This window comes from Mus caroli, unplaced genomic scaffold (genome assembly GCF_978045245.1).
Source record: "Mus caroli unplaced genomic scaffold, Mus_caroli_1 scaffold_8, whole genome shotgun sequence".
Lineage (NCBI taxonomy): Eukaryota > Metazoa > Chordata > Mammalia > Rodentia > Muridae > Mus > Mus caroli.
The window spans coordinates 120,556,509-120,624,007 of record NW_028227263.1 but is presented as its reverse complement, the minus strand read 5'-3'; the positions used below and the strand labels follow the sequence as shown (position 1 = coordinate 120,624,007).

At 51.8% G+C, this 67,499-nt stretch overlaps 5 protein-coding genes across 9 annotated transcripts; 3 read left to right on the top strand and 2 right to left on the bottom strand.

Moving 5' to 3' along the window:
* Window positions 1-2,830: 2,830 nt before the first annotated feature.
* Window positions 2,831-7,834, bottom strand: Lypd4 (LY6/PLAUR domain containing 4). Its single transcript, XM_021168278.1, has 5 exons — window positions 7,571-7,834; window positions 5,307-5,493; window positions 4,604-4,747; window positions 3,386-3,712; window positions 2,831-3,105 (listed from the first exon to the last, which is right to left on the bottom strand). Exons 2-5 carry the CDS (start codon window positions 5,371-5,373, stop codon window positions 2,903-2,905), a joined length of 741 nt encoding a protein of 246 aa, XP_021023937.1. The 5' UTR covers window positions 5,374-5,493; window positions 7,571-7,834; the 3' UTR covers window positions 2,831-2,902.
* A 280-nt stretch (window positions 7,835-8,114) lies between these two features.
* Dmrtc2 (DMRT like family C2) lies at window positions 8,115-15,657 on the top strand. 2 transcript variants are annotated; one of them, XM_021167899.2, is made up of 9 exons: window positions 8,115-8,217; window positions 10,465-10,692; window positions 10,767-10,921; window positions 11,921-11,997; window positions 12,211-12,391; window positions 12,920-13,046; window positions 13,778-13,838; window positions 13,980-14,154; window positions 15,172-15,657. In XM_021167899.2, exons 2-9 carry the CDS (start codon window positions 10,469-10,471, stop codon window positions 15,282-15,284), a joined length of 1,113 nt encoding a protein of 370 aa, XP_021023558.1. In that variant the 5' UTR covers window positions 8,115-8,217; window positions 10,465-10,468; the 3' UTR covers window positions 15,285-15,657. The 2 variants fall into 2 exon arrangements, with proteins under 2 accessions (XP_021023558.1, XP_021023559.1); XM_021167900.2 differs by lacking the exon at window positions 8,115-8,217 and adding an exon at window positions 8,553-8,776.
* Window positions 15,658-22,133: 6,476 nt separating this feature from the next.
* Window positions 22,134-39,479, top strand: Rps19 (ribosomal protein S19). 4 transcript variants are annotated; one of them, XM_085842031.1, is made up of 10 exons: window positions 22,134-22,245; window positions 22,714-22,784; window positions 23,042-23,142; window positions 25,835-26,018; window positions 26,424-26,478; window positions 31,949-32,069; window positions 36,743-37,036; window positions 37,235-37,353; window positions 38,878-38,946; window positions 39,053-39,479. In XM_085842031.1, exons 2-10 carry the CDS (start codon window positions 22,714-22,716, stop codon window positions 39,164-39,166), a joined length of 1,128 nt encoding a protein of 375 aa, XP_085698157.1. In that variant the 5' UTR covers window positions 22,134-22,245; the 3' UTR covers window positions 39,167-39,479. The 4 variants fall into 4 exon arrangements, with proteins under 4 accessions (XP_085698157.1, XP_021023362.1, XP_021023363.1 ...); XM_021167703.3 differs by lacking the exons at window positions 31,949-32,069; window positions 36,743-37,036; window positions 37,235-37,353; window positions 38,878-38,946; window positions 39,053-39,479 and adding an exon at window positions 27,193-27,263 and having other exon boundaries at window positions 22,155-22,245; XM_021167704.3 differs by lacking the exons at window positions 22,134-22,245; window positions 31,949-32,069; window positions 36,743-37,036; ... (1 more) ...; window positions 38,878-38,946; window positions 39,053-39,479 and adding exons at window positions 22,314-22,447; window positions 27,193-27,263.
* Window positions 39,480-40,603: 1,124 nt separating this feature from the next.
* On the top strand, window positions 40,604-60,372 carry Arhgef1 (Rho guanine nucleotide exchange factor 1). The gene is given in 30 exon segments (XM_021166192.2): window positions 40,604-40,760; window positions 45,290-45,331; window positions 45,440-45,520; window positions 45,908-46,021; window positions 49,539-49,637; window positions 49,792-49,834; window positions 50,037-50,283; window positions 50,575-50,604; window positions 50,833-50,932; window positions 51,050-51,146; window positions 51,220-51,255; window positions 51,598-51,738; window positions 52,306-52,411; window positions 53,576-53,743; window positions 54,023-54,168; window positions 55,989-56,135; window positions 56,459-56,541; window positions 56,676-56,801; window positions 56,942-57,056; window positions 57,145-57,245; window positions 57,501-57,578; window positions 57,796-57,871; window positions 57,940-58,107; window positions 59,133-59,220; window positions 59,313-59,399; window positions 59,589-59,656; window positions 59,735-59,821; window positions 60,048-60,211; window positions 60,290-60,341; window positions 60,344-60,372. Coding segments are annotated over 29 exon segments (2,901 nt in total). The 5' UTR covers window positions 40,604-40,760; window positions 45,290-45,307.
* Window positions 60,373-61,670: 1,298 nt separating this feature from the next.
* On the bottom strand, window positions 61,671-65,821 carry Erfl (ETS repressor factor like). Its single transcript, XM_029479095.2, has 5 exons — window positions 65,742-65,821; window positions 63,379-63,613; window positions 62,952-63,147; window positions 62,735-62,852; window positions 61,671-62,116 (listed from the first exon to the last, which is right to left on the bottom strand). The coding sequence occupies exons 1-5, from the start codon at window positions 65,806-65,808 to the stop codon at window positions 61,671-61,673; spliced, it is 1,062 nt and encodes a 353-aa protein (XP_029334955.1). The 5' UTR covers window positions 65,809-65,821.
* Between the last annotated feature and the right edge of the window lie 1,678 nt (window positions 65,822-67,499).

Sequence of the window (67,499 nt, the reverse complement as noted above, 5' to 3'; positions counted from 1 at the left end):
TTATCCTATACAAAAGAACCCATTCACACAACAAAACCTTATGGTATGATTTAATTATATATGTTCAGTATCTCCACTGTAGGGGGTATGCAGACAGGAAATGGGATAATGGTGTCCCAGGGCTGTGGAGATTCGGGAAGCTTGGAGAGTAACTACGAATAAATGCAGAGTCTGTTTTAGGGTTGATTAAAAGTGTTTTAACTGTACACTCCTGTGGATATACTAATCGCCAGTCAGACATTTGAAATAGATTACTTCTATGAGGTATAACCAAGAAATATCATTAAGTTTAAAAACCATAAGGAAATGCTAATGGGCTCAAAGCCAGGGCAGGTAGAGGGACTGGTTGATTGGACCCGCTGCCCATTGCCACCAAGTGTGCCAAGTGTCAAGAGCGTGTACACCACCAAGAAGGTAAGCTCCCTGGGCAAGAACAGGCACAAGTTCTGTCTCTGGAGGCCACACTGAAGAAAATGAGGAGCCTTCTGCCACATGCCCTGCTATGCCATTCTGTTTGACATGACTATCAGAGGTGCCAGTTCCCATCTCTATGAGATGCCTCTGACCTAGGGCTTTCAGGTCATCCCAGTGGTCCAAAGGAAGGATGAGGAGGCCAGCAGTTCACACACACACACAGTCCCAACAAAACCTCCAGTCTCTCTGTGTTCACCAGAGAGCCCAACATGTGTCCTCGATGCACCCAAATGGTGTGCTTCACCATTTTTCTGAGGTGACCTGGGCAAGGACCGGCCCCAGCCCCACCTGGGCCGTGAGTGCTGCTCCAAGACTCTGATCCCAGTGGGCGCTCTGAGCATGATGGCCAGCCCCACTGCCACAGCCCAGTTATAGAATACTCTTTGGACTGGAGGGAGCGGGCAGCCATGTCTATGACAAGGACCCTGAAGGCACAAGGTAACCTATTTGGCTGTAAGGACTTCTACCCAATCCTGCCTCAGTGTGTTGTCTACAAGTCCCAGACCTGAATGGTATAGGAAGCCTCCTGGGTAGTCTCCGGAGCAGCCCAGAATTCCAGCCTTGCTGTGCAATGTGTCACCTAAGCATGTCTTATGTTACCTACTGCCCCTCCCCATTTGTCTCTGTGTGTCTCCATGGTCCCATGTGCCCTGTGTCCCTGTGACCAATATTCTCTGTATCCCATGTCTTCATGTCCCTGATGGCTCTCTGAAGTGGCTGCCTTACTCCCTTCTTGTTGTCTATGCTTGCCTGCCAGCATTATTTATTTACATTGTTTGCCAGTAATGGTCTTAAGCTCACAATGTTCTCAGGGTGATGGCACTCCTGCCAAGAGCCCTCTATTGCCTCCCCCACTGCTTTATCCTTTGTGTGGCTCACAGCTGCCAAGACTTTTGCTATCAATAAATGGTTTGGCCTAAGGTTTCAAAAACATAAAGAAGGAAAAAAGGAAGGAAGGGAAGGAGGAGGGGAGGAGAGGAAAAGGAGGAGGAAGTGGGGAGGGAAGAAGGGGAGAAGAGAGGGAGAGAGAGAAAGAAAGGGAAAGAGAGAGAGAGACAGAGAGAGACAGAGACAGAAAGAAAATGTTCACAAATAGAACTGCCTTGAGAATTTTCCTCTATGTACACTCCTTTTTATATTTTACCATCAAGGGCATGATTAAACTCCTGGAGGACCGGGCATTTCATCATGTCAACTTCCATTCTTCCTTCCGAGTCCCTGTTTTCTTCCATCACCATTTGGGGAGTTCCTTTAACCACCCTCAAGGACAGCGAGTTCTTAGTATTCCTTTGTAGGTCACACTCATCATCTTTGCCCCCAGAGCATCTGCAGAAGTCAGGTAAGGGAGGAGAGATGGCTTTGCTCAAGGTTTTGGAGGGGATGCTCCATGGTCTCTTGGCCCTGTGTGCTCAAGATCATCGCGGTGGCAGGGCCATGAAGTGGCAGAACCTCTCTCAGCTCATGGAAGTCAGGAAACAGAAAGGAAGAAGGAACCATGGACCAAACACCCTCAAAGACCAGTGCTAATCCACACCTTCCAGCAAGGCCTCACTTCCTGAAGTCTCCACAACCTCCCAAAATAATGTCACCAAGTAGGGGCTAAGTATTCAATGAGTGAACCTGTCAGGGACAGATCCTATCTAAACTATACCACCCTTCCTCAGAAAAGGAAGTGTGTGTGTGTGTGTGTGTGTGTGTGTGTGTGTGCATGTATGTGTTTCTGCCTTATTTTTTAGTTCTGTGCATCAAATAACACAAACATACATAAAGTGTTGTGAGATTCCACTGGAAAGAAACATGTCCATCTAACTGCGGGAACTGAGAGGGGCCTAGGAAGTTACACAGTGAGAGACCGATTGACTTGTCTGAGTCAGAACTGCCTTAAACCCCCAGCTCAAGGGGAAAGAAAGAGAGGGCAGGAGAAAAAGGAAAGTTGTGTGGGGTGGAGCTAGAGCCAGAGGAAGGAAGAAGACTCGGAGAGCTGAAGAAGAAAAGGAAGAGAGAGGAAAGATGGTAGCTAGCGGTCAAAGTGGTGATTTTCCAAAGAAGGGGGCGGGGCCTAGATGAGAACGACTGATCAGCAAGCAGCCTTCCTGCCTTCCCTCCCTTCCAAAGCATCTCTCTAGACCCAAGTTCCACAAGACCCGAGCTTTGAGGACAGTGCGCCCTTCTCCTTCCACACTGCCAGCTCTTACACTGCTTTCATCCTCCCCGACTCTTGTCCCCTCAGTACTGGCTTCTGAGCAGAAAACAGCAGCAACCTAGGAACCCAGCTTTCTTGGATTCTTTTGCTCCTCTGCTCCACTCCCTGTACATTCAGGGCCTTCTACACTCTCACACACCACAGGACACAGCACAAGGAGAAACCCGAGACTTTATTTGACTATGCAAGGGGAGGGTCTGATGTTTTTCCAGTCCTGCTGGGTGGTCAGTCTCTGAAGAGTATAAGAAGGCATGAGAGAGCACTCCAAGAGGTACCTCGACTGCAGTGCCCTGCACTGACAGCCTCGGACTTATCTAGGACATTGATGACCTCAGTCACTCGGATGCTCCCAATGTGCTGAAAGTCTGCTAAAAGCTTGTGTGAGTCACGAGCACAGCCCATGATGAGGAAGGTGGTATTGAGATTCCCTACAAGGAAGGAAGAGAAGAATCAGGGATGGAGAGCTTCAAGGATCAAGAGTCCTGCTCTCTTCCCAGAGGCCAGCCCTTCACCAACCAGGACACCTGCTCTCCCACCAGAGATTTGGAGTCCAGGAACCATACCTGGTCTGACTTGGAATTGATGTGTCTAGCCTCCTGTACTCAACTCTTACCTCCTGATCTCACCAGTCTCCAGGGTGGAACAAAGGCCCTGGAGACTGTACATTGCCCACAGACAGTCACTTGATAAACGTTCATCTGCTCTCACCTGCCTGAAATTTTAAGGTGGAACTGTAACATGAGGAAGCAGCAAAGGGGCAATTCTCTGTGGTGACAAAGCTTGGAAGACATTCCTGGTCGTGCTTGCCCACGCAGCTTGGACAGCTTTTGGCAGAAGGTAGTGTGGACATAGGTTGACTGGCCTTGAGTCTCACAAAAGGCTCCAGGTTGGTTAGATTGTTGCAGAGATAGGACCTGCAGACTCGGCTGTAGGAGGCAATGGACACTCCGGGCGGAGACACAAGGTAGGAGATTTGTGGAGGGTAAGAAAAGGCGGGGCTGCAGCCTTTGAAACTCAGGACTCCCTTACTGGTTCCTGAAAAGCAGAAGAGCGAAAGGTTACTGTCGCTGACCCAGCCCCACTCAGGCTGTTCCCCTTCCTAGCCCCTATCTTCCCTGAACTCCCCAGGTCCCAAGGCCAGCTTCCATCTTCCCGTGTCTGCAGACTGTGCTGTATGGGGTTAAGAAGCCAGGCCTTCTGACTTCTGGTCCTTGCTGCTCTTGTTCCTGTGTCTGCTTTGTCCTTCCCTCTTCCCCAGGTTGTCCCTGCCCCCCAGGGACCTGTCCACTTCCATCCTACATTACAATTATCTGAGACCTACCCCATTCTTGCCAGTAACCCCTAGTCCTCACTCTCCCCCACTTACTGTCCCCCTAAGCAGTCACACTTAAGTAACTGATGTGTCCCTTTTGACTTGGTGTGCCATTGAGACACATTTTTATTGTGTGCATGTGGTAATGTTACTATCTAAAATGATCAGCACTATGCTTTTATGATCAATTTGTGCACGTGTGTGTATATAATCTCTGTGTGTGTAGTCCCAGTGTGTATGTGTGTATAGATAATCCCAGTGTGTGTGTAGATAATCCCAGTGTCTGTGTGTGTGTATACAATTCCAGTGTGTGTGTGTGTATAATTCCAATATATGCATGTTTATAGTCCCAATGTGAGTGTGTATGTGTGTGTATAACCCCAATGTGTGTATATAATCCCTGTGTGTGTATAATTCTAGTGTGTGTGTCCGTGTGTATAAACCCAACATCTGTGTGTATAATCCCAATATATGTGTGTTTATAATCCCAGTGTATGTTTGTGTGTGTGCGTGTGTGTGTGCTTGTGCATGTGTGTGTGTAATCCTAGTCCCAGGTGTTGGGACTAAGAAGGCAGGCAGGCAAGCAGGAGAATGAACAGAAGGAGGTGTATCACCTGTCTCGATGAACACTACAGTCTCCTCGCAGCCCTCTCTCTGATTGCACACCATGCTCCTCAACAGAAGCCACTTCCAGTTATGCAAGGACACAGCTCTGAAGGCTGATGCTGTCGCCTCATAGCACAGAAGAGCTTCAGTACCTAAAGACACAATATTCTTCCAGTCATCTGTCTCCCACACCACCTTCTCTTTTTGTGTGTTGGTTCTTTAGGGTTTGACGAGGTGGGGGGAGGTTGTTTTCATTTTTTTTTTTTTTTTTTTTTTTGGCTTTTCGAGACAGGGTTTCTCTGTGTAGTAATGGCTGTCCTGGAACTCACTCTGTAGCCCAGGCTGGCCTCGAACTCATAAATCCGCCTGCCTCTGCCTCCCGAGTGCTGGGATTAAAGGCGTGCGCCACCACGCCCGGCCTCAATTTTTATTTTTGTTTTTGTTTTTTCAAGACAGGGTTTCTCTGTGCAGCCCTGGCTGTCCTGGAACTTATTCTATAGACCAGGCTGGCCTTGAGCTCAGAGAACCACCTGCCTCTGCCTCCCAAGTGTTGGGACCAATGACCCATCATGACTTTCCATGTCACCATCTTAACCTCAGCACACAGAAAGCCTGAGCCCTGAGGGGAGCAGATATTCAGCCCACTTTCCACCAGAACATAGCACAGCCTCCCATGTGTGGCCTTATAGCACCCAGCCCTGCAGGACATACAAGGCAGTAAAGAGATGGCTTCTAAGAGGTACAGCAGCTGCAGAGATCTCCAGGCCTGCAGTATCATGGTTCCGTGTCAGGGTCCTGGATGTGACACGTCACTCTGGAGCCAGTTTCAGATGGAATCTCAAGTTTGGCTCTTGTCAATCCCTGAATCCTCTGTCCACTTCCCTGTGGGTCACTGTTTCTAAGGAAGAAAATTGAATGTGTCAGCTGCTGTAGTATGGGCTCCCTTGAGACCTTCAATGACACAGGTTTCCCATCTCTGTGGTCTCCCCTCCCTCTTCATACACAGCATCATCTGCTTTCCAAAGGACACCTCTCATCACTCACCTGCCTAGGTCCTCCCCATGGCCATGGTGCTGATCCAAAGACCCGCCATTACACAGGCTGTTCTCCAGCCAAACCCAATGAAATCAGAACAGCAAATTGAGAATTAGCACTTCAATGTGAACCGAGCATGGTAGATCACACTTGCACACCTGCAGCCCCAGCACACAGGAGGCTGACCTACATTTAAGGCCAGCCAGACCAAATGAACAAATTCACTGCATGAGGCCCTGTCTCAAATATAAAAAGCCCGGGAGAGAGTAGATACATATTTTTAAATCCCCCTTTTGGGGTAAGGAAATTAAAGTATTTGGAACTGAAGAAAATAACAACCATAATACACATCACTCGCGGACAAAGATGCAGATAAAATCTGCAGGAAACTAAATATGGTCTAGTTACAGTATTACACCATCAATTTCATGATAATATACCATGATGGTGTGTGCCTATAACCCCAACATTTGTAAGGGGGAGACTGGAGAACCAGAAGCTAAAGATCACCTTGAACTCCATAACACGTTCAAGGCTAGCCCAGCCTTCCCTGTGTCAAACATAAACAAAACAACAAAAACCACACAAAACATACAAACGTATTCAAAGCAAATGGCACAAGAAAATATGTACTACTTTAAACTGACAGAATGAAGGCTCTTCTTTACATCACCAAGAAAAAGAGAGGGAAGTTCGGCTAAGCCCATGAAAAACAAACTATCCTCTCAAAGAGTCAAGACTAGGCTTCTGAGGAGGTGCTCAAATCTAACCATAGCCCGGGAAATGCAATTATCTTGCGAACTGCATCATTATACAACTCACAGGCTGACAGCAATCAGTGAGCTGGAAAGGGGCGACTGTTGGCAGGCTTGAGGTAATAAAGACACTTCTGTTGTTTGTGGAGTGATTGAGGGAAGAGTGGATGGGACCCCTGGGAAAGGAGGAATTGGGAGTTCCCAGCAGTGCCTGAAGCCTAGTGCAGGGAGAAGTTTTACAATAGTCAAATTCGGTTTATAAATACCCACTAGATAACTATAATAAAAATCTTCACTCCCCAATACATGAGGAGACATCGTTGTGTGATGTGACCCCTCTTTAAAAAAAGGTTCGCCCCTCTTAAAACTAAGGGAGCGCACAACCTGCAGGGAGGCACACACTACAGAAGCAATTGATGTCCACGGGCAGCCGGGCAGCGGTGGCAAAGGCCTTTAGTTCAGCACTCCGGAGTCAGAGGCAGGTGGAACTTTTAGTTTGAGGCCAGCCTGATTAGTGGCTCAGCGATTAAGAGCACTGATTGCTCTTCCAGAAGTCCCAGGTTCAATTCCCAGCACCTACACAAAGAGCTCACAACTTTCTGTAACTCCAGTTCCAGGGATCCAACAGCTCACACCAAAGCACAGGAAATAGTAACAATTTTTTAAAAAAATATAGATGTACACGTGCACACGGGTTAACCACGAAAAGCACAGTGCTGTCATTAAATAAGACATGACCACATCCACGACATTCTCACGTATTCAAGACGCTATACATCTCTGGAGATCACACACAAAATCAGAAGATACACAACCAACCACCTTAGGATGACTGCCTACGGGAATGGGGATGCACAGGACGGCGAAATAATTGAAACCGCGTGGGAGGGGCTCAGCGCTCTCCAAGCTAAACCAACGTTGTAATCTCCAAGTCCGAGTTCAACTAGCTGGGAGGTCTCGGGCACTTTGTCAAACTCTTCTTCATCCAACAAACAAACAAACAAACAAAAAGTAGGGCTATTCATCCCTCGGGGTCATTGTGAAGAATAATAAGATTATTCAGACGGGTACCAGAAGGCCAACCGTTTAAGCGTTCACTTCTTTTGAGCTCCCTCCTTCCGATGTAAGCTCAGCCTCTGTTCAACCCACCATTAATCCCAACACCCCAGGCTGGGCAGAAAGCACCTTTCCAGCTCCAGGACACATCCTCTGCATAGCAGTAGTCCAGCTGGAAGTCACTTCTGCCACCTTCTTTACCCAGGAATGCCACAGACCCCCGGGTGCTGTAACCCAGATGTGCGTGGCAAAAGGCAGGCTAAAAAGCCTGCCCTAAACACCAGGCATGGAGGGGGAACCAAAGGAGGCCTAAGCGCGGAGCCCAGGTTGTGCGCAAGCGCAGTGCGTCTGAGTCAACGCCTCAGGACCGCGGAAGCCTGCGGCTCCTGCCGTGGGGGGCAGGGTGGGGCAGGGCCAGCCTCGCTCTGGCTGAGGTAATTCGACGCCCCATTGGCTGCCTGCTTGCAAAGTGAAGAACAGTCTGGTGAGGTAAAGGAGGAAGGCAACGTGTGTGAGACTCAACTCGACGCGCTATTGGCTGGCGTGATTGTTGCGGCGGCGAAGCGGGTAGGCAAGAAAGGGGCGGGCCATCGGGGGACGATTGCAAACCCTATTGGCTGCGCGGCGCCGCCGGAGCGCTGTGCTTGGAGCCCATTGGTCCTTGTGTGAAGGAGCGAGCGGGAAAAGCCGCTCGAGCCGGCCGTTCCTCTTCGCCACTGTGTCGCCCTTTTCTCTGGGCCTTCTCCTGGCTGACTGTGATTCGGCTCGAGGCTGTGGTAACCACCCGCTGGCGGCATGAACATCATACCGCCGCTCCATGCCCCCACTCGCCTGAGCTGGGTCCCCACCATGGCCTCCCCTTGTTGCCCCCTCGCGCTGCTCAGCTCTACCCCCCACCCCCACCTCCTGAGCGCGGTCCTCGTGCCCAGCCCCCTCCCTGGGACCCTGGGGCGGGAGGGGCCGCAGGCCCAGCGTTTGGGGGGGTGATGGATGGCTGCTGGAAGGGGGGCCCCCAAATCATGCTTGCTTGGGAAGGGGCAGTGCATGCCATTAACACGGGGTATAGGGGCGTAAGCGCCTCAGGCTGCAGTGGCTACGTGGATTGTCAAGACGCCCATGCAGCTGGGTACAAGAAAGTGGCGTCCTGAGAACACCTTTGGCCTCCATCAGGACTCCACACTTAGCAGGGACTCAGTAGCCATTTGGGAAGGGGGAATCTTTGTTTGTTTGTTTGTTTGTTTTGTATGTATGACAGAGTCTCATGTAGCCCAAAAACTACTGATCCTCCTGCCTCTACCCCACAAAACCTGTACTCTTAAGCGTCTGCCACCACAGGTCAGGTTTTGTTGTTGATTTTTTTTTTGGGGGGGGGGAGGGGATTCGAGACAGGGTTTCTCTGTGTAGCCCTGGCTGTCCTGGAACTCACTCTGTAGACCAGGCTGGCCTGGAACTCAGAAATCCGCCTGCCTCTGCCTCCCGAGTGCTGGGATTTCTTTCTTTCTTTCTTTTTTTTTTTTTTTTTCTTTTTTAAAGATGGTCAATTGCCCAAACTGGCCTAGAACTCACAACAATATCCCTGCCTTACACTCCTGTCGGGATTACAGATCTCAGCTAGCATGCATGGTTTAGTAAATATTTGTTAAACTAATGGAGTCTGAATAAAATATCTAGCAAGCAGGTGGTATAGGCATATAATGTAATCTCAGTTTTCCAGGAGGCTGAGGAAGGAGGATAGCAAGTTCAAGGCCATCCGGGACCACTTAACAAGGCCTTGTCTCAAAAATAAATAAATAAATAAATAAATAAATAAATAAAGTGGGGAGGGTAGGAAGGTAGCTCGGTGAGGAGCATTTGGCTAGCATGTGTTTATAAGGCTTTCGGTTCAATACCCATTATTTAAAAAAGCAAATCCCCTCTCGTGAAAATGGGATAGAAAAATCACTCTTTTTTTAAAAAATGTTTATTTTAGTATATGAATACACTGTGGCTGTCTTCAGACACACCAGAAGAGGGCATCGGACTCTATTACAGATGGTTGTGAGCCACTATGTGGCTGCTGGGATTTGAACTCAGGACCTCTGGAAGAACAGCCAGTGCTCTTAACTGCTGAGCCATCTCTCCAGCCCTATAGAAAATCTCTTGGGAATGATATTGTTACCATAGAGTACAAAAACAAAAGCCAGACTTTGGTGACAGACACCTTTAACCCTGAAGCAGAGCAGATGAATGTCTATGAGTTTGAGTCCAACCAGGTCTTCATAGAACATTCCAGGCCAGCCAGGGATACATACACACATAATAGTGAGATCTTGTCTCCAAACGTAATTAATTTTAAAGAAAAATCAAGGGGACTCAGTTGATAAAGCGACACCGTGACCACATCTGTGAGTACCTGAGCTCAGATCCCCACATTAAAAGGTGGGTGCAGTGACATATATCTGTGATCCCACTAGGGGTGAAGAGCTGAAACAGGTGGCTCTCTGAAGCTCATCAGCCAGCCTGTCTAGCTAAACTGGAGAGCAGTGGAGGAGACACATCTAACGTCGGCCACTAGGCTCCAGACATGCTTACACACTGTTAAAGCACACCCCCTAGAGTCACAATGAGAGCAGAGAAAGAGTGGATTGAATCAGATAGCTCACGTGGGACTTAGAACTGAGGGGCCACATAACAATGTTTGTAAGGACCGGATAGTGCAAGGATATGATGACAGCTGCTGAAGAGGATGCCTGAAAGCCCTGTTTGTAGACCAGAGTGTGAGCGTGCTTGAGGGTTCTGGGAGGGTGAGCACATATATATATACCCGAGCATGGCAAAGCGTGCAGGTGAGCAAAAGTGAAGGATCTTAGTGTCGAATGAATACTTAAGAAAAAAAAGAGGGGTGAAGAAAAGAGAAGCCAAGATAAAAGCTGGGTCCTGAGTGGGCCCAGATGGATGGCCACAGATGTGGCTTCCCAAAAGCAGAAGGGCTGGGTAGGACAGAGCCATTGTAACTGTCCCGACCCACCACTCCTGCCTCTTAGATCCATGGACCCCAGTGAAACGGCTGCTCTTCACCACTGTTCTGCTGACTCTTCCCCAGCCGACGAGGCCAGAGTGCCCCAGAGTACAGAGCTTATTCCCAGGAGACCAGTCAGTCGCTCTCCAACCTGTGCCCGCTGTCGCAACCATGGGGTCACAGCCCATCTCAAGGGACACAAGCGCCTCTGCCTCTTTCAGGCTTGCGAGTGTCACAAATGTGTCCTCATCCTGTAAGTATACGGTTCAGGGGGAGGGGGACACTCCTCCAAAAGGCTGACTTGGACTAGCAACACCCCTCTCTTAGGGAACGTCGGAGGGTCATGGCTGCCCAAGTGGCCTTGCGCAGGCAGCAGGAGGCACAGCTGAAAAGGCACCTGGCTCAGGGACTGATGAAAGGGGCAACCCCTTTGAAAGCTCCCCTCCGTGTCAAGAAGGGAGCCATTCGGCCAGGGATCCCTTGTGAGTGTCTCTGGTTACGAGTGGGGACAGGGATCTGGATGCAGGAGGATAAGGGCAAGCAAGCATCCCTGTCCTGAGACGAAATTAGTACCAACTTGGGCCCAGTGTTTCTGTTCTGTTTCTCTGAGCCTCACATTCTCCAACTATAAATGTGTTCAAGAGCTGGGCAGGGGTGGTGAAAGCCTTTACTCTTACCACTCAGGAGGCAGAGGCAGGCAGATCTCTGAGTTTAAGGCCAGACTGGTCTACAATTCCAGCTTCAGGACAGCCAGGGCTACACAGAGAAACACTGTCTTGAAAAACAAAACAAACAAAATGTGCTCAAGGGGACTGGAGAGATGGGCCAGCAGTCAAGAGTGCTGTCTCACAAGGCAGCTCACAACCACATCACTCTAAGCACTGCACACATGTGGTGCACAGACATACATATATGGAGGCAAAACACTCATACACATGAATAAGCAAAAGTTCATCTTAAAATGTAGGCAAGGGACACAGTGACAGCTGAAGAGAGAAAATGGGAGGGGAGGGCAACAGTGAGTGGGTCAGGGTAGAGGTACTTGCTGTGCAAACCTAGTGACCTGAGCTCGATCCTCGGAGCCTACAGAAAGAAGGGCAGAACTGACTCCCCACAATTGCCCTTGGCCTCCATGTGCACACCATGGTGCCCAAACACAGTAATACATGTTTTTAAAGAAAGAGAAGAGTGGGGTGTGGTGGGCATGTCCATAATCCCAGCTCTGCAGATAGAAGGTGAACTGGTAGCCAACCAAGCTAGACTCCTGTCTGGAGGAAGGCTACACGGGAGAAGCAAACATCAGAACAGGCCTGGCTGTGTTGGTATGTGGACACAGAAGCCAGAAGCAGGGGTTCAAAACCAGCCTGGGCCTCATGAACAAAAAAATAAAGAAGCCAGAGTGAGATGAGACCTTAGCTGAAATTGGAGTAGGAAAGGAGTCAGGAAATGGGCTCACTGGATCTCTCCCTGGTTCCTCACAGCTGGAAAGGAGAACATAGCACCCCAGCCTCAGAGTCCCCATGGAGCAGTCCCACTGGTACTGACACCTCCTGGGAAGGTAAGAGACCTGAGTCTGAGAGAATGGCTCCTAGCCTGGCTCCATCCCCAACTGTTTCCTCTGTGCTCCCTGGGTTCCAGCTGCAGCCCTAACTTGCAATGTGCTCTTCGGCAAGTGGGTGAACTAAAAAGGGACTTAAGAGCCGCCCACAGTTGCATGTCCCACCCTCATCCCAGAGCATGCTCACTTCTGCCTTGCCCTCTACCCTTGCAGGAGAACTATGGGCCACTGCTGCTCAGCCGCCCCCCGGAAGCCTTGCCTTTGCCCTGGACTCCAGTGCCTCCTGGGCCTTGGGGCCCTGGACACTGGCTTCCCCCAGGCCTCTCAATGCCACCTCCAGTGGTGTGCCGCTTGCTATGCCAAGAACCTGCTGTCCCTCTACATCCTTTTCCTGGTAAGAAGTTAACTGACCTGGCCACCAACCAGGGAGCATGCAGGAGCTGTACCTAGACCCCTACACATGTGTAGCAAATGTGCAGCTTGGATTTCGTGTGGGGTCCCTAACAAGTGGAGTGGGGGCTGTCTCTGACTCTGCTGCCTGCTACTGAATCCCCTTCCCCTCTACTTAGACTACCTGGTGGGCCTCGGTGAGAGAGGATGTGCATAGACCTGCTGGGACTAGACACCCGAGGATATGGAGGGTACCCGGGGGACTCACCTTCTCTGAGAAGAAAAAGAGGGGGCAATGGGAGAAAGAATTTGTAAGGGTGGGACTGGAAGTAAGGAGGGAGGGTGCTGTGATCAGGATGTAAAATGAATTTTAAAAACACAAAGACGTTAATTCACCTTTTATTCAACAGATATTTGAATGCTAAGTTGCCACTGTACCAGAAAGGGGAGAGAAAAGAGACATGGGTGGGTGAAGAGAGCACAGTCGTGTGACCCTGAGCCCTGTACATTCTGTGTTCTTTTGTCTCCTTAGGCTTTGACCCTGGCACCTCTCTCCGGCTGCCCACTCATGGGACCCTCCCAACCTGCCCAGGATCTCGCTCAGTACTGACGGCTCCACTTTCTGGGGAGCCCCAAGGACCCCCTAACCTGCCTCACACGTAAGTAGGAACACAAAAGGAAATGTGTTCATTTTGAGTTTATCTTTATACTGCAGACCTTAACAGCTAATATAGAAGGAAAAGTTTCAGGCCACGTGTGCTGGTGCACACCTGTAATCCTGGAGCTTGGCAGGTAGAGCCAGCAGGTCAGGGCTTCCGATTCGTCTCTAGAAGACAGCGAAAGGGTAGCAGGCAGGCAGGCAGGCAGGCAGGCGTCTTCTGTTTGATAACTGAGGCTTTGCTGAGATTTGCACCTCTCAGATCCTGTTCTAAATATCAGTAATTCCTAGATGCCACTCACCTCGGGTCATTATAATAATTAACAACACCTAACACTGGCCTGACCCTGAACAAGCAGTTCATGCTTCTGAAGCAGCTGCAGTAGGTGACATGGAAAGCCACGGTGGTAAGGCACAGGTGTAGACCAGAGGCCATTAGAGCAAGCTTCTTGAAGGTGTTATTCCTTGAGGAACAGGAAGCCAGCTGGTGGGGCAGACAGCAGTTCCAGCCCCACTGGTCATCCTTTCTGCTTCTGAGACATTACCATCAGTGACTCCCTCCCTATAACCTTCACAGTAGCCTAAGAGGGGAACGCTCACAGAGATTCTCATTTCATAGAAAGTAAAATGGCCAAGATAGAGAACAAGACTTACCCAAGTCCACAAAGTTCTCCAGTTCCCAGATCAGAATGTCTCACCCACTGCCTGTGTGTCTCTCTCTCCTTTTTCCAGATGTTCAACTCTGATACTCCAGTCCTGTGGCACCCCAGACTCTCTTCTGCTACAGCCACAGGTCTTGGGAAAGAAGTGGCATCCAGGAGCCTGGGAGGAAGTTGAATCTGTAGAAGGGAAACATGGGGATAAAAGGAAGGAAGTACTTACAGGTTGGAGGGAAGTGAGATTCCCAGTGTGCTCCTCTCCCTGTCCTTTGCAGGCCCCTGGAGCCTCCTGCCTGGCCTGGACATCTGGCCCCTCGGAGCGGCAGCTGCAGCGGGAGGCAGCTGAGGCCCTTGTAGGTCTGAAAGACTCATCCCAGGCTCCTCGCCTAACCCCATCTGTCCCCCCTAACCCTGCCTGGATCTCTCTGCTGCACCCCTGTGGCCCACCAGGTAACCTTCCTGAGAAGAGAGAATGAGATAAGTGGTTAGAACAAGCAGGGACTAACCAAAAATGGGACAGATACTAGTTGAATTCCCTCAGGTCAGGGACCCCCCATAGTTTCTCATTCAGGCCTCTGAGACTGCAGTTGAAAGTTGTTCTGAGAGTCACTACTTACCAGTTTTGTTCTGAATGACAAATGTCCAGTGTCTTGACTTCAGGAAAATGAGTCCCTGGGAAGGAGGAGACTTTCAGGGACTAGCATATAATAAAACACTGCAGAGGCTGGACTCCAGACCCCAGCTTCCCGCGCAAGCCTGGAAGGGAGTGAAGTGACCGGGGTCTAGGCTAGGGGGACTGATAACTGTTTTGCAGGAGCTTCTGTTCTGGTTGGGGAGCCTGGAAACCCTCACAAGGCTCAGTGGCAAGACTAGAAAACATGTGAGGAAGGAGAGCTCAGTGGAGCAGAGATGAAGGCTGAGAAGGCCCTGTCCAATGCTGTATTGGTCTAGAGCAGTAGTTCTCAACCTATGGAGCCATAACCCCTTTGGGGATCAAATGACGCTTTCACAGGGGTCACCTAAGACCATGGGGAAAACAGATTTGCATTACAATTCATAACAGTAGTAAAATTACAAGTTATGAAATAGTAACATTTTTATGGTGGGGGTGGGGGGGTCACCACAACATGAGGAACTGTATTAAAGGGTTGCAGCATTAGGAAGGTTGAGAACCACTGCCCTAGAGGATCTCCTGGACCCAGGAGAGGTGAGGCTGGAAGGCTTCTGATTATAGATGTGGCATGCGAGTCTGGAACAGCAGCTGTACAAAGGGGATCTGGGGAATGTTCTGAGCTAGACAGAGCATGGTAGCTTTGGTGGAGGGACTAGAGGAAGCAAGACTGGAGGCAGGCACACCAGCAGAGAGTAAGAACACAGCAGGGTGGGTTAGGACAGTGGGATACTGGAGGAGTGAGGGGTCAGTGGACTGGATTTGACCTGGACCTGACCCTTCCTGTGTGCCTTCAGCTCCTCCTGGGGGAAGAGGATTCCAGCCTGTTGGCCCACCTCTCCGACCCAGTCCAGGTTCCTCTGTCTCTCTGCATATTGGGCGTCTGGGATCTATCTCCCTCCTCAGCTAGACAGTAGAGGTGGAGGCTACCTCACTGGGACAAAGAGACGACAAACTGCAGGCACTGCATATTTGGTATTTTATTTATGTTTTTGCATGGGATTTAATGTAATGCAAGCTTCAGCTTTTTTTTTTATATAAGCTTTCAGGTTCCTTTTTTAGTGTGGGTATTTTCTTGACTGAAGGTGGCTATTCTTATAGCCCATTTGAATACTAAGTCCCCCAATAAAGGCAGTTGGGCAGTTTAAGATGACCCATATCTAAATACATTTTTTTCATGAGTTTATGCTCTCTATATGCCTATGTTCTTAAGTCTGTCTCTGAATGTGAAAATACAAGAATATGTTCACTTTGTATGTAGGTTTCTGTAAGCAAGAAATAAACCTTTGCCATCTAAGACATCGAGAGTTTATTATCATTGTGACCTAGTCTATCCTGACAGAAAGGACTGTCTCTTGAGAACTTCCACAAAGCTGGGCATGTTGGCTCACTCCTATCACATGCTCTGTACCTGATATAACCTGTTTTCTGCTATCCAGAGAGCCACAAATTAAAATGCCTACACTGGGGTCAAGTAAACCATCTAAAGAAGTAAAGATGGCCAGATGGGGGCTGGGAAACAGATTGCATGCCTTACCTCTGAGCAGCCTTCTTTAACCTATTCGATTATTCCAGGAAGAAACATAGGCTCAGTGTTGCCACATCCTCTGATTTTTTTCAAGAGAAATTGAGAAACTGGGTTTCTGTTTAGAGCATCTTATAATAATTTTCATTATATATTCATTATATTTTCATTATATATTCATTTCAATAACATTGGTACAGCCTTCTTTAAATGTTTTATTGACCAAAAAACATAGCTTCAGGTCAACTTTGGCCAATAGTACACTAATTTGATTCTAATCTAACATAACATTTTCCAGATGGGAAATCTAGAGCCAGTAAGGACAAGAACAACGAAGTTAGTTTTTAACAGGAGTTTTTCCTAACTAAGAGGGTTCAATGTGTTTTTTAAAAAGTCTGTTAGAGGGTCTGGTGCTGTAGTGCAGTGGCACAGTGCTTGCCTGGAATGCTGGGGCCCTAAATTCAATACTCAGCATGTCACACAAAGTATAAACCAGAAAACACAGGCTCAATCAAGGATTAGAGAGAATATTTTCCATTTGTTGAGTACCAACAGCCCCAACAGCAGCTCTGTATGCAATCTATGCTAAAAGAGAGAAAATGGTTAGCCCAAAAGTTCATGGAAATTTTCTAGAAACCAATCAGAAGGATTCTTTCTTGCTGTCAAGCCTTCTAAAAGCATGGGATGAAAGAGTTGAGGCTACAGGGAACACATCAGGCAGAAAGAAGCACTTCTCCAAACGTCTCTCCCTTTTCCTGCCAAGGTTGTTATATAATGGTTTCGGTTGGTGTTCTATTGCTGTGATAAACATCATGACCAAAGCAACTTAGAGAGGAGAGGGTCTATTTGACTGACATGTCCCAACCACAGTCAGTCACTGGAGGGAGTCAGGGCAGGAACTCAAGGCAAAACCCTAGAAGTAATAGGAACTGGTGCAGAGGCGTTAGAGGGTCACCGCTTCCTGACTTGTTCATTATGATTTTCTCAGCCTGCTTTCTTACACAATTTAGAACTACCTGCCCAAGGTTGCTATCAACACAGTAGGCTGGGCTCTCCTACTTCAATCATTATCAAGAAATTACTCCACAGACATGCCTGCAGGCCAGCCTCATGAGAACATCCGAATTGAGGGCTTCTGCCCAGTTTGTGTCAAGTTGATAAACGAACCAGTACAGTCGATCCTTTGCCAACTTAACACACACACACATTTACACACACATATATTCACACATTCACATACATACACACACACATATACCATACACACACACACACACACGACTATTTAACAATTTCATTTCTTGCTTATCCCCAAGATCACATGTTAATGTTAGTATCACAACATAAACACAGTCCTTTTGTGTTTGTGTATTATTTTGTGTGGATTTTTTTGGGTTCAGAGTTTCTCTGTGTAGTCCTGGCTGTCCTAGAACTCAATCTGTAGACCAGGCTGACTTTGAACTCAGAGATTCACCTACCTCTGCCTCCTAGGTGCTGGAATTAAAGATGTGCGATACCCCATACACTCACAGTGCAACTTTTTAAACAGCTTTACTTTTTTTCTTATTTATTGCGTGGGCCTTTTGCTTGCATGTATGTCTGTGTACTGTGTGCATGCAGTGCCTACCAAGGCCAGAAAAGGGTATCAGTCCCTCTGGAATTGGAATTAGGACCTTATGGCTGCTAGGAATTGAACCCAAGTCCTTTGGAATTGCAGCCCGTGTGCTCAGTGTGCTATATCGCTCCAGGATTAATTGGTTGGTTTTGAGATGGGGTCTAACTCTAACCCATTTTTCAAATTCATTTTGTAAGCCAAGCTAGCCTCAAACTCATGACACTCTTCCTACCCCCAACTTACTGAGTGCTGAATTACAAAGAGCCACCAGGCCCAGCTAATAATGGAATGTTATGTTTGTTATGCTCCTGTGCTGTTGTTGTGCAAGTCCTCTTTAAGTCACTACACGAAGGACTCCTGGTGAGCTAATACAATCCTGGGAAGACCAAGAGAGCCCATCCTTCCCTGTGGGTAGGGGGGACTCAGAGCTCAGCAACAGACCTGATAACTGACGTTTTTCCTGGCATTACCTGTGCTTGTCCCTCTTTTCACTCAATAGGATGAGCATCCAAAGACACCTTGTTCTCTTAACTCAAGGCCTTGAGAAAGCGAGCTATTCCTACAGCCCTGCAGATGGCAGAATAACGGACCTGCAGCTCTCATCCGCAGACACTGCAAGAGACAAAAAGACTAAAGCCAGCCTCATGCCTTCAGTCCCTCCCTGTGATAACTTAGATATACGATTGCCCTTTAATAGACCTGCCTAAGCTGGCTAGCAGTGCCCTGTTCTTCCGGTGACAGATGACTGAGCCCACACAGGCATAGGGCAGGGAAGCACTGCAAACTCGAACTCAGCTAAGACTGCTGCTTGGGGCTAATGAAGGGTCCCCAGTGTACCAAGGTCACACAGCCAAAAAGGATAACAGAAAAAGGTATAACAAAGGGAAGTGAGTGGAGAGCTTCGAGAAGGCTCTGTGGAGAAAGCCCCGCCACTAAGCCCACCCTGAGCTCCAGCCCCAGAACCTACTGGGTAGAAGGCCAACTGCATGTTACCCTCTGACTTGCACACTGCTGCATGCATCCCGCCCACCCATCAGCTAGTTAAAAGAGAAAGGTTTATGCTAGTGTAAACCAGCAGTTAGCTGGGATGCATAGCTTTTAAATAAATGACAGGGGAGGAAGCAGAGAGGAGGACGTCTCACTTTTATGGGACCCTTTCCACACCATTAGCTAGCCAAGTCATTTTCAAATCATGTGGACCCCCAAAGGGTGCCTCAGGGAGTGTGGTAAACATGCAGAGGTCAGCTTTGAGAACAGGGAAGAATTAAGAATTAAAGCTTCTAATCCTAACACACCCCAGTTCTGGGAGGAAGCAGGTGAACCCCTATAACTTCAAGGTCTATACAGAGAGTTCTATACTGTATACAGTTCTGGTCTATACAGGGTTACATAGAGATTCTACCCCAAACTGGACACAGTGGCACATGCGCATGCTCGTGCGCACGCACGCGCGTGCGCGCGCACACACACACACACACACACACACACTGCTCTGGCTTCCACACTGACACCTCTCTACGTGGATCCCTTCATCTGATGCTGGGGAGCCCTGAGGCCTTTTGAAGCCAGTGGACTGTGAACACTGCTTTCCCGGCCGGCCACTTCCCTGTGACTGCCACCACAGAGCAGGGAAGGATGGCGCCTGATCTGAGTGTTGAGCTGCTAAGCTTCTGCCTTGATGCTCTACAGAAATGACCAATAAGTTTCCAACTGTGAAGTGTCCTCCTTGCCCCTCCCCACAACAACCCAAGTTTTGTTTCAAGAGTACATATTACATCCTGTCCTTTGAAAAATCCACATTCTGGTCACTCCAGCCCTACAGAAACATGGCCCACTCCTGACCACACTTGGAGTCCAGGCAGAAAAATGACCTCCTAACACCTATTCCATCCAGGCTACACTCAACTCCTGTCCTGACTCTCGTAGGCTCACACTTACCCATCTCCTTGGATAGCTAGCCGTGCAACGCTACGTTCATGCTCTGTAGAGAGTGACGGTACCCTGTGTAGACCCTCACGGGGTCCAGAGCTTTTCCCCAAAGCAAGATCTATCCTTTTATCCATCTTGGTACCTGTGTTAAGCTCTTTAGGCCTCTACGTTCCTTAGAGGTACCAATTTGATCACTTTAGAGTGATCAGGCCAGGCTAGTGTCAAGCTGTGTCCCCAACCCCCAGAATAATTGTTCAAAGAGGACAGGCCTATTGTGCAGTGTCTCTCTGGGGGACTCAGAGTAAATGATGAGTGAACTCATTCTCTACAGCGCCTTGGGAATGGTGTTCCTACTCAGCATACTCAGTATACTCCGGCGCCAGCTCCAGCCACTGTAATATCAACTTCCTGCCTCAAGCCATTCTTTTTAATTCTGCTTACTTTTAGTTTTACAAAAAGTAGTGTTTCGACTGGGCGTGGTGGCACACGCCTTTAATCCCAGCACTTGGGAGGCAGAGGCAGGCGGATTTCTGAGTTCCAGGACAGCCTGGTCTACAAAGGGAGTTCCAGGACAGCCAGGGCTATACAGAGAAACCCTGTCTCGAAAAAAAAAAAAAAAAAAAAAAAGTAGTGTTTCTAATTGCCAGAGGTTTTTTTGTTTGTTTGTTTTTGTTTTGTTTTGTTTAAAAAGCCACAAGGTGATGGTGGCACACGCCTTTAATCTCAGCACTTGGAAGGCAGAGGCAGGTGAATTTCTGAGTTCGAGGCCAGCCTGGTCTACAAAGTGAGTTCCAGAACAGCCAGGGCTACACAGAGAAACCCTGTCTTAAGACAAAACAAGAAGAGAAGGAAGAGGAGGAAAAGGAGGAGGAAGAAGAGGAGGAAACGAAGTCATAACATTTCCAGGAAAATGAACAGAACTGGAAATGATTATGTTAAATGAAATTGGCCAGACTGAAAAAGACAAAAAGTGTGTGTACAGAGCCTAGATTTAAAATCATGCTTTTGTACTTACATGGGGGAGAGGGATCATGAAGTTAGAAAGTGGGGTCATAAGATGGGAGGAAGAGATCTTAAGGGAGGTGGGAAGTATAGCAGTGGAATCTATGGAACAGAAATAGAAGGGACTCACTAGCTGGAGGAAGGGAACCAGCAAGAGTGCCAAGGGGACATGAGTGGGCACAGTGTAAAAAGACACACATTTCGTCCTCTGGAGGTGAAAGTACAAGCTACTGTGACCCTCCAGTGCAGGTGTTTGGAACTGAAGTCAGATTTTCTGAAAGAGCTGAGCCATCTGTCTCTCCGGCCCCTCAAACTGGCTTGACTTTTCACTTATGTATTGATAATTCATTTCTTTTTAATATTTTTTTCTAATTTTAAGTCTTAGTATGTGTATAAAGAGGGTGCGATATGTGAACATACACCCTTCTCTGGGACGTCAGAGGACAAAACTCTGTAGTTTGTTCTTACACCGTGATGGGTTCCAAGAATCGTATCAGGTCATCAGGCTCGTATGGGAGAACTTCTACCTAGTGAGCGAACCATCACAATGCCCCTCGTTTCTTTTTTTTTTTTTTTGGGGGGGGGGAGTGGGAGGGGGGTTCGAGACAGGGTTTCTCTGTGTAGCCCTGACTGTCCTGGAACTCACTCTGTAGACCAGACTGGCCTCGAACTCAGAAATCCGCCTGCCTCTGCCTTCTGAGTGCTGGGATTAAAGGCGTGCGCCACCACGCCCGGCCCCTCCTCTCTTTTTTATCTTAAATAATATTTAATCTGTGTCTGGATGCAACACAACCTCAAATATTTTATGCTCTGCGCTGCGGGGTGGGAGTGGGAGGTACTGAGAGCCTGGCGTAGTGACACACTCTTGTTGCATGAAGCAGGGGGATCATGAGTTCAAAGCCAACCTTAGATAAAAAGTCCCAGGCCAGCCTTGGCTAAATAAATGATAATCCTGTCTCAAAACAACAAACGATAGGCAGGCAGGTAGGTAGGTAGGTGGGTGGGTGGATAGGTAGGTAGGTGGTAGGTAGGTACAGATATAATAAAGTTGCACAGGTCAGCTTGGATGACTCAGAAGAGGCAAATGAGGAGACTAACGGTCTGAACAACCAGACTCCGGCACTAGATGGCGGAGCTGAACCTCTACCAAGGGCCCGCCTCTATCCCTTTGTCCCCGCCCTAATCTCCTCCCCGCTCCCAACGCCTTCTTTCCCCTCCGCTAGCGTCAATGGAGCTGAAGGAACTTCCGCCCAAAGAAGGGTGGGGCTTCCGTGTATCTCTTGGTCGCGCGAATGCCAATGCTAGCACAAAGGTGGTGGTGGCCACATGTCATCGTGCCTTTCCCCGGATTGCCTGTCACGGTTCCGCCCTTAACTACTCCCATTTCCGGCCAGGAAGCAGGGTCTTGCGCTGAATCCCGCCTTCCTTTCGTGCGCGCTCAACTTCGCCCGCACTTCCGCCCTCAATAGTTTCCGCCTCCTTGTTCCCGCCAGACACACAAGACTCAAATGAAGGCCGACACCCCCAGCGCGCTCCGGTCACGCCCAAGGAAACGGAAAGAGGAACCAGACCCCTTATCCTCCTCCCCAGTCCCTTCTCTTGGCTTCTCCACCCCTTCCTCTTACAGACCCGCCCATTTTGGGTGGAGACGAAGCCATATTCGCCCTCAGAGAGGAGGAGTTCTCTGGTTTAGCCGCTCTCGCGAGCACTCCGAAATCTCGCGAGACTCGACGCCCGACTTGTGCGCCCGGGAAACCCCGTCGTTCCCTTTCCCCTGGCTGGCAGCGCGGAGGCCGCACGGTGAGTGAGGGCTCTGGGTCGCGGCTGTGCGCGGGGCCACGGGGCCGGGCTTTCTGGCCCCAAGAGCTCGTGCCGGGACCGCGGGAAGCCCGGCGCGGGGTCGCTCCGCCCCCTGGAGCCGCGGCCACGTGCGAGCGGCAGGCCCGGACATGCCTGATCGCAGCAATCCGGGAGCCCAGAGGGTTAGGTGGGCAGCGGAGGGGTGAGTGGGACGCCCGGAACGTGGGCTTGAGGGAGCGGGGTGTGGAGGGCTCTCCCACGCGGTCACCACGCCGCGGTGCTGCGATCCGCGTGGCGTGGGCACCCGGCAACTCTGTTGGACCTGCAGGAGCCGAGTTGCAGGGACATGAGGCTGGGTGGATGCTGAGGCTTTGGGGTGGACTGGCGACGAGCAGGGTTGGTGTTGACCTGGACCCACGTCAGGGGTTTGCACCAAGCCTGACCTCGGCATGCTTGCCCCTTCCTCAGATGCCTGGAGTTACTGTAAAAGACGTTAACCAGCAGGAGTTCGTCAGAGCTCTGGCAGCCTTCCTCAAAAAGTAAGTGTTTGTTGGAACTGAGGCCTGACCCCTGTGCGCTGTGACCCCGATGTGTCATTAGTCCCGCTGGCCACTTGCTGGGGGGTCTTTTATGAATTGAGCCTATGGTGACCATGCTTCCTAACAGGCTAAAAGCCTGTTCGTTCTTGCCTTTTTTTTTTTTCTCCCAACGTTATTAACTTGCTAAAGGTTAGGAGATCTGAAGTCATCTTTGGAAATTTCTGAAGTGTGCTTTTTCTCAATTCTCTTGGTCCTAGGTCCGGGAAGCTGAAAGTCCCCGAATGGGTGGACACAGTCAAGCTGGCCAAACATAAAGAGCTTGCCCCATATGATGAGAACTGGTTCTACACACGAGCTGGTAAGAACTGAGGCTTTGGCTGGGAGTGGGGGACCTGGGCGACCCCAGGCAGGGACCCTGTCTTCCCCTCCCATCTACACCAGGAGGCAGACCTCATTATTGAATAGCTGTAGCTTTAGAGAGGAAATCTGAGGGCAAATGAGTGTCCATATTTTGCTTATTTGAGAGTCTTAACAGCTTTCTGTGTCCACGGTATAGCATTTAGATTTGAATAACTATCAAGTCCTGTTTGGTTGAGCGGTCAGGAGTGCCACTCCTGTTATAAAGGAAACTTACAGATCTGGTGCCCAAAGAAAACTTTGGGGTGCCCCTCTGGTCTTTTTGGATCCTGCCTGGGAGCTTTGTGCATCCTGTTGTCTCTAGTCTTTGGGGGTGGGATTCTTTCTGCTGGGTAGTGCCAGGGTTGCAGTTCATGGCCAGGCCTTTGCTAGGGGGAGGGGGCCCTGCCTGAGAATTCCCCTGGTCATGGGAAATAAGTTCCTCTTCACTTAAGACCGTGAAGCAGTTTATAAGTTAATATTAAATGTCCACGGGATCCACTTTGTTTCAGGCTTTGGCATGGGCACAGGGACCACCATGACTCAACACAGCCTCTGAAAACCAAAAGGTCAATTCCACAGTGTGGGAAAAGGTCGGTGCTTCCACCTGCCAGCACGTTTTTAAGAAGGAGGGTGATGTAGGGAAGGGTGGTGAGGCCTGGCTGAGGTGTGCGCCTCACACCCCATCTTGGCAGCAAGCGTGCAGTGGTGTTGACAGTGCTTCAGGTGGTAGGTTAGGACGGCTGTGGAGTTAGAATTGCGAGAGGAAGACTGTTGGGTTTCTCTGGGTAGAGTGGTGTATTTGCTGTGTACAGGATGGACAGGATTGGTTGTCTAGTTTCCATAGCTGCTGTGGGGGTAGGCTGCCATGTCCAGGGTCCACCAGACACTGAGCTGTGTCCCAAGCAGGGTGGGGTTAGCAAGAAATGAAGTCGAGCCAGGTGCCTTTTGCCTTTAATCCCAGCACTTCTTGGAGCAGAAGCAGTTTGGGGCCAGACCTGAGAGACCAAGGCAGTGCTGAGGGGACTGAGCTGAGCTGGGCTGAGCTACAGGAAGACCCCAGCATTCTGGGGTCTAATGGCTTCTTGTCTGGTTTGGTCAAAAAGCTCAGGCTCTTACCAAATTGTAGCCATTTGTCATAACACTGATGACAAAGGGTACAGAGGTGGCCTTTCTTTGAAGATAGGCTAGTTCTGTTCAAAGTTAGCTTTCAGGCTATGTAGTTTTGTCTGGATAATGGGCTGGCCTGTTCTGTCACTTGCTTTTGGGGCTGGAGTGCAATGGGGAAACAGGCTCATGTTTTAGGTCCTGAGAAAAAGCTCGGTGGGCTTCCTGTGTTAGGACCAGGGGGCTTGTTGGGAGAGTGACCGTTGTAGGGGACCACTTCCGTTGGAGAACCGAAGGGAGGGTGAGTTAGGGCTGGGAGACTAGATTTTTCCACAGAAGTTTAACATGAAGGCATTGGGGAGGGAAACGTACAACATTTTTCATCCCACACGTAAAGACGGGGTGGTCAGGATGGGGTCCCCACCCTGCTCTTAGCACAAGTTTCTTCTGTTGTTGTTAGGCTTCAGTGCCTCGTGAAACCTTGGTCTGCGCAAGTAAGTTCAAATCCAAGGTGCCAGCCCCTCCTGAGCAGCAATTCTGTGGCTTTATCTAAAGTTGTGCCTTTAAAATGTGCCAGAGCCAGGTCTTGTTGAAGAGGAGAATAAAAAGAAATAGGCTGTCTTGCTGCTTACAGCCTCTAAATAGTTCTTTATTAAGTCAAAAGAAGGAATGCACACAAGCTCTGGAGTGGCAGGCCCATGCCTTGTAATTAGTTACGTGGTGCTAAAAAGGACGGTTAAAATCCCCATTGCGGAAGCTAGTTAGCCTTGTTGTGATTCCCTCCATTTGTCCACTGTGCTTGCAGTTGGCTAGTTCTTTGGTGAGGTGCTGAGATTTGAGCACCCACTGTGTCCAGGCAGCCTAGTGAGGCCAAGGTTCCCTGCCCTGAGGAAGAGCAGAGAGGTATAGAGCATTTGAGTAGGTCTTTAAGATTGGGGATATTGGTGATGTTACCTTGCAAGAAGGTTGGAAATGACTGTTAATCCTGACACTGATACGGGCTGTGGCTTTTTAAAAAATTAAAGCAAAATGAACAGAGACAGGCTGTGGGGGCAATGTCTTGGGTGCCAGTCCAATGCTAAATGGAACCTGGGCAGTAGTAGATGAGCTGAGTCTGTCGCGGGGCTGTTCATCCCTAAAATGAAGTTGCCTGGGGCCCCAGTACCATGCAGCTCTTGGCTACTGTGTTGCTTACAGATGTGAAGAATGCATGGCACAGCTTCAGCTCAGTGCCTTGGGTTTTCCTGACGCTGGTTTGATGGGCCAGAAGAGTGCCCACAGGACAATAATCCTTGCTCGACCCATGGTTGAGGCAAGGCACATTACAAGTTTGAGGTGCCCACCACAGAAAGTGCCTGCATCAGGCACATGGATATGGCCACACTTGATGAGGCTTATCTAGAACACGGGACCAGTCTTGGTGAGGGGCAAGGATCCAGGGGTGTCAAGCACCAGTTTTGATACATGGTCTCAGTTACGCAGTTGTCTAATTTCACACAGTGAAGGACAAGCACGTGACCTCAGGCTCCCTCTTGCCCCACCCACAGCTTCCACAGCACGGCACCTGTACCTCCGAGGTGGTGCTGGGGTTGGTTCCATGACCAAGATCTATGGAGGACGGCAGAGAAATGGTGTCAGACCCAGCCACTTCAGCAGAGGCTCTAAGAGTGTGGCCCGCCGGGTCCTCCAAGCCCTGGAGGGGCTGAAAATGGTGGAAAAGGACCAAGATGGGTATGCAGGGTTGTGGCTGGGCCAGGGGTAGCCTTTGCCTGCTGGTGGCATGTGGTGGGGTGCCTTCAGAAAGCAACAGGGAGGGCCTCACCCAGACCTCTCTGGCTGACTTGCTCTGGCTCTGGGAAGGTAATTTAGCGACTGTCTGCTTTCATTAGCCTACTCGTTAACTTTTCCCAATTGATTTTTCGGGGCTTTTGATCTAATGCTTGCACAAACGACACCCCGTCAACTCCCAAGGGTCTCCCTCTCCTGTCCCCAGCTCGTTAGGATGTGACTGGCCACAAGTGGGACTTGGCAAACACAGTGCACTTCCATCTCTTGGTACTTTGTGCACCGCCCCTGGGTGGGTGGGCGGGCTTGTACTCATCCAGGGTTTGTTTTGTTTTGTTTTCCTTTGTACAGGGGCCGTAAGCTAACACCTCAGGGACAGAGAGATCTGGACAGGATCGCTGGACAGGTGAGAGGTGCACTTTATGCTTATGTTGAATCAGAGCCTGGGGAGAGAGGGCTGAAGGTCACACTGGGAAAGGGTTAAAAATAAGGTATACTAGCCGGGGAGTGGTGGTGCACGCCTTTAGTCCCAGCACTCAGGAGGCAGGGGCAGGCGGACTTTGAGTTCGAGGTCAGCCTGGTCTACAGAGTGAGTACCAGGACTATACAGAGAAACCCTGTCTTGGAAAAAAACCAAAAAATAGAAATTAAAAAAAAAAATAAGGTATAATTTCTGGAGACTGGGTGCCCAGTGTGGTATGAGGCTTCTATAAACTTAGACCTGTAGCCCCGCACAGATACTTGGTATTAGGGTTTCTAGCCACTCCTCCTCCTTAGTACCAGGTTTACACAGCTTGGGATGGGGTAGAGATGTGGCAGACAGGTTCAGAGTGACTTCCTTCCTACCACATTCCATGTAAAGTGATGTCTCACCCTGAACAGCAGCGGTGTAAAGAGGAGCCCAGGGATCTGACAGGCACTCCGTGCCTAATTCTCTCTCTGCAAGACCCACCTAAGGGTCTTGGAAGGCTTTAGTAAAAAGAGCCTGACCCCAAACATTGGCAAACGGACCATCCCGTCAGGACAGAGGGCAGAAGTGTCTCCAACGGTGGGGCTGAGGGCGTGAATGCAGTGAGCTGTGACAAGCCTTGACCCCGCTGATCTTTCTGTCTTCCCACAGGTGGCAGCTGCCAACAAGAAGCATTAGAACAAAGGATGCTGGGTTAATAAATTGCCTCATTCATAATCCTGGTCTGGATCTGATTTTGGTTTTCAAAACGGTTTCCATGGGTGTCCTTGGCTATCCTGGTGATGAGGCTGGCCTTAAACTTAGATCACCCTGCCTTTGTGGCCACCATCCAGCTCTGGTCTGGGTCTCGGCTTCATTTGGGAGTAGAGGAATGGGCATTGTGATTGTCCTCAAGACACCGGTGGAGCTGTGGTATTAGTGTTAGGGCAAGGCTGTGCATCTGTGGTGGCAATTGAGAAAAACGGTATAGTTAGAAGTGACTTCCCCAAACAGTCCTGCTGTGCTGTAAATGAGCCATTCCTCCGTGCTGTGTGTGGAGCGCCCAAGTGTGGTTGACCAGGTTTAACCAAGTAAGCGGAGTTGAGTGTGCTGGGCCTAAGAGCAGAAGTCTAACCCAGCTCAGTTGGTCATGGACGCATCCCAGGTGCTAGATGTTCCCTGTCGCTTCCTTATTTCTCCAAGGTTGATGCCAGGTAAAACTGGCTCCCAGAAGAGCCTTGTTAGGTCTGAAGTGGCTGTTGACTCTTATACGTGAGATCTGTGCAGCCTCTCCCAGTGTGAAGTGCATGCCAAGCAGTTTGCAGATGTTTTCCATGCCCAGCAAATCCTCTGAAGTGTGTTGAAGCATTTGAAGAGAAATCACATGGCCATGCAGTCAACCTTGGGCACCTACAACTCGCTCTAGCATGAGTACATTCTGCTCAGCTGAGCCATAACCTTGGATAAACTGCCTGGCTCATAGCTGCAGCTCCACCCTTCGGCCACTAGATGGCAGCTGCTAGCCACTACTGAGCAAGGTAAATTCCAACTCCCAGTTCGTTAGGAACGGGGTGCTCAAGATAGCTGTCCTGTGTGAGCAGGCCCCCACCGCAACATTGGGGCCTGTAGTACAGAAGGGGAACAAGTCTTCAGAAACTGCCAACTGCATTTAGTGATACGCCAAGCTCATGAAAGGGGGTTCATCCCTACATAGGCTCAGCTGAACTGAAGGATCGCCCATGTAATCACTGCAATTAAGATTTATGTATGGGAGTACACTGTACAGATGTTGGGAGCTTTCGTGTGGTTGTTGAGGATTGAATTTTGTAGGACCTGCTTGCTTGTCTGTCCCAAAGATATGCAGATATGCACACTGGCTGACTTTAGACAAACTGGAAGAGGGCGTCAGATCTCATGGGTGATTATGAGCCACCATGTAGCTGGTGGGATTTGAACTCGGGACCTTTGGAAGAGCAGTCAGTGCTCTTACCCACTGAACCATCTTGACAGCCCAGTTGCAATGTTTCTTACTGTGCAGCCTAGAATGGCCTGGAACCCCTGCCTCCACCTTCAGAGTATTGGGTTTACAATCAAACCACCAAGTGTGGCCACTTGCCCTATTTTTTTTTCTTTTTTGATTTTTGAGACAGTTTCTCTGTATAGCTCTTGCTGTCCTGGAACTCCCTTTGTAGACCAGGCTGGCCTCAAACTCAGAAATCTGCCTGCCTCTGCCTCCCAAGTGCTGGGATTAAAGGCATGCGCCACCACGGCCCTGTTTTCAAATTATGAAACATTCCAGGCATGCAAAACTATTCAAAACAGCCTTGCAAAAGCTCTCCACCCATGGCTGAGAAAATGGCTCCAGGGTTTAAGAATACTTGCTGCTCTTCCAGAGGACCTGAATTTAGTTCTGGCATTCATGTCAGGTGACTGCTGTAACTCCAGATCTAGGGAATGAAATGCCTCTGGCCTCAGACACTTAACTCAGGTGCACATACCCATGTGCAGACCCACACACCTATACACAAAAGTAATAACAGTAAATCTTTAAAATGCCCAGCCTAAGGAGTAACAGGGGAGTCAGGGATGGCAGAATACACCCACAATAATGGGAAGCAAAGAAGAGAATTACAAGTTTGAGGCCAGCCTGGTCTACATAGGGAGATCCAGGCCAGCCAGAGCTGTATGTCAAAAGACAAACAGGAAAGAAGTGTTATGCAAAGAAAATCAGTTGTAACTCAGTAGCAGACCTCTTGTCTGGCACAGGGGGAGCCCAGAATTCCACAGAACCAAACATAAAAAGGAATAAACACACAAAACCACTGCAAAGTCAAAATTAGGGCCTGGGGAGATGGCTCAGCTGTTAAGAACACCTGCCACAATGGGCAGTGGTGGCACACACCTTTAATCTCAGCCCTCGGAGGCAGAGGCAGGCGGATTTCTGAATTTAAGACCAGCCTAGTCTACCAAGTGAGTTCCAGGACAGCCAGGACTACACAGAGAAACAATGTCTCAAAAAACCAAAACATAAAAACCCACCTGCTTCTCTTCCAGAGGCCCCTGGTACTATTCTCTTCATTTATATGGCCTCTGAACGTCCAGGGGGATCTGACAGCACACACAGGCAAAACACCCATGCACGTTAAATGAAAATGAAACTTTGTGTTTGTTTTGTTTGAGACAGGGTTTCTCTGTATAGCTATGGCTGTCCTGGAACTCACTCTGTACACTAGGCTGCCCTCAAATTCTGCCTGCCTCTGCTGGATTTAAAGTCACACAACACATCACCTTCCAGCTGGGTTTTTTTTTTTTTTTTTTTGGCTTTTGCTTTTCTTTTTAAAGGTGGGTGAATCCAGCTGTGTCCTTCCCCAGCCCCACCCAGTCCTCTTCCCCAGGAGGTAAGCATGATGTGGTGTGCACATTCATCTCTACCTTTGTCCCCAAACAGCATACAGTGACATTTTTTTGCCTTTGAAAAACAAGTCAACTGCCAGGCATGGTGGCACACCCACCTTTAATCCCAGCACTCAGAAGGCAGGGGCAGGCAGATCTCTGTGAGTTCAAGGCCAGCCTGGTGGTCTTCACAGTGAGTTCCAGGACAGCCAGGGCTACACTGAGAATCCCTGTCTCGAAAAACAAAAAAGAAGAGAAAACCAAGTCAACTGCATCATCTACACCAGGTTTTTTCTCCTCCCCATTTCTCCATTGACTTCCTCCCTACTTGGTGGCTTTCAGCTAGCCTCTCTACAAAGGCTGGCTTTCCTCCTACAAATGTACCTTGGAATTCCTTTGCCATTTTCCCTACCAAAAGAATGGTGTAGTTTTTGTTTTCTTCATGACTCAGCTACCCCCTGAAGCCTCTTTCGAGTATTTTTATTTTTATTTGGGGGAGATGCTTTGTGTGTGTCTGTGTGTGTGTGTGTGTGCGTGTGTGCGTGTGTGCATGTGTGCGCTCTTGCGCTCATGCGCTCGCACTACATGTGTGCACTACATGTATGCATGTGCCCATGTACCTCGGAGTCAGATTGTCTGAAACTGGAGTTACAAACAGTTGTAACCCACTACAAGTGAGTTCGGGGCGTAACCCCTGTCTTCTACAAGAACAGTGCATGCTCTTTTTTTTTTTTTTTTTTTTTTTTTTTTTTTTTTTTTGGTTTTTCAAGACAGGGTTTCTCTGTGTAGCCCTGGCTGTCCTGGAACTCACTCTGTAGACCAGGCTGGCCTTGAACTCAGAAATCCACCTGCCTCTGCCTCCCGAGTGCTGGGATTAAAGGCGTGAGCCACCACGCCCAGCCAGTGCATGCTCTTAACAGCTGAGCCATCTCTCATCTCTCTAGCCCCTATTTTGGGGGTTGTTCGGTCTGTCTGTTTGTTTGTCTAACTGTCTGTGTCAGGGTCTTGTTGTATAGCTCTGGCTATCCTGGAATTCATGACAGTTCTCCTGCCTCTGCCTCCCTTTTGTTGTTTTGATTTGATTTGGTTTGGGGGGTGTGATGGTTTGTATATCCTTGGACCAGGGAGTGGCACCATCTGAAGGTGTGGCCTTGTTGGATTAGGTGTGACCTGGTTGGAATGGGTGTGTCACTGTGGGTGTAGGTATAAGATCCTCACCCTAGTTGCCTGGAAGTCAGTCTTCCACTAGCAGCCTTTGGATGAAGACGTAGAACTCTCAACTCTGCCTGTGCCATGACAGCCTGGATGCTGCCATGCTCCCACCTTGATGATAATGGACTGAACCTCTGAACCTGTAAGCCAGTGCCAATTAAATGTTGTTTTTTATAAGACTTGCCTTAGTCATGGTGTGTGTTCACAGCAGTAAAACCCTAACTAAGACAGGGGGTATTTGGGTTTTTTTTTGTTTTGTTTTGTTTTTTGTTTTTGTCTGAGGCCAAGTCTGCAGAACAGGCTGACTTGGAACTTGCCTTTATCCTGTCTCAAACTCTGGAATTATAGGTATATGCCAATACACCTAATTTAATAAATGTATTTTTGTCATGTCTTTACATATGTGAAAATCACCTAACTACTTACAGTATCTCAAAAGCTCATTTCCCATTCAGACCTCATTTCAGACTCTCGTTAGTTAACATTTCTAATTTATTTATGTTCTGTGTATGGTTGCTTTGTCTGCATATGTCTGTGCACTATGCATAGGCCCGGTGCCCACAGAGGCAAGAAAAGGACCTGGAATTAGCTGGAAACTGCCCTATGGGTGCTGGTGGTCAAACACAGGTCTTCTGGAGATTACAGGAGCAGGCCACCACACCCACCTGACGTTTTCATTTTACTCACTCGTGTGTGCACACACGCCTGTGTGCTTGCCCTTACCGGTATAGAGAACACGTGGAGGCTGAAGGCTGACAGCAAATGTCTTCCCCACTTTCCTCACCCATCCCCTTTCTTGTTTTTGTTTGTTTTGTTCTTCCAGATAGGATTTTTCTGTGTTGCTTTGGCTGTCTGGGAACTCGTTCTGAGGCCCACCAGGCTGGTCTTGAACTCACAGAGATCTGCCTGTCTCTGCCTCCTGAGTGCTGATGCTAGGATCAAAGGTGTGCACTATCTGGCTTTAAAGAAATGTTTACGAATGCTTTTAGGTTTTTTGTTTTGTTTTTTGGATTTATTTAGTATGTATATGTATGTTTGTGAACCACCACATGAATGATAAGACTTAAACCTAGTTCCTCATCAAGAAAAACAATACAGAGACAAAGTTTGGAGCTGAGATGAAAGAATGGACCATCTAGAGACGGCCATACCTGGGGATCCATCCCATAATCAGCCTCCAAACGCTGACACCTTTGCATACACTAGCAAGATTTTGCTGAAAGGACCCTGATATAGCTATCTCTTGTGAGACTATGCCAGGGCCTAGCAAACACAGAAGTGGATGCTCACAGTCAGCTATTGGATGGATCACAGGGCCCCCAATGGAGGAACTAGAGAAAGTACCCGAGGAGCTAAAGAGGTCTGCAACCCTATAGGTAGAACAACAATATGAACTAACCAGTACCCCCTGGAGCTCCTGTCTCTAGCTGCATATGTATCAGAGATGGCCTAGTCGGCCAACAGTACAAAGAGAGGCCCTTTGGTCTTGCAAATTTTATATGCCTAAGTACAGGGGGGGAGGGGGGGGCATGGGAGACTTTTGGGATAGCATTGGAAATGTAAATAAAGAAAATACCTAATTAAAAAAAAGTGGCAGGGCGGTGGTGGCGCATGCCTTTAATCCCAGCCTTTGGGGAGGCAGAGGCAGACAGATTTCTGAGTTCGAGGCCAGCCTAGTCTACAGAGTGAGTTCCAGGACAGCCAGGACTATACAGAGAAACCTTGTCTCGAAAAACTAAAAAGAAAGAAAGAAAGAAAGAAAGAAAGAAAGAAAGAAAGAAAGAAAGAAAGAAAGAAAGACAAACAAGTGGTCTTAACCACTGAGCCATCCAACCCCTCATCTTTTTTTGTTTTGTTTTGTTTTTTTGTTTTTTGTTTTTTGGCTTTTTGTGAAGTCATAACTTCCAGTTCTTTGGAAATGTCAAATGATGTTTTGCTGGTGCACACAGGTGAAAGGATATTTGGATACAGTAAACACATGGAAGGACCTGTGATGAAGTTATATAAATATGACCCCCAAACTGTGGAAGACGAGCACTGAGCCTTGGTTTGGTTTGCTCCACCTTGTTATTCTTCCCTAATGACACACATGCATGGATTGATTCGCCTTACATAATGCTGTTGAGCTCCACTTATGGTAACACCGATACTGAGAGAAACTTACCCAAGAGCTACTCGTGAGGTTCCTGTGCCAACTTGCTGCTTCCACTGCCTTGCCTTGGGCCAGTGGGTGAGCCCAGTGGTTTCTACAGGATTAAGCTATGGCTGCCTGGTGTCTGATGCTGAAAAGGACTGGACTGCAGCTGCTGGTTCGTGTCTGGTGTCTGCAGCTGCTGAGTTGTACTTGGTGTTTACTAAGGGACTGAATTACTGCCAAAGAAAATGGACCTCACCCCCCAAAGAACCTACTGCTGAGCAGGTCCACTTCCCACATAGCCTAATAACTTTTCTCTTCCACTACCACTACTGGTGGTGGGCTAGAGGAGAGCTTGACCCTTATTAAAAGTAGGTTGCAAAAAATGTATGCCTACATTTTTGAGACAGGGTTTTTCTTGTGTAGCCCTGGCTGTCTTGGAACTCACTCTATAAACCAGGCTAGCCTCAAACTCAGAGATTTGCCTGTTTCTGCCTCTGGAGTGCTAGGACTAAAGTCATGTATCACCACAGCCCAGCTAATTCCTCACCTTTGAAAGAAAACAAAAACAGGCTCTCCTCACTGAACCCAGAGCTCAATATACTGGCCAGACTGGCTGGCCTGTGAGCTCACTGTCGTCCTCTCCCCTTGCTCCATAGTCTGACAGTTTCTTATGTAGCCCAGGCTAGCATCTTGATTCATTACTCTGAGCCTCCCAAAATCTGGGATCAGAGTCATGAGCCACCACCGCACATCAGCCACATACATTGTACAGCACTGGGCAAGTGACCTCTCCCCCTCACTGAGCCTCAGTTTCCTGTCAAGTGGAGGGTGGTCTCTGCCCTGTTGAGAGGAGAACATAAAAGAACTTCAAGACGAGGGTGTCATTCAGCAGCAGAGCAGTCACCTAGAACACGTGAGGCCCCAGGTGTCATCTCTTACACTGCAAGACAAAATTTGCTAGGCATGGCGGAGCGCATCTGTAACCACAGCACTCAGAAGAAGGCAGAGCCAAGAGCATCAGGACATCAAGAGCATCCTCAGAGGTGGGGGGATTGACTTGGTAGTCAGGAGCACGGGCTGCTCTTGCAGAGAACCAGGGTTTAATTCCCAGCACCAGGCGACTTATAACTCCATCTCCTAGGGATCTGTAGCCCTCTTCTTCCTCCACAAGTACCAGGCACATGTACATGTGGTACACGTGCATACTATGTAAGCAAACACTCATATACATTAAATAAAGCTTCATCAGGCCGGGCGGTGGTGGCACACGCCTTTAATCCCAGCACTTGGGAGGCAGAGGCAGGCAGATTTCTGGGTTCGAGGCCAGCCTGGTCTACAGAGTGAGTTCCAGAACAGCCAGGGCTACACAGAGAAACCCTGTCTCGAAAAACAAAACAAACAAACGCTTCATCAGTTAAAAATAATCAAACAAAGGTGGCAATAAACAAAGGACTGTTGTCACCTGCATAGTGGGTACAAGGCCAACCCGTGCTATATGACACCCTGTTTCAAAAAAATGAAAGAGAGAGAAAAGGTGGTGGGTTAGAAAGAAAGAGGCAGATAGGAGTGATAAGTTTTGCTCGATGTTAGTGAGTGCAGAAGCCAAAGTTGAGAGTAGCCGCTGTGGACCTGCCTGCAGCAGGTACCCAGAACCATGGCTCACCAAGATCCTTTCTCGGGGTTCAGTGGTGATGAACCAGGCCTTGAACAACCCTCTCCCCGACCCCACGCACTAGAGAGAGACTCAAGGGAATTGTGGCCAGCCCAGGTGCAGGGCAGTTCCTCTCCACTCAGGGCCCACACATATGGCAAATAAAGGGCCAGGAGTAAGGGCCACTGGAGCCCATCTCCGGCAGGGCTGAACAGGAAGTGAGGCGGAGTTTGGAGTGGAATCTGGTACCCCAAGGCTACGGCCACCCAGACTAACTGACTCACTGGAAGACGATGCCAGGGGGTCTAGAAGCCCTCAGAGCCCTGCCTCTTCTCCTCTTCTTGTCCTACACCTGCCTGGGTAATGTGGCCAAAGGGAAGGTGCGGGTGGGGCAGGGGTGTTGCGGCTGACAGGAGAGGTGCAGAGTGGAGTCAGAAATGGCCAGGCAGGGTGATGCATAACGTGGCATCTCTTAAAGTAATGCCAGAACTCTAAGGAAACTGAGGAAGGAGGAACACTGCATTTGAGGCCAGCCTGGGCTACATAATGAGTTCTATCTAGGCCAACCTGGGCAGTTTACTGATTAAAACTGTCTCAAAAAGAAAAGGAGTGTGGGAAGGGAATCAATCGGGAAAGCCTTCTGTACCTAGCCACAGGCTGGAGGAGGCTTGAGTAAGGCCACTGTTAGGACCAAGACTACCTTGCCCCACGACAGACACACGACCTTAGCTCCACAGGTCAGAATGAGGAACTGAGGTAAGTGTTGACCGAACGTCACAGCAGCGGAGGCATAGCAAAGGGTGTTGGTGAGGGAACGGGGTTTGTTTGTTTGTTTGTTTCCTCTGCCTTACATCTGGAGGGCAGGCTTCCCATGTGACCACATAGACATTTGTTTGCAGAGGAGGTCTTAGGAGCAGGGACTAGGGCCCTGCTCTCTGTGTCTTAAGCCTGTGTGACCAGGAACTGGCTGGGGCCTCTTTCCCCTCCCTTTCTTTCTTCCTCACTTCCGACCTTCTTCTTTCCTATCATGTCCACAAAAGGGAGCTACAAGCCAGTGTGGAGCTGGGGAGGCTGAGAACAGGGTGGGGGGCACAGTTCAAGATAAATACAAGAGCAGACACCGTAGCCACCAGTACACCCTCGGCTCTCAGCCTCCTCCGATGCCCCAGACAGAACTCAGTCCCAGTGCCTAGGTTGACACTGGTTTCTCTATTTTGTTTTGTTTTTCGAGACAGGGCTTTTGTGTGCTACCCTAGCTGTCCTGGAACTCACTCTGTTAGACCAGGCAGGCCTCAAACTCCCAGAGATCTGCCTGACTCTCTCTCCTGAGTGCTGGGATTAAAGGCATGTACTACTACTGCCTGGGAGGTTGCCACATTTAAATTACAGAGATGAGAAACAGCCTAGGCACAAAAAAACAAGCCAAGTGCAGTAAAGGAGAGATTCAGGAAGGTGGGAATTGGGCTCTAGTATCTTTTCCAATAGCCTGGGTACTGCTGAACCAAGCCCCACCCCACCCCTGCATCTAAGGTTCGCCCCACTTTCACCCCCTCCCCGTGGGGGTTCCTAAGAGTTGTAAGGAATGGGGACTAATAGGATGGTTTTCATGAAAGAGTCCCTGGGCTAGTTGGGGAACATCAAAATGCAAAGGGGAAACGGAAGAAAGAGGCCATAGGGTGTGCCCCCCACCCAGTCTCCCATCATCTCTTCTTTTTCTAGGTACCATTACCATTGGTACGGCTTCACTCCTGATGTGAAGGGGTCTGGGCTAGAGCAATCATCTCCATCTCCAGGCTCTGACCCATCTGTCTCCTCTCCTCTCTCCACAGGTCCTGGATGCCAGGCCCTGCGGGTAGAAGGGGGTCCACCATCCCTGACGGTGAACTTGGGCGAGGAGGCCCGCCTCATCTGTGAAAACAATGGCAGGAACCCTAATATTACATGGTGGTTCAGCCTTCAGTCCAACAACTCATGGCCCCCAATGCCACTGGGTCCTGGCCATGGTACCACAGGCCAGTTGTTCTTCCCCGAAGTAAACAAGAGCCACAGGGGCTTGTACTGGTGCCAAGTGATAGAAAACAACATATTAAAACGCTCCTGTGGTACTTACCTCCGCGTGCGCAGTGAGTAGGGAGGGCCCTGACCTCCTTGCATTCCCTGTTCCCTGTTTCTTCCAAAACATTGGGAGCAGAGCTAGCTCCTCCCTCCTGGACCTGCAACCAGCCACAGAGATGGTGGCTTCAGGGCTCCCTGACCTCGCAAGGGTCAGGGCTGGGAGAGGAAGGGACACCAGAATGGTGAGCAGCACCCTGTCTTCACAGATCCAGTCCCTAGGCCCTTCCTGGACATGGGGGAAGGTACCAAGAACCGCATCATCACAGCAGAAGGGATCATCTTGCTGTTCTGTGCAGTGGTGCCAGGGACGCTGCTGCTATTCAGGGTGAGTCTCCCCCAAGTGACACCCCTCAAGTCATCTTGGCTTACCTGGGCCTGGACTGTGACTCCCAGTGTCCAGCGGGTCCTCTGAATTCCAAGGTTTGTCCTTCCGAGTTTGGGAGACTGGGAATAACCACGAAAAGGATTCCCAGTGGCACTGAGCTGGGGTGGGAGGGGTCAGCGTGTCCCCACGGCCCTCATAGAAACCCTCTCACTCCTGGCCCACCAACAGGAGTCCCCTGCAAATGCAGCCAAGACAAGGGAAGAAGGTGTGTCCTCCCAGAGCCCCTGCGTCTCCTTAGGCCAGAAGACAACATTTTCCCCCCACAATGGGGCTTCATTATGTAGCCCTGGCTGGCCTTAAACTCACAGAGATCTGCCTATGTCTGCCTCCCAAGTGCTTGCTGGGATTAAAGGGCCACCATGCCTGCCCTTCCTCCTTTCTTTAACTTTTTCTTTTCCCACCACCTAACCCTCCAAGACTGGGTCTCTCTGTGTAGCCCTGGCTGTCCTAGATAAGGCTGGCCTCAGACTCACAGAGATCCACCTGCCTCTGCCTCCTGAGTGCTGGAGTTACAGTTGTGCACCCCCACTTTATTTATGTCTTAGTGTGTTCGTGGGTATGTTGAGTGTGGAAGTCGAAGAACAACTTTCAGGAGTTGATTCTTTCCTCCCACTGTGGGATTCCGCACACCAAATTCATATCCTCAGGTTTGCATGGTAATACGATTACCAGCTTGAGCTATCATCTGGACTTTCTTTGCTTTCAGTTTTTATTTTATTTTATTTTTTAAAGCTAGATATTAGTCTAGGCTAGCCTCAAACTTGCTATATTGCCATGGCTGGCCTGATTCCTCATTACCTTCCAAGCACTGAAATTACAGGCAGGTGGCACCACCAGTTTTATTTTTGTTTGTTTTAATTTTTGTTTTGTGTTTTGTTTTGTTTTTGTGGGGAGGGTAAGACAGCATTTGGCTATGTAATTCAGACTGGGCTAGAACTCACTCTATAGATCATATTGGTCTGGAATTCCCAGTCCTCCTGCCTCAGTTTGCCAAGCACTGGAATTACAGATGTTCAGCACCACTCACTCCCTGCTCGCCATTCTGCTTGTCATTGAGGAGCAGTAGAGAGCTAGCATGGTGGTGCACAGCTTTGACCCTAGCAGCACTCAGGAGGCAGAGGTGGGCGGATCTCTCGGGAGCCAAGGCCAGCCTGGTCCACGTACTGAGTTCCCAGGTAGCTCTTGCTAGATAGAGATCCTCAGAGCATCAGTGGAGTGGCAGGGACTTGCAGCAGTCCACTTGAGACAGGGAGATTGTTTAAAGTTTGAGGCCCATAAGAAGAAAGAGAGGAGAGGGGCAGAGACTAGAATCTGCCAAGATCCTGATGGTGGGATCTGCCTTGATGGTGGGGATCGCACTATCCCTCGCTCTTTCTGATAAAGCACTTGCTAGTAGGAGACAGTCCAAAAACCCTTCACCTCCCTCCTTGCTAAACGTCGCTTCTACTTCATCCCCTTCTGTAGAAACGGTGGCAAAATGAGAAGTTTGGGGTGGACATGCCAGATGACTATGAAGATGAAAATCTCTATGAGGTAAGCAGTGTTTGCAGCAGGCGTCGGGCTCATGGGGTGTGGTGTCTGCCTTGAGGGGCTCCAGCCGTCAGGTCAGGTACTGACGTCTCCTCTCTGACCCCTGCAGGGCCTGAACCTTGATGACTGCTCTATGTATGAGGACATCTCCAGGGGACTCCAGGGCACCTACCAGGACGTGGGCAACCTCCACATTGGAGATGCCCAGCTGGAAAAGCCATGACTGACATGCCCCACCCTTCCCGCTCCACCCCTGCCTGCCATATGTCTGACTCCAGCATCCCTGCCTCCCCACTCTTCCCCTGGAGTCCCCTCTTCCCAGTGCCACTCGAGTGGCCTACCCTTGCCTCCAGGCTGCCCCACCCTATTCTCCCACCTAATCTTGTCCTTCCCCAAGTCCGGCTCCCTCTCTAGTGGGTAATGAGCCCTTAATAGCTGCCTCTAGGGGAGCTGATTACAGCAGCCTCGTTAGTGTCACCCCCCTCCTCCCAGATCTGTCATGGCCACTTAAGTGATAATAAATCCTTCCCAAAGCAGCCCTTGGCAGGAGTCATGGATCTCATGTAGACTGCTCCTCAACACTGCCAGGGAACCAGGAGCAGAAAACCCAAGTCCCCTCCCCCCTCAGACCCAGGATTCTGGGTCCAAGTTCTCACCTGACCACTTCTGAGATCTGGGACCAGACAGTTCTTGCTGTCTGTCTTCCCCAACCCCCCCCTCCCCCAAAATAACAGGAAGTCTCTTGGGGAAGTCCCCACCCCAATTGAAATGCTGGTTTATCTCCCTTTTAGGGCCTCACCCTCCTCATGTCCCAAAGCAAGGGGGAACCAGCCCGGGTGTTACCAAATTTTTACCTATATTTAAACTCTGAGAACACAAGATACTATTTTCTGGAGTGGGGCCTAATTCCCTCATGGGTTCACTTGCATAAGGCAGATTTGGAGAGTTTCTGTCAAGAACCCGGGGGGATGACAGAGAGAGCTAGAGTGGTGTGACAGTCATTGGGATGGGAAGAGCCGACTCAGGTTGTTAAAGGACAGGAGGCCAAGAGAAGACTCGGGGGGATCCCCAGAGACAAGGATGCAGAGATAAATAGCCAAAGGAAGAAGCAGACACAAACTGGCTGGCCTGAGCCCGGGGGATAATAACAGTTGAGGAAAGGACAAAGCCTGAAATCTCAGAGCATGAGAGAGACAGCCAACAGCAAGAAATGGGCCCTGCGTGATCAAGGCACAGAGGAGCTGCAGCAGGGCGAAGCAGCAGAGGCCAGAAAGCAAAGAGTGCCTGGTTGGGCCCCTGACCTTGTGGGCACACAGTTGGGAGCCCTTCGAGCTTCGAAAAAGAGACCAGGGTGGTGGCGCGCACCTTTAGCTTTAATCTTTCTACTCCAGAAGCAGAGACACCTGAGTTCGAATCCAGCCCGCCTTACACAACAAGTTCGAGGCCAGCCAGGGCTACATAGGGAGCCCTTGTCGCAAACTAAGAGAAAGAGAGAGTAAGGGCCAGGGCAGGAGCTGGGCAGCAGGGAGGGCGGCGGAGGCGGACAAAGGCGAAGGGGAGCCGGGCGGGGCCGGGTGGGGACGCGCCCGCGGGGAAAGGAGGAGCCGCGCGGGCGGCGAGAAGGGGAAGGAAGCCGAGGTGCCGGACGGGCACGGGGCGCGGGCAGGAAGCGGGGAGGGGCGGCGGGCGGGGGCTCCGGAAAAACGCCCCGACTTCCTGCCCGCCAGAGCCAGGAAGCCGGAGTCGGGACACCGGGCCCGGGATCCCCGAGCCCGACCTCGGGCGCCTCGCCGGTCACTTCCCCGCGCGGACACCAGGTACACTGTCCCTGGCCCCGCCCGGCCTCCTCCCGCCGCCGCCGCAGGGAGGAGCAGGGAGGGGACCGGGCGCCGAGGGCCTCCCCCAGGGTGCGCCCAGTGAACCTGCAGCCGCCTTTCTCTGGCCTCGGTTTTCTCATCTGTCAAAGAGAGCAAAGAGAAAACCCGGCGCGTTGGCGTCCGCCTGTCATCCCAGGAGTTGGGAAGCAGAGACAGGAGGATTGCCATGAGTTCGAGGTCAGCTTGGGCGACCTAGCATGAACCTGCCTCAAAAGGAGAAAACAAAACAGAGAGAGAGAGAGAGCGCACTTGTCGAGAGCACAGTAGATAGAGATGAGATCCAGGCTCCCAGCGCAGAACACTCATTTATCAGCAGGGAAACTGAGGCCCAGGGAGTCGGACTGCCTTGTCGTAGGGACAGAGCAGCTGGGACTTGAACTCGAAGCTGTTTCCTGTAAAGAGCTGTCCCTGCGATCATGGATGCTTGATTACAGCTCCCTAAAATAAACAAATATCTCTGCAGTCCATTTTAAAGCCGAGACTTACAGAGCGTTAAACACGTCTTAGAAAGCTTTTTTTCCTTACCCTCTCTGTGTTATTAATTATACTCTGGGAGATGGTTGTAGGGGAGAGAACCGGAAACATATCCTCATTGAACAGATGGGAAGACTGAGGCCTAAAAGGAAGTCATTGCATTTTGCAGGTTAGTCTATCAGGAGGAAATATATGCTCGAGCGCATAAGTGTTTTATGCTTTTGTTTGTGTGTGTGTGTGTGTATATATGTGGGGGGTTCTATTTTTGTTTTGTTTTTTCTTTCCAATTACAGCGGGAGGAGTTGACAGTGGTGACAGAGGGTATACAAGCATTTGGAATTTAATAGGTCCGAGTTGGGGAGGTAGAGCTCATGTGAGGTCCCGATAGGTGCTTAGGACCTGAGCGACTTGAAGTTGAGCCCTAACCAGGCGCTGGAACCATGCACCACTCCTGCTAAGGGGGCGGGGCCCAGGAGAGTGACAGGGGCAGTCGAAATACGGAAACGAGGGTCCTCCAAAGCAGACCAGAGCGGCCCTATCGGGCCAGCGTGGCGCCGTGTAGTACGATACCCGCCGGCGGGAGGAGTGGAGTTGCCGAGGCCGGAGAGTGGTAGGAGGCGGGCTAGAGCGGCCGGAGGGAGGAGTGGAGCTGGACGCAAAGGCGTCCTCTGGCTCGGCTAGAGCGACTCTGCGGCACGGGTGGGGGAACCTGGAGCTAGAGCGAGGAGGCTTCGGTTCCTGAGGCTGCAGTGGCTTGCTTCTCTTCCCATCCGACAGGTGAGATAGGCAGCCCTTGGCTGCCGTGAAACCTGACCCCACACGTCTTCCCTGCCACCCACACCACCACCGCTGCAGAATTAGTGAGCGCCTGTGTAGATCAGCCACGTCCCACGTAAGATTTAGGACTCGTGAAGACCCGCCACGTTACATAGGTCTATAAGAGCTCACATACCTTCCAGGTTTCGAGCTTACATACCTTCCAGGTTTCAGGAAGCCTTTCACGGAGACCCGGCTTTTAACATAAGCATAGGCTTCTCATAGATCAAGGCAGGGCCCTACAGAACCCACCACACACCACTATCGAGGTCCCATAAACCATTAGTTTTCCCTTTAGAATCACCATCTCTCTGGATTCTTGAGGCCCACTATATGTCAAATAGAATGTGGGGTTGTATACATTCCAGGGCCCTCGTAGTTTTTTCAAGGCTCCCAGAGGTTCTTGGAGACCTGAATAATCCAGTCCAAAAGGCTTGTTGAATGTGAGCCCTTAGGACCCAGGCGCCTTTATGTGTTTACTTCTACAGGACCCCCGCCCCCCATACACACACACACACACACACACACACACACACACACTGCATAGACCTAAACCTGCCCTGACTTCCCCTGTCCACCCCACCTCCAGAGCCTCAAGTGCAAAATGCTCCCTCTGCCGGACAGTAGTGGACTTTGTCAGTTGCTTCATTTTGCCAGCTTTACCTATATCTATTCAAATCCTCTTTGAGCCCAGGCTTCTGGAGCTGCTGGGTCCATCCTGGGTGTCTGCAGAAGTCACGGCAGCCACATGACCTTTCCAGGCACCATCAGACCTGATGTATCTCAGAATAGATGCACATTTTAGTATTGCAAGGTCAAAGTGTGTGTGTGTGTGTGTGTGTGTGTGTGTGTGTAGCAATGTTGTGTGCTGAATGTTTAAACTGTGGAACCAGACTGCCTGAACCTGAATCCTGGCTCTGACTCTTATAAGACATGCCTCAATTTCCCCCCACTGTAAATCAGCAATAAGAATAATAGTTGACACCCTCCTCTCCTAAAACAAACCAAAATAATGCTGGCCTCATTGGGTCAGTAAGAGGATTAAATTCATTAACATCTGTAGACAGACCCTGAACCCTGCATAGAAACTAAGCCTGTGTGTGCGGTCTTTGCTGTGTCTGACACATACTGAGAACACATGAGTGGCAGCCATTGTTCCTTATTACTGTGATGGGGAGGATGAAGGTAATGCATGTTAACTGTGTGAGAGAGTCAGGGTCGTCTGGTGACCATTTGTTCAAATTTCGTACCTCCCTTGGCTTCTCTTTTCTTTGGTGGGGGATGAGGTAATAAAGACTTAAGCGTGAGAGTTACAGGGGCCACTCTGAATGATGCGTACAGGCCAGTATGGTGGCACACGCCTTTGATCCCAGCACTGGGAAGGAGGAGACAAGTGGCTCTCTTGATTCAAGGCTGGCCTGCTCTGCAGAGTTCCAAGATAGTCAGGGCTACACAGATAAACCCTGTCTCCTGTCTAAGAAAGAAAGAGAGAGAGAGAGAGGAAGGAAGGAAGGACAAACAAGCATTCTGTCATTGAGCTACACCCCCAAGCCCTCCTTGGCTCCTTTGGGGTCTGTCAGGTGAATATATTTCCTGCTAACTGAGATGAGCATGGGAGTTCCTGGTCTGTGGTCATGGCTTCTAACCTAGAAGGTCTGGCTGGAAAGGGTGGTGTTTTGAAGGCCTCATGTTTCTCAGGGGATGAGTGTAAATGAGTGCTTGTAGCTGGGGAGGTATTGCAGTTGATGGGACTAGACAGAGTGCTTCTCTCCAATAGTACTAGAACTCGAGACACCAAGACAGGAGGATGGCCGCAAGCTTGAGGCCAGTCTACAGAGTGAGATCCTGTCTAGAAAAAAGAAAAGCAAAAACTGAATTGATATACCCAGAACAGTTCTTCCGTACTAGATGGGCTTGTCTCTCATAAGCTGACTTTGTTGGCAAGTGTATTTATTAAACACTCACCAGTGTTCACATCTTGACATTAGCTGAGCTTTTATGGTGGACAGATACAGCTTCTGAGGGAGAGTACAAATGATGCCTGCTTGGTGGAACCCCCAGCCATGACTTCTGGACACTACAGAAAGCATCTTTGGCAGAAGTCAGAATCATAGCAACGGTTCATTGAGTGCTAGGGAGGAGGCTCCTGGAAGAGAGAGAAGGGCGGGTCCCGGGCAGCCAGAGTTATAAATAGCTTTGGGGTGTGGGGACCCGCCCCCTACTGGTCCACCCCACACTCTTTCCACCATTCCTTCCCTCCTGACACTGATCCACACAGCATTAGTCAGACTAATTAGGGTCTGGAAGATGCTGATGAAACGGGAGAGTAGAGGGAAGATGGGATGGGGAGAGAGGATAGAGACGCAGTGTGGAGCTGGACCGAACCAACACCAGCTGTGAAAGGACAGCTGTCCTGAGGTGGGGGAGGAGAGATAGGGAGGCAGAGGAGGGGCCAGCAGAGGTGATAGGAAGGATGAGGTGGATCTGGGAGGAGAGGTGGAGTCACGGACTCATATTGAAGGGGAGCGGCATGCCCCTGAGGGCAGGCTGCTGAGCCCCACCGCCTCCATCATCTTTCAGGGACCAAAGCTACCAAAGCTGGGAACTGAAGGGGACCATGGGGCCCAAGAGCTCAGTGTGTCTGATAGAGAGGGACTCGGTTTTGTTTTCTCGTGTAGAGGGCGTTGGAGGTTGGGGGTTCACCATTGACATTTCCTGTCACAGGAAATGGGGCTGGTGGGTTCAGAGGCAACATCCTGGCCCAGGCCTGCCACAGATCACAGTGTATCACACCGCCCCATACTCTTCCTACCTTCTCCTAAGGGCTGGGCTTTTCATTTGGCTTGTTCCAAAGTCCCTCCCCCTTGAGGGCTAGCCAGCCCTCTGGGTCCCTGGTCCTTCGTTCTTTAGTGACCCAAATTAGTGGTTTTACCCACAGCCACTCAGCCCACCCATGGACCCATGCTCCTGGCCTCCAGCACCCGCCCGCCCCGCTTGGTCTCTCCGCCTCAGCTGGGCTGAGAAGAGCTCTTTGTCGCCACACAGAGGCTCCATTGAGTTTAGGAGGCTGGGGGGTGGGGGGTGTTTACTCACCTTCCGCACCTGGGCCAGGAATCTGTGAGTAACTGCCCAGCCTCGGGCACTTCCTCCCCACCCCTAACTGCTCCTCCTCTCCGCAGCCCGGCGGAGTCCTGGAGATGGGAGAAGTCGCCGGAGGGGCGGTGAGTGCTGCGCGTGAGGGGAGAAGATCTGAGCCAAGGTGAGGGAGCTCTGGTGCTCTGTGAGGTAGGGAGCCCTGTGAATTGAAACCAGGTGGTGTCCCCTTGCAGGCCCCAGGGCCTCCCCGGTCTGGCCTGGTGTCCATCATCATCGGGGCGGAGGATGAGGATTTTGAGAACGAGCTGGAGGCGGTAAGCAGGGTGGAGTGGGAGAGTATCCACCAAGGACCCAGTTCTCCCTCCTGTTCTCCCTCCTGGGATGTGTCCTCTCTGCTCACATTGTCATCTCCCACCCCATGTGTAACCGACTATAGTATTCCCACCCATCTCACTCTAACCCCAGATTATCACCACCCCTCCCCCATTTGACTCACATCCCTTCTCAGGACCGGCTCAGGAACATCAGGTCTTATTTATCCCTTCTTCCCAACTTCTTGTCCATACTGTCTGGGTTGTAGGCCCATCCACCCCCATTTCCCTGTTGTGAAACCATTGAGAGGTGCAAGAGACTGGGTAGGGCAAGCCTAGGATGTCCCTTCTTTCTCCTTGGCACTCAGCTCCCTTGTCCCCACCCTCCAGAACTCAGAAGATCAAAACAGCCAGTTCCAGAGCCTGGAGCAAGTGAAGCGCCGCCCTGCCCACCTTATGGCCCTCCTGCAGCATGTGGCCCTGCAGTTTGAGCCAGGACCGCTGGTGAGGATGGAGCGGCGGGGCAGAGCAGGAACGAGGCTGGGCAACTAAGAGGTCTGGAAAGTCCAGAACACAGCATGAGTTATCGAAATAGGGCCCCAGACAAGATGGGAAAAGCAGGCATATGATCTAGACAGGTTTGCAGATGCCCGGGTGAGCCGCAGTAAGCAGGGATCCCAGGCCTGAGTGCTTACAGCAGAACCCAGCATCCTGACAGATGCCATGTCCCGCCCTTTTCAAGCATCTCCAGCTGGTAACACTGACCTTGGTGGTGGGGAGGGTTGGGGGGTGGCAGCAAGGCCGTCTCAGCAGATGTCACCAGTCCTGCATCAAGGAGTTGGTTCCCTTAGCCATCTAGACTTAGAGAACGCCTCAGACCTTGATCCAAATACCCAGACAAACTCCATGTGTTTGCTAACCTAGAAACGTCCTGAGCCTGCCATGATAATACACACCTGTGATCCTAGCACATTAGACGCTGAGGCAGGAGGATAGCCACACCTTCATAGACAGCTAAGGCTGCTACATGGCAAGACTGGACGTCAAACAAAAGAAACTTCCAGGGCCAGGCAGGAGACACCAGGGAGACACAGATATAGAACTGTGTGGTCCAGAAACACCTATAAAGTAGAAACCCCAGTCCCTGACTTAGCAAGAAGCCACCGTACTGGCTGGGAGTGGGTGGGGGGCTGTGTAGGTAGGTGGGTGGGAGCATGGACAGTTAGGCCTCTTACTAAGAAGACTGGATACTTCCCAGCACAAGCTACTTGGCAAGGGATGTCCGAGGGTCTTGCACTACATGAAAATGCACGCAGAATCTCCCCCAACCGAAACTAGGAGACTAACAGAAATCACAGGCAGGGACACCCGGGGTGAAGAAAGACGGACACAGGAGGGCTGGGGATGTAGCTCAGGTGGTAGGAGGTATGCCTAGCGAGTACAGAGGCCTGGGTTAGAGCCTGGCATTGCATAAAGCAAGCACAGTGATGCAGGCTGGTGATCCCAGCACTCGGCAGAAGAGGAGGATCCTCGGCTACTTAGCAACTTTGAGGCCAGCCTGGGCTACATGAGATCTTGTCTCAAGAAAAAGGCATGAACTGGAAGGCTAGGGCTAGTTGTCCTGACACCAGGCTTTAGGAACTAGTGGAAAATTGATACAGTCTCTCCATCTACGTTCTTGGAAAAAGCAGCCATCCCTCCTGGGTACACAGAGGCTGTCTTTGCCTAGGCGTTGGAGCTCAGGTGTTTCCTATCCTAGCCCTACTTAACTCAAGGAACTGGGAAGTGCTCTGTTTGACCCAATGGCTTCTGGCTGGGGGAGTTGCTCTTATGCAGCTTCCTCACCCGCCATAGTATGGGGCAAGAATGGAAAGAGCAGACATAGATGTGTCAACCAGTAAATGTAAAATGTTCTGCTGCCAGTCAGTGATGGTGTGTGCCGTTAGTCCCAGCACTCAGGAGGCAGAGGCAGGCGGATCTCTGACTTTGTAAGGCCAGCCTGGTCTACAGAGGAATTCCAGGCAACCACAGCTACACGGAGAAGCCCTGTCTCAAGAAACCAAAGACAAAAAAAAAGATCTGCCTGCACAGGAGTATCCCCAAGCACCACCAGTAAGGACATGTCACTTGCCAGGCAGCAGCTGTGGGAGCCAGCCAGTCCCTGTGCATTTCCAGTGTCAGCCACCAAAGACTGGCACACAGGCAACCTCAGGAGATGGCCTGGCAAGAATGAGTGCACCCCACTTGTCTACCCATCTACTGTCTGTCCCTCACCGCCCTGCACCCTAGGCAGATTGCCAGAGACAGCTGCCTACATTTGAGCCTGGCTTTACCATGTGACATTGAGCAGGGATGTTTATTCATTGTTGGTATTGGGGATTGAACTCAGGGCCTTAGCTATTCGAGGCAAGCACTCTGCCACTGAGCTGCCTCCCAAGCCCTCGTTATTTTTATCGTGTGTATATGTGTGTGATGTGGTGTATGTGTGTTCATTTGGGTATGTGCATATATGTGTACATATGCATTGTATGTAGAAGCCAGTGGCCAACATCAAGATTCCTTGATCTCTTCCCACCTTATTTTCTCTCTCCTTTTTAAATTTTATCCCATTTATTTCTTTGTTTGTTTGTTTGAGACAGGGTCTCTCTCTTATGTAGCCCTGGCTGTCCTGGAGCTCACTGTGTAGACCAGGCTGGCTTTGAGCTTATAGTGAGCCGCCTGCTTCTGACTCCCAAGTGTTAGAATTAAAGTCACACACCACTACCCCCCAGCTCTGTCTAAAACTGTTTTTAATGAATGTTTATTTATTTTCTGTACGAACATGTGTGTGGGTGCCTGTGTTTGGATACATCCATGGCATCGCACAAGTATGGAGATCGTAGGACAGCCTCTAAGAGGTCATAGGACAGCCTCTAGGAGTCTCTCCTCCCATCATGGAATTCCCAGGGATTGAACTCCAGTTGTCAGGCCTGGTAGTAGGCAGAGCTAAGCCATCTCTATGGTCCCACCTTATTTTTGAGACAGGGTCTCCTGACCAGGGAGCTCATCTGGTTGAGATTGGCAAGGCTGCGGAGCATGAGCTCCGGGAACTGCCCCCAAGGTCTAAAGGCACAGGCTGCCAGGCTTGGCTTTTACATCAGAGCTGGAGATGCAACGATGCTTCCCTTCTGAGTTATCCCTGTAACCCATATTCTGCTCTTTCTAAAGAGGGTCTTTCTTATACAGAGCCATGAACTTGAAATGGTCCTCCTGCTTCTGCTTCCGAGCAGGCGTTGGGAGGTGCCGGCAGTGCTGGCTTTACCTTGTATTTTGAGATAAGGTTTCTCCAAGTTGCCCAGGGCTGCCCTTGAACCTTCGATCCTTTGACCATGAAGCTTAAGCTGTTTTCTCTCTTTCCTTTTGGTGGTATTTTGTTTTTTTTTTTTTTTTTTTTGAGACAGGGATTTTGAACTCCTCCCTGGTTTTCCTGCCTGAAGTCCCCAGGGATGGATGTGCAGGCCAGTGCCAAGGCACTAAGCCTTGAACTCCCAATTCCACACAGTTGTTTTTAGAAACAGGCAGGATCTCGTATAGCCTAGCCTGGCCCCACACTCACAAGTGTTCAAGGATGACCTTGAACTCCTGATCCTTCCTCCTGCCTCTATCTGGACAGTGAGGGGACCGTAGTCATGCACCACTACACCTGGGTTCAAGGTTCCCACCGGCAAAATGGTGATAATGGTGGGCTCAGTGATGGGGCAGGTTCCTAAATAACCTCTGGTCATTAGACCCAAATCCTCAGAATAGCTAGTAGAGATAGGTAGAAGTAAGAATTGTAAAGGAATAAGGAAGTATGCATAGCGATGACCCTGGGGAGTCTCAGGAGACCACCTGGACAGCTGGGCTAGAAGTCAGAGTGTCCTTCACAGATGCCATGGCTGCACCCCACAGCATACAGTGGTCACAAAGCTGCTTAGGCTATCCAAAGAGGGAGTGTGGTGGTTGGGGCCGGGAGAAAGAGTCCTGCTCTGTGTGTCCCCAGCTCTGCTGCCTGCATGCAGACATGCTGAGCTCTCTGGGCCCCAAAGAAGCCAAGAAGGCCTTCCTCGACTTCTATCACAGTTTCCTGGAGAAGACTGCGGTGAGATGCCTCCCAGCTGCCCCTGTCCCTCTCCCAGTGTCCACCTGTGGCGGTGCCTGCCAATGTGGGGCCTCCTCAGTGTCTTCCCCCAGACCCTTCCCACCAAGGTCTCCTGAGATACATCTGCCACCTTACTCCTTTCTCCCCTGAGCAGGTTCTCCGGGTGCCGGTCCCTCCCAATGTCGCTTTTGAACTTGGTAAGAAGAGGAGGGGTCTGGGGATAAGAGAGGTTTTCTGACCCTGGAGACCCGTGGGATGGAAGCCATGATTCAGTCATTCATTTTTGGTGGTGGCAGCACAGGGAGATATTAGAATCCATGGGTGGGGACCATGATCCAAGTAGGTTGGGAGCCAGGACCCCTGGAATGTGGCCCCCAGCCCTTGCATGCATGTCTGTAGATCGTACTCGGCCTGATCTGATCTCTGAGGATGTCCAGAGGCGGTTCATACAAGAGGTAGTGCAGAGCCAGCAGACAGCCGTGAGCCGTCAGCTAGAGGACTTCCGCTCCAAGCGGCTCATGGGCATGACGCCCTGGGAGCAGGAACTGAGCCTGCTGGAGCCCTGGATTGGGAAAGACCGAGGCAACTATGAAGCCCGGGAGCGGCATGTTGCGGAGCGGCTGCTGTCCCACCTGGAGGAGACCCAGTAAGTGGGCACTGAGATCCTGGTTCCAGTGTGGGTCTGCCTCGGTGTCAGTCTCAGTGTCTGTATTCTTGCCTCAGCCTAACTCTTAGAACTCTGGGGTTCCATTGAAGTTTCTGGGCCTTGTCCATGGTCATGTGTTTGGGTCTAGCGCTTGTGTCCTCTGGAATGGACCTTCCGAGGTCACTTTCCCTTCTGCTTGCCCTGCTTACTGGAGAGATGGCAGCCCAGAAGTGAGCCTCCTTGGACAGGGAAGCCAGGTTTTGTGATTTCATTGTAAACTTTTCTTTGCAGGCATACCATCTCTACAGATGAAGAGAAAAGGTGACAGCTGTGGGGAGTGTCCTGAAAAACAGGCATGGTCTGGACCAGAGGGAGGCCATGGCATCTCTGGGGTGGCACCCTCACTCCTGGCTTTGGGAGCCACCCCTCTCCTCCAACCACAGGAAATGCTTGAGGGGTTGTGGGGGACTGTGTCTTTGTCATTGTGGACATAGTGTGCTCCTGTGTGTCTGCCCCGGGAACCCTTACCTCACTGTCTTCTCCCCTTAGTGCTGCTGTGGTCACTGCCATCAGCCTGTATATGCGCCACCTTGGAGTCCGGACCAAGAGTGGGGACAAGAAGTCGGGAAGGAACTTCTTCCGGAAAAAGGTGCTGAGGTCAAGTCTGGCCCTGTCCTTTCTAAGAATCTTCCCGGGTGCCAGCAGTCACTTTCTGCTTGATGTCATTTTGGAAACCACAGTCTTCCTTTTCATCATCTTCCCACAGGTGATGGGGAATCGGAGGTCAGATGAACCCCCAAAGACAAAGAAAGGGCTGAGCAGTATCCTAGATCCTGCACGTTGGAACCGGGGAGAGCCATCTGGTAAGAGGGCTAGCCCCACCCTTGCCCACCCTGTTTGTCCCAGGCCAAGCTCACTGTCCCACTTTTGTTTCAGCTCCAGATTGTCGACATCTAAAGGTCGAAGCTGATGGTAATGAACCTGTAGTTAGGGTGTCTATCCAGGGCTGAGGGAGGAGGGCTGGGGTCTGGAGCCCTGGGTCTGAGGGAGGAGGGCTAGGGTCTGGAGCCCTGGGTCTGAGGGAGGAGGGCTGGAGTCTGGAGCCCTGGGTCTGAGGGAGGAGGGCTGGGGTCTGGAGCCCTGGGTCTGAGGAAGAAGTAGAGAGTATGTAGAGAACTGAGCATGGGAGGAGGGGGTCTCTGGTGTGGAAGACAGCCAAGAGCACAGTGTCATAGTTCCCCTGGGTGCAGTAGCAGATGGGACTGGATGCCTCTGTTTATTTCCCGTTTTCATTCTTCCTTGCCGTCTTTCCAGCAGAGAAGCCAGGCCCTGCAGACCGGAAGGGAGGCCTGGGTATGTCTTCTCGGGACAGGACTGTTGGGACTCCTGGACAGGACAACCCAGGAGTCTCCCTGCACCCTCTGTCTACAGACAGCGTCGACTCCCGGGAACCAGGTAAGCGATTCTGAGTCGGGACAGGAGAACCACAAGCCCCGCAGCCCTACTTGGATGAAAGCCCCTGTCCCATTGAGATCTCTCCTTTGTTCTCCGCTTCTTTTCCAGCTCCTGGTCAGGGGTAGTAATTGCCCTCTGCCTTAGTTTACCCTTTGGGCTCTGACCTCTGTGTTGGTGTCATGTATCCCTGGTCTAGGTTTCTAGTGTTGTTGTCATTTGGGGCTTTGGTTCTGTCACTGGGGGGTTGGAACTCTCCTCTTCACACATGGCAGGGGAGCTCTCTGCCACCAAGCTACACCCCTAACCCCCACTGCTGGACTCTAGTTCTGTGACAACGCCCCCTCCTTCTGGTGCTAGCCCTGCTCCAGTGTTCTGAGGTCTGACCGTGTTTCTGTCCTCTCACACTGAATACTGCATGGGTAGGTGGTTAATGGCCAGGCACTGAATGTCTTCTAGCCCTCCCTCAGTGCACAGGTCAGGGAGACTGAGACAACTACAGGGCAGAACTCCACATCAGAGACCTTCCAAGCAGCTCTCTTCTTCCCACTCACACCCCTCTATCCATAGGTGTGGATACCCCGCAGGAGCCAGGGGACACACCCCCACAGGGCCCTACCAGCCTGGAGCCCCTGGCGCCCCCAGAGAGCACAGAGGACAATGGCGAGACTGAGAGGTGCCTGCTGCGGTGCTGGGAGGGCCTGGGCAGGGCAGGGCAGGGCAGCATAGAAGGCCCGGGGAGGGTGCTTGGGATTGCTGCTGCAGTCTGCACCCGCCTGTCCCAGTCATCTCTGCTGCCGGACCTCCCTCTTCTGCCTGTCTCTGGGCTTCTTCCGTCCTCACCTTCCCCTCCTCCCCTCTTCCTCCTTCTTCTCCTTACCCTCTGTTTCCGGCCTTCTCTGGCCAGGTTCTCCTGGGCTCCACCTCGGTCCCACTCAGCTTCCTTCCTCTCTCTCATTCCCACCATCTCCCTCTTCTCAGTCAGCTCTGCCTCCCTCATGGCCCTGCTCCTGGTGTCCCTTGCCCCCTCTGTGCTCCAAGCTGCAGTGTCCTGGGGGCCTTGTCCCCCTCACAGTTGGGGGGCAGGTTCTGCCCCCTGCCGGTCCTTGTGCTGCTGCTTCGGGGAACCCTTGGTGGGTGTGGGGAGCTGGGCTGGGCACACCTGGTCCACCTCTGACCCTGTTGCCCTCTCTCCCCAGAAGGTGGAAGAGGTGGGTGCCTGGGCCCTGGGTGGGGGGAGGGCCAGCCCTCCCCCATTTCTCCCAGCCCCTCCCCCTCCCCATGGCCACCTCCTCCCCTTCACCCCCTGTGAGGGGAGGGGTGGGTAGGTACGTCACCCTCCCGATTGAGCTAAGTATGGAAATCCTTTTCTCCTTGTCCCTTTCCCTGACCCCAGCCTCAGGGAAGGGAGGGGGCTGGTCCTGTGGGCCACAGTGGGTTTTGATCCACCCACCACATTTCAGTACCCTTGGGGCCACTCCCAACCCCAGGTACCTCCCCAAGTTCATTACTTCTGACCTTCTCTTCTCTCTTCTGTTGCTTGTTTCATCCCTGACCCGGTCTTCCCTGTCCCTGTCCTGGTCTGTCCTGTCTGTCCTGGTCTGTCCTGTCCCTGTCCCTGTCCCTGCCTGGTCTATCCTATCCCTGTCCCTGCCCTGGTCTCCCCTGTTGGCTGTCCTGTCTCTGTCCTGGTCTGTCCTGTCCCTGTCCTGTCTCTGTTCTGGTTTCCCCTGTCCCTGTCCTGGTCTGGTCTGTCCTGTCCCTGTCCCTGCCTGGTCTCCCCTGTTGGCTGTCTCTGTCCCGGCCTCTGCCTGACTCTGTCCTTGGCCTCGGGGTCCAGGCTATCAGGGCGTCTGGGACGCTCAGAGAGCCTGCGGGTGAGTGACCGCCGCCGGCCTTCCCGGGGCAGCCTCGGGGCTAAGGGCCGGGGTGGGGGCCGTTCCCGGAGCGACGTGGACATGGACCCGGGCTCCGCCACGGCCGTGCTTGGCCCCACCCGACGAGCCACGTACGTCATTTCCCCCTCATAAGCTAAGGAAGCCTAGAGAGTTGGGAGGTGGTGGGTTGATGCTAGACTCTCAAAGAAATAGACATCCAGCGTCTGAGGTTGCTCGGGCCAGCTGTGGACAGCATAGACCATTGAGGAGTTGGGAGGTGGGACACTGCAGTCTAGAGACCTGGGGAGAGGCGTCAAATGTCAAGGCCACAGAGGGCTTGTAACTGAAGAAGAGCAAGAGGCTCCCCTGGGGTGCTCCAGGATGGGGCTTAACAGTGCCTCTGTCCACAGCCCTGAGCCCGGAGATGATGGGGAGCCAGGACGGTCAGGCCTGGAACTGGAACCAGAAGAACCTCCTGGGTGGAGGGAACTCGTGCCCCCAGACACCCTGCTCAGTCTGCCCAAGAGCCAAGTGAAGCGGCAGGAGGTCATCAGCGGTGAGTGCTACTCTGGAGTCTGCACTGCAGCCAGGGGTGCGGCCAGTGCTGGCTGAGGCAGAGACTGAGAGCATGTGAGAGCAGCTGCTTTCCAACAGAAGCAGCTGGGTGCATAGGCTGTGGAACGGACTCAGTGTAAGTAAGCCAAGTGCCACTGTCAGCCAAGCGAGCGAGCGTGTGCCCAGAGACTGTGCTGTCAGTTGCTACCATCAGGGCTGTGCCTCCAGAGAAGGGGTGGCAGTGTAGACAGTGCTGATGTCTGGAGCCAGATACAGCAAAGCCTGTCATCCCAGCCACATGCCCTGGGGATCAGGTGGCCAGAGTTCAAGGCCAGGGCCCATGAGATGGCTTATTGGGTAAAAGGAGCCTGCTGCAAAGCCTGACAGCTACCAGGACCCACATGCTGAGAGAGAGCCACCTCCACAAGGTGTGTGTGAGTGTGTGTGTGTGTGTGTGATTTTTAAAAAAAAAAAAGATTTATTTATGAGCACACTGTAGTGTCTTCAAATACAACAGAAGAGGGCATCAGATCCCATTACAGATGGTTGTGAGCCACCATGTAGTTGCTGGGAATTGAACTCAGGACCTTTGGAAGAGCAGTCATTGCTCTTAACCACTGAGCCATCTCTCCAGCTCCAATTTATTTATCTATCTATCTATTTATTTATTAAGAAGGAAACATGAGCTCAGCAGTGGTGGCACATGCCTTTAATCCCATCACTTAGGAGGCAGAGGCAGGAGGATTTCTGAATTCGAGCCAGCCTGGTCTACAGAGTGAGTTCCAGGACAGCCAGGGCTATACAGAGAAACCCTGTCTCAAAAACAAAACAAAACAAAAAAGGAAATTCGCTTTCTTCTCAGCCCCTTGGGATCAGAAGCAGGTGATATCTGTGAGTTCTAGGCTGAACTGGACTACACACCAAGTCCCAGGACTCTGTCACAGGAGACTCTATCTCCAACCACCAAACCCAAAACAAACCAAAGAAGGAAAAAGGAGCTAGAGACAGTCTGAAACTGCTCCTGTCCTGCCTCTCTTGGGCTTCTTACTGTCAGCTGTTTGCTTTTTTAGGGGTCTTGCTTTTTGTTTTTTGGTTTTTGTTTTGTTTTGTTTGTATGTTTGTTTTTGAGACAGGGTCTTTAAACTAGCCCTGATTCTCCTGGAACTCACTCTGTAGACTAAGCCTTCCTTGAACAGATGGACATGTCTGCCACCCACATGCTGAGATTGAAGGCATGTCCCACCACACCCAGACATTTCCAACTTGTTTGCTTATTTGTTTGTTTTTAACTTAATCTTTCTTTTTATCCTACAAAGTCTCGTGACCTTGGTGGAGTAGTATCACTGGCTATTCTGTCCGCCTGCCTGAAACAGAAAACGAGAAAGGGTGTGTGTGTGTGTGTGTGTGTGTGTGTGAGCGCGCGCGTGCGCATGTGCGCACTCGAACTTTAGCACTCCTAAGTACCTACATAAGGCAGTAATGGCTCCACCCAGAATATGTTCTGACCTCACCAGTTTCTAGGGATCCTTCCTCAGCCTCTGCGTTCTCCCAGCATGCCTTTGAACCTTTCCCTCAGTTCTCAACCTGTGGGTCTTGACCCTTTTGGAGGTCACTTAGTGATATCCTGCATATCAGATATTTATATTACACTTCACAACAGTAGCAAAATGACAGTTATGACGCAGCAATGAAATAGTTCTATGGTTGGGGTCACCACAACATGAGGAACTATATTAACGGGTCACAGTGTTGGGCAGGTTGAGAACCTCTGCTCTAGAGCATGTACCCTCCCTTGTGATGCGTCCTATTTGGGGCCCACAGAGCTGCTCGTGACGGAGGCAGCTCACGTGCGCATGCTACGGGTACTGCATGACCTCTTCTACCAGCCCATGGCGGATGGAGGCTTCTTCCCTCTGGACGAGCTGCAGAACATCTTCCCGAGCCTGGATGAGCTTATCGAGGTGCACTGTGAGTGCCAGCCACAGCTCCCTTCTCCTGCACATCCCAGTACCAACTCCCTCCTCCAGGCCTCGCAGACCCAGAGCCTACCCACCCTTTGAGTATCTGCCACAGGCAGCCTGGCCTACTCCTGGGGACCACACATTCCTGTCCCCCACAGCATACACTCCAGAGGTATAGACACTAAACAAGCACACAAAATGTGTGACAGCCCACCAACCCCAAGGATCAAACACATAACTGCAGCCTGAGCCAGCAGCAACCTAAACCAGGCATTTCAGTCTCTTCTGCTCCAGTAAAGCCACCTCCTTTCCTGTGCCCCCTACCCTCAGCCCTGTTCCTCGATCGCTTGATGAAGCGGAGACAAGAGAGTGGCTACCTCATTGAGGAGATTGGCGATGTGCTACTGGCCCGGGTGAGGTGCCCTGACATGGTCCTACACACCCCAGAGACCTGGGCCCCAGGCCTGTGTACTTTTAGGCTTCCTAAAGTATGAGAACGTTTGGACAACCCGACCTGAGACCTTCCCTTGCCTGAATCTTCCTGCAGTTCGATGGCGCTGAGGGCTCATGGTTCCAGAAGATCTCCTCCCGCTTCTGCAGCCGCCAGTCATTCGCTCTAGAGCAGCTCAAAGCCAAGCAGCGCAAGGAGCCTCGGTTCTGTGCCTTTGTGCAGGTACAGTGGGTGGGACGCGAGGACACACTGTGGTGTCCTGGGGGTGAGGGTTGAGGGCTGGAACTGAACTCTGCCTCATAAGAGAGAAGGGCTGTGGGTGTGGCCCTGGGCTACCCCTGTGCTGCCTGCTTGCTCCTCAGGAAGCTGAGAGCCGCCCGAGATGCCGGCGCCTACAGTTAAAGGACATGATCCCCACCGAGATGCAGCGACTGACCAAGTACCCACTGCTGCTACAGAGCATCGGGCAGAACACAGGTACCCTCCCGGCCTTCCTCTGATCATGGCCGCTGAGTGAGGACATGCCAGGCTGACGATTCACACCCCTCCTTTTGCCTGCCCACAGAGGAGTCTACAGAACGAGGGAAAGTGGAGCTTGCAGCTGAGTGCTGCCGGGAGATTCTGCACCATGTCAATCAAGCCGTCCGTGACATGGAGGACCTGCTGGTGAGCTGCGGCCTGGCTCCACCCAGGACGGGGCATGGTGGGGAAAGTCCATGCACCTGGCTCAGAGGTCAGTGTCGAGGAGTCAGTTGGCCCTTGGTGTCTTCCTCTCAGAACTACTGGAGGTCAGACCTGGACCTCAGCCTGTCCCCTGCAGTTGGCCTTATTTCATTGCTTATCCATCCACCTTGGAGTCGCTGAGGGCCAGCCCCTGTGGCCCAGGTTTAGCTCCCTGTAACCCTCCTGTCTCTGTCCTAGCGGCTCAAGGATTACCAGCGGCGCCTGGACTTGACTCACCTACGGCAGAGCAGTGACCCTATGCTGAGCGAGTTCAAGGTGAACCCCTAGTCTTCCCTCAGCTCACCTTGGCCCTGCTGCCCTGGGGGTTCTTATGTACACTGTAGCTGAGACTGCATCCCGGGAGTCTCCACCCCCATCTCCTTCCCAAAGGGTGTCCATGGTGACCCCTGACCTCACTCCCTGGTCCTTGGCTGTTCAGCTGCCCTCCCCTCCCTTCATCACCTTAGCTGATTATGGCTCCTTCCTGCCTCAGAACCTGGACATCACTAAGAAGAAGTTGGTCCATGAAGGCCCCCTCACGTGGCGAGTGACCAAAGACAAAGCTATAGGTGAGTGCACCCAAAGGTGGCGGGGCCAGGGGTAGAGGCCAGGTGTGACATTGCCGCCTCACCCACAGAAGTGCACGTGCTCTTGCTGGACGACCTACTGCTGCTGCTCCAGCGCCAGGACGAGAGGCTGCTGCTCAAGTCCCACAGCCGGACGCTGACACCCACCCCTGACGGCAAAACTATGCTGCGGCCGGTGCTCCGGCTCACCTCTGCCATGACCCGAGAGGTGGCCACTGGTGAGCTGGGGCAGGTCATCTGAGCGCATTTGTCCTATGGCATGGGGAGTGGAACTCTGTAAGAGCCACAGAGCTCACTCTGGGGAGGAACAGAGACTTGGAAGGGTCCTAATGAGGCAGAACTGGGCAGGACTAAGTAAGGATGGCAGAGATGAGGCATAGACTGTCATTGCAGCACTTAAGAGGCTAAGGGAAGAGAGAGGAGCTTGAGTGTGAGGTCAGCTTGGGCTATAAAGGACCACCCTGCCTCAAGAAACTAAAAATAGCCATGCTTGGTGACACATGCCTTTAATCCCAGCACTCAAGAGGCAGAGGCAGGCATGATCTCTGAGTTCGAGGCCAGCCTGGTCTACAGAGTGAGTTCCGGGACAGCCAGGGCTACACAGAAAAACCCTGTCTGGAGAAACAACAACAAAATAAGAAACTAGGGGCTGGAGAGATGGCTCAGTGGGTAAGAGCACCCGACTGCTCTTCCGAAGGTCAGAAGTTCAAATCCCAGCAACCATATGGTGGCTCACAACCACCCGTAATGAGATCTGATGCCCTCTTCTGGTGCGTCTGAAGACAGCTACAGTGTATTACATGTAATAAATAAGTAAATAAATAAATCTTAAAAAAAAATAAATAAGAAACTAAAAATAAATAAAAATAGAGGGAACTGCCTACATTTGCAGAAGAGCATGGTCTGCCCCAAGGGTTTTCTGTTTTTTATTTTTTTCCACAATGCTGTCCCCTGCCCCCCTGTTTAGGAACTGTAGGTACTTGGAGCATAAGGCAGAAGCCAGGGCAGAGAGTTTTGCAAGCATTGCTGAGAGGTTGTGCTAGGGCCACTGGTGCCCTATGGAGGGCTCTCCAGGTGAAGGCAGCCTGGGCTCTGGGGCCTGATGTGATCAGGGCTGTGGAGGAAGACCTCAGGACAGTGAGTGTGTACTGTATCACATGAGGGGAGAGGAGCAGATGGCGCCCCAGAGGGGGCCACACTGGGAGCCCTAGCTCCAAGTCACATCTCTCCCCTCCCTATGCAGATCACAAAGCTTTCTACGTCATTTTTACCTGGGACCAGGAGGCCCAGATATATGAGCTGGTGGCACAGACATCGTCGGAACGCAAAAAGTGAGAGTCCCCAAGGATGGTGTGAAGGTGTGTCCCGCATAGGGTGGGGTTTAGGTGTGCTGACCACCTCTGGTCTTGTCCTGTCTCCCCAGCTGGTGTACCCTCATCACTGAGACTGCTGGATCCCTGAAGGTCCCTGCCCCTGCCTCCCGCCTCAAACCCCGGCCCAGCCCAAGCAGGTAAGGGTCGAGGAAAGAACTGGAGAAGCGGGCATGGGGATGCTTCCCTACACATCTACAGAACTTAAGCCCCAGAGCATGCACAGATGCGCGTGCTGAGTCAAGTGCAGCCTGCCTCCAGCTACCTATACCCCAACGTGCCCACCTTTGGGCCAGGGATATGGGGTCACCTGTCACTTCCCCCCCCAGCATCCGAGAACCTCTGCTCAGCAGCTCTGAGAATGGCACTGGAGGCACAGAGATGGCTCCAGCTGATGGTAAGTCTCAAGGTCACTGGCTAGGGGAGGTGAGAAGCCAGACAGGACCTGAGCATCCCTCTCCGTCTCCCTCCCCAGCCAGGACAGAGCGGCTCCTCAACGACCTCCTGCCCTTCTGCAGACCAGGCCCAGAGGGCCAGCTTGCTGCCACAGCCCTTCAGAAAGGTAGGCCAGCCCTGTACCCTCCAGGGCCAGTGTCTAGTGAAGTGGTGCCTCTGCTTGAACTAGTGAAAGGCTCCGTCCGTCTTTCAGATGTCTGTGTGTCCACGAATCAAGAAACCCACCCAAATGCCTTTCTTCTTTAGCTGCTCCCCGCCATGGGTGCTAAGTTCAGCTTCTCCAGCGCCAGGCCTCCTGCCCCTTGTGACCCTGTTCCTCTTGCCTTGGCCAGTACTGTCCCTGAAGCAGATCCTGTTAAGCACTGAGGAAGACAGTGGAGCAGGGCCTCCCCGCGATGGGGATGGGGTGCCTGGTGGTGGGGCCCCCGGCCCAGCGCACACCCAGGAGGTTGAGGAAAACCTGCTTAGCTTAGAGGTGACCATCAGACAACTGGAGGTATGCCGGGGGCCGGGGGTTGCCGGCTGGGCTCGGGCAGGCTGTGGAAGGCAATGCTTCATCTGTGATCCCCTCCAGGAGCTGGAAGAGGAATTTTGTCGCCTAAGACCCCTCCTGTCTCAGCTTGGGGGGACTCTGTCCCCCAACCTGGCTGCACCTGAACGCTCTGCTCAGACAGGTGAGTAGGGAACTGGGGTCAGGGTGCTGTTCTGAGAGCAGGAGGGGTAACCCTTACCCACCAGCCCTCTCTCCTCAACTCCTTTCCCTCCCTCTCTCCGTGTTGGTTACCCTCAGGCCTTTCATGAAGAGAAGAGTGGGGGAGAGGATGTGCACAGCTGCCACAGCATCTCACACCCCAGAGGCCCTGAGCAGACGGAGATTGGCTGAACTTGATAGCAGACCTGCTCGGGTTCCGGCCTCCCACTCTGGCCTCTGCCTTTCTCCCTCCTGCCTTCTGCTTGGGGAACTCAGGGCTTCACTCCCAGAGCACCCCCTTAATCCCCATTTTTCAGGCCATCTCAGTATTGCCTATGGGGGGGGTCACCCTCCTTCCCCTACCCCAAGTGCCTTTGCTATGTTTTTATATCCTGGACTGGAGGTTTATTTTTAATATATATTATCTAAGGAAAGATCTGTGTGTGTGAGGGCGTTGGGCCTGTCCTTGACTTCCTGGGTCTGACCCACGTCACCTCCATGACTCTTGCTTCCTCTCAAGCTCTCCACCCACCCACCCACCCATCCATCCATTCGAGTGTCTTACATTTTTATTTAGTATATTATGGGTGGGGCGCACTGTGTGTGCATCAGAGGACAACTTGTGGGAGTCGGTTCTCCTTCCAGCACCTGGGTCTCAGAGCTCAGACGCCGATGACGGACGCCTGTCCCTTTTCCCTCACTGTACTAAGGACTCCGCACGCGTGCACGCTGCGTGTGCGGTGTGCCCCGTGGTCATGCAGAGTGAGGCACCCACAACGCACACTCAGTTCTTTTATTTTTGTAGTAAACTCTGGAGGTGGCCGTGGGATCTGAACGGGAGCCGGTGGGGAGAGGGCCCCTCCTGGGTAGGGCGGGGCGGGGGCGGGGTTATTGCTCTGAGCTCCCTGTCCCCAGGGGGACCTGTGTGGGAGGATTTCAAGAGGGGGCTGGCACTGGATTAGGGACACTGCCACACGAACACGCAGGTCACAGCACATAGGAGGTCAGGGGAGGCTGTGCGCCGTATTGCACTTTGAGAGTGGGGCCAGGCGGTTATCCCCCTCAAATCAGAACCTGGGAGGAAACTAGAGGCCATCCTGTTGCTCTCCACTCTGGAGAAGGTGTGACCTCCACTTGGGGGTTAGAAATGGCCAGGAGGGTGCCAAGGGCTGGCCCTGGGCCTTGGGCTGGTGTTAAGGGCAGACCATGTAGAAGCTTCATGGATGACTGCCCTGGTCACCAGCAGGATCCACCCTACACCTGCTCAGCTGCCGTTCCCCCCTTTGCCTGACTTGGTCTTGGGGGACACTGGTAGACCCTCATCGCCCTCACTGTCAGAGCTGCAGCCGCTGACATCCGTGATCTCCAGCTCAGAGTCACTGTCCTCCTTCCCAGCCAGTGTGGCCTCTGGGCCTCCAGCCCCTGGCAGTGCCAGGCGAGGGGCCACTGCCAGCCCGGTGGGGCGCTCAGGGCCCAGGCCCTCCCCTGTCGCAGCAAGCAGGGGTGCAGCCATGGGCCCTCCCCCTGCTCCTGCAGCCGGCAGGTGGCCCAGGGAACCCAAAGGGTTGGGGTAGAAGTGAGGTGGGTAGAGAGAGGGGGGCAACTTGGGGAAGGGGCCGGTGAGGTATGGGTTGAAGTTCCAGGGGTACTCAGGGAAGGCGCGGCCGTAAGGACCCAGCAGGCTGGGTGGCTTGGAGTAACCTGTGGCACCTGGAGGGGCATAGGGACAGGTCAGGCTGGCCCACTAGCCATAGGGGCCTGTTGCATGGTGGGTGTGCCTCCTGCACGGTCTTCTACCCTCCACCTCACCTCCCCCACTTCCCTCCTTTATTCCTTTAACCTGCCTGCCCCCAAAACCCTCCTGCCAAGTAGCCAACTCCCTCCCGTTAAGTTGTGCTGCAGCAGAGCATTCTCTGCCTTGATTGGCTTTTAGAAATGTTCCCATTATATAACCAAAATTGGCTTCCAACTCATAATCTACCCGCCTCGGCCTCTTGAGTGCTGGGTCCCACGTAGCTTAGCCTGGCACTGAACTTGATCTGTAGTCAGGATCAAGACTGAGCTTGGTCCTCCAACTTGTATGTCCCTCGTGCGGGGGTGGGGGGCGTGGGGGGGTATCTCTGGTGTGTGCACCACACCCAGCTGCTGCAGCACTGACTGTAACCTGCTTGCTTCAAGCACTCTGACTGAGCTACATCTTTGCCGCATCCCCTCCCTGGCTTTTAAACACATGTACCCACACGTACTCTGTAGACACATCTCTATCTTATCTCCTGGAGTACACGCTCCACGTGTGCTGATCCCCTCCCCCAACCCCCAGCCCCTTACCAGAACCCAGGAATGGGAAGGGGCTGTCCAGACGTAGTTTATCCGTCTCTGGGGTGAATAGGGGTGTCCGAGCCCCTGGCTCTCCTAGGCGTGGGGTAGAGAACAGGTTCTGCAGAGTCTGGAGAGGGAGGTAGGGAGGCGGTACTGCTTAGCCCCCTCTGGAGAGGACAGCAAAACACCCCTCTTCCAGCACTAAGACTGCAGTATCCAGACTCACCTCAGGGGTCAGGGGTGGAGCATCTGGCCCAGGTGCCCCAGCAAAGGGCCCAGGGGTCAGCAAGAGAGGGGAGCCTGTGGCAGCAGCAGCCACATCCAGCAGTGGGTAATTAACAAGTACAACTTTGCTGAAGTTGAACTTGTAGGTGAACCTCTTCCCTTTGGTCTTGTGGAGAATGCGCTTGTTGTAGTAGTAACTGTGGGAGAGAAGATGGGGTACTGGGGAGGGGCAAGGGGGGGTGAGGCAGTAGCTGGGCTCAGGTTCCTCTTGTCGCCACCCCCTCCCAGTTTCCACTCACAAGTACTGGGGTCCACTGGAATTCAGTCCTAGGATACAGAGGGAACGCCCCCACCTTTGGGGGGGGGCAGAAAGGACAGCGAAGGGAGAAGAGAGCAGGATGGGGGTCTGGCCCACAGCCCCTCCTCACCGCAGGGCCCGGCTCAGCTTGTCATAATTCATGTGGGGCTTGCACTTGCGAATGCCCCATAGGCGGGCCACCTCATCAGGGTCCTTGATGACAAATTCCCCGTAGTCCCCCTGCCAGGCGATGACGCCCTGGTACTCCTCCTTCTGCAACAGCTCCAGGATAAAGTGCCACAGCTGGATCTGCCTGGAGCCAGGAGATGACTCAGGCTTGTAGGCCCAATCTGGGAAGGCAAACCCTAGGGACAGGAGACAGGGAGGCCTTAAAGTTAGGAAACTGTTGGGGGCTCTGGGTATTACTGGATTTTGCAACTTAAGATGCCCAGTCTCTTGAGAGCAAGGAGAGGGTGGAATTGAGAGGGACCCATTTCCTGCATCCACAGCTGTCTTGGGACGTGGCTGAAGAGGGCCCACTCTGAGCAGTGATCACCCTGTAGGGAGGCCTGAGATATTTCTAGTGACTTGTGATCTGCCCCTTGCCTAAAGCACCCCTGGCACTCAGCCCCGTATGCATCTGTGTATCTACCTCTGGTCTGCCCCTTCCCATGTGCTCCCATCTTCAAGCTGTCAGGTAGAAGGCTGTGTGTCTGATGCAGGCACAGCCCTGCAGGTGCCCATGGCAGACAGCACATCACGCAGACATCCACTTGCCATGTTAGTCCATGGGACACAACCACACCCAAGTGCCACACACTCCTGCTTAGGGCTGCTAAAGCAAACAGATGTAGGCTGCCTAGACTATATGGATGCAACAACCCAGCATGGTACACCCATGGCAACATGCACAAATACAGACACACAAGCCCAACGCCCAGCTAACACCTGGTGTGACAAAGATAATGAGGCCATGATACTCAAGTCCCCAGATAGGCAGACAGGCACATTCACGGTAACAAGACAGCCAAACAACCTCCCAGGTCTACACTCTAGCCTGTGTATGTCTGCAATTGCATGGTCCAATTGGCCTTACTTCACCCTGGGAGGAGTCTCCTGGTTCCCATCATCTGTACACACTTAGAGACCAGGAGCGGAGATCCTACCTATCCCTGGCCTTTCCAAGCTAGAAGGCTCTGGATACCAGTGTCCACACGAGCTCCTATGTCATCCCCTGTCTCCTCCTACCTTCCCAGAGATTGCCATGATCCAGACGTGAACACATGTTTAAATCTGGTCTCTAGCAAGCTGAGAGCAGTACAAGAGACAGGGAAGGCTAGGGAAGCCATCAAAGGCTGGGATGTGGGAGGGACAATGCTGAGCTGGGAGACCTGGGTTCCTGTATCCAGTTGCTGTGTAGCCAGGGGATAGTTTCTGTCCTCTCTGGATTGAGGTTCTGGAAGCAGGAGGCAGGGAGGAACAGAATCTCGAACTGGTGCAGGCTGCCCTCTGGTACATATGTGCAGGTGATGCCCCAACTGCCAAAGGACAGGCAGTGGTCGCCACTCCCTGTGGAAGGGGAGTTTTAATCTCTGAGCCATTTCATCTCAGATGCCATCGACACTCCGTCCAGATGGACCCTGGCCTATTCATACCCATAGCACACTTCCCTGGGGAAGTCACGGAGACCAGAAGGGATCCTGGAGAGAGGACCGTTATAGCAGGCAGACATAGACAACCCCAGACACAGTCCAGAAACCAAGCCCAGATCCTGTTATACAGGCCCAGGGCCATCTACCCACACCCTGCAAAATAGACCTCAGATAGCCACTGAGAGTGCCACAGACTACCAGAGACAGGCAAATCCTCTTTACCCCACCAAAGCAGGAGTATGGCACACAAGCTGCCAGCCGCCAAAAGTATACATGCATGACCCTGAGATGTAGAGTCCCTGAATCATTCCTATGACCTCTGTAGTCCAATCTGTGTATGAGCAGGCGTGTCATGCACGCGTACACTCCACAATGAAACTCAGAGCAGACAGACAGATGCTCTCAAAGACTCCCTCTTATTAGTGACCCATTCATGCCAAGAAGATCCTCTCCCCCTGGCTTAAACACCACATGCCTCTCCTTTCTTCTCTTTAGGCTGTGCCCTCTCCTTGTGCCTAGCCTAGAGCTCGGGGGAAGTGCAGCCAAATGGACGTGGTGTGGAAATCCTTCATCTCCGCCCCTTCCGTCCTCATCCCTCCCGACGACACCTCATTCATCCTTCAAAAGACCCTGGACCTTTGTGTCCCAGCAAGCAGGTGGCAGGGATAGCAGACCATGAAGAAGTTTCTGGTCAAGTTTCTCATGAAAGGGTTTGTAGCCAGGGAACTGATGGGGACTGAGACAGACAGGTTCACAGGTGCATGAGAGAGACGGGAAGAGGAAAGATAAGGAACAGGGTGCAGCCCCTGGGAAAGGCTGTGAGGATGGACAGGACAGTTACCAGGGGTCCAGAGAGCCGGCAGGGCAGGCGGGGCGAAGAGAAGGTCCGAGACACAGCTACAGTCCATGGTAGAGCGAGCCCTGCAGAAGCCGGGACAGAGACAGGACAGCGGGAGAGAACCGGGTCAGCCAGTAGGGTGCTGCGGGGTTCCTCCCCTCCCAGGACCTCAACCTGATGCCAGCCCACCTGATTGCTTCAGTCCTCAACCCCTCCCGGCTAACTCTCTCCCCTCCCGCAGTCCCGGTGTCTTTAATTGAAGCCGCTGTCCTTCCCTCCTGTCCTGCGCCCTCCTCTATGCGGTCCTCTTCACTAAAGTCTGGCAATTCACCATCCCTCAACGCCCTCCACCCACCCCGATGCCCCCCACATGGGGTCTCTGGCTATCCTGCCTCCCGCCTGATCTCTGGGGGAGTAAGAGATTGGTCCCTGGGTCTTTGGGTCTTCCTGTCTCCCTCTGCGTGTGGCTCTCTCCAGCTACTTCAGATTTATCAGGCTCGAAAACACAAATCGCCCCCACCTGGCTGACCCCCGGCAGCTCCCTCTGTGGCTCACACTGCAGCAGTGGCCAGTTCAAAGTGGGCAGAGCTGGGTATCTGCTAGCTAGGCTGGGAGGAGCAGGCCCAGTCCTTGCCTTCCCTCCCCAAGTAGATACCCCCTAGCCCCGAGTCTGCCCTCTGAGCCCATAGACCACCGCTCCCCTACCCCACGGCTCTCTCAAACCTGCCGCTCACCAAAGATTCTCTAATTTTTTCCCTTAGACTGGCCTGCCCACCTTTCAGTCTCCTCTTCTGGGAGCTGTATCCCCCCCACCCCCCACCCCCCCACACACAGTCCTTCCCCTTCCTCTCAAGGTAGAGCCATCCAAGCCTGCTGCCCACAGGAACCCATGGACCCCTGCCTCAAACCTGCTGCTCAAAGAAGATTCTCCATTTCTTCTAAGATCAGCCGGCCTCCCCTCTCAGACACTCCCTCCCCACAGACAGTCTCCCCCCTCAAACACCTGTCCACTCAGATTGGCATTACCCCTCAAATACCCTTCCCCTCAGATTGGCATCCCCACTTAGATACCCCTTCCCTGACTAGTCTCTGTCTTCTGACACCCTGACACCGCTTCCTGCTTTGTGGCACCCACCTCCCCCTTAGGACATTCTTTCCCCTTGGATCTGCCTCCTCCCTGCATGGACTCCCTCAAATCCCCACTCCCTCAGAGACCCTGCTTTGTAGAGACCTCACCCCTTTCTCTGCACCTTTGCCCTCTGTGAGCCCAGCCCCTCAGATACCCTCATCTATATTCTGCCCCGCTCACACTCACTGCAGCTACCCTTGGACAAGACATCCTTTGCGGTCCTGCCTGCGCTCAGAGATCCAACACCACACACACCCTTTCCCTCAGATACCCCACCCACTAGGTCTTCTATAGACACTCCACACACCTCTCTCATTCCATACAGCCATAAATCTCGCCTCACTCCTGGATACTTCTGTCCTCTCTCTATCTAACTCCCCCAACACTTCCTTGGCCCCCTGGAGTCGCCTCTGCCAAGGGCCACCCCTCCCATACTCCATCTCTCTGGAAGCCCTTCCCTATCTCTCTTTCCTCTTCATTTTGATCTCTCCCCGCAGTCGGCCTCTCTTCTCTTCCCTCCTCTCCTTCACCTAGAACGGTCCTCCCATCTCTCCTCAACTCTCTCCTCCCGTGCTTCAGTCCCGTCTCCCATTTCTCTGTCTCTGCCCACCCGCTTTCCCACAGCTGTCTCC

What these genes read in the sequence shown, in the direction of transcription:
- Erfl (XM_029479095.2), bottom strand. Translation starts at nt 65,808, where the DNA reads ATGGACTGTAGCTGTGTCTCGGACCTTCTCTTCGCCCCGCCTGCCCTG. An exon ending in GCCGGCTCTCTGGACCCCTG is followed by an intron (nt 63,614 to 65,741) that starts GTAACTGTCCTG and finishes TCCTGTCCCTAG; the next exon opens with GGTTTGCCTTCCCAGATTGG. An exon ending in AAGCTGAGCCGGGCCCTGCG is followed by an intron (nt 63,148 to 63,378) that starts GTGAGGAGGGGC and finishes TCTCTCCCACAG; the next exon opens with TTACTACTACAACAAGCGCA.
- Rps19 (XM_085842031.1), top strand. Translation starts at nt 22,714, where the DNA reads ATGCCTGGAGTTACTGTAAAAGACGTTAACCAGCAGGAGTTCGTCAGA. An exon ending in GGACGCTGCTGCTATTCAGG is followed by an intron (nt 37,354 to 38,877) that starts GTGAGTCTCCCC and finishes CCCCTTCTGTAG; the next exon opens with AAACGGTGGCAAAATGAGAA. An exon ending in AAGATGAAAATCTCTATGAG is followed by an intron (nt 38,947 to 39,052) that starts GTAAGCAGTGTT and finishes TGACCCCTGCAG; the next exon opens with GGCCTGAACCTTGATGACTG.
- Lypd4 (XM_021168278.1), bottom strand. Translation starts at nt 5,373, where the DNA reads ATGATACTGCAGGCCTGGAGATCTCTGCAGCTGCTGTACCTCTTAGAA. An exon ending in AGCCATCTCTTTACTGCCTT is followed by an intron (nt 4,748 to 5,306) that starts GTATGTCCTGCA and finishes TTGTGTCTTTAG; the next exon opens with GTACTGAAGCTCTTCTGTGC. An exon ending in CACCTTAAAATTTCAGGCAG is followed by an intron (nt 3,106 to 3,385) that starts GTGAGAGCAGAT and finishes CCTTCCTTGTAG; the next exon opens with GGAATCTCAATACCACCTTC.
- Dmrtc2 (XM_021167899.2), top strand. Translation starts at nt 10,469, where the DNA reads ATGGACCCCAGTGAAACGGCTGCTCTTCACCACTGTTCTGCTGACTCT. An exon ending in CCCCCTAACCTGCCTCACAC is followed by an intron (nt 13,047 to 13,777) that starts GTAAGTAGGAAC and finishes TCCTTTTTCCAG; the next exon opens with ATGTTCAACTCTGATACTCC. An exon ending in GCACCCCTGTGGCCCACCAG is followed by an intron (nt 14,155 to 15,171) that starts GTAACCTTCCTG and finishes GTGTGCCTTCAG; the next exon opens with CTCCTCCTGGGGGAAGAGGA.